Raw genomic sequence first — 72089 nt, forward strand, 5'->3', positions numbered from 1 at the left:
AAGCTTCCGAATGTTTGAGAAATGTATTTTTATACCCTCCACAATTCTATGGAGGGTTTGTCATTCCGTTTGTAACTCCTCGAAATATTCATAATAGACCCTACAAAGTCATAGTCAAAGACATAATAGACCCTATTCTGGATCAGCATAAAATTCTAGCTATCTCAATCTGTCTGTTGTAATCACGCTATCTTTCGAACGAATTGAGATAGATGGCTAATATTTTGCATACATGCATAGTTTACCAGTAGGCAAATTAAGATCGTAAATGGGTCATGTCGGTCCACGTTTTCGTATAGCCCCCATATAACTGTACCTCCCTATATTCAGTAGTTTCATGATTTTAGCGATATTATGTACCGGAATTTCGTATTTGAAGTCCGTAAGATTTACTACAGCCCGTGACAAACATTTTTGTATGCAAGTCCAAGTCTTCGTGTAGCCCCCATATAACGGTACCTCTCTATATTCGGTATTTTGATGACTTCAGCAACATTATTCACGAGAATCGTTTTAAATTTCGTACTGGAAGATCCTAATGGGTACTACAACCTATGGCAAAAAATGTTGTATGCAGGTCCAGATCTTCGTATAGCCCCCATACATCGGTACCTCCCGATATTCCGCATTTTCATGATTTTAGCGACATTATTCACCGGAATTTTTTCAAATTTCGTATATAAAGTTCGTAATGGGTACTACAGCCTGTAACCAAAAAATTTGTATTTTGACGATTTTAGCAACATTATACACTGGAATCGTTTTAAATTTTGTGCTGGAAGATCCTAATGGGTACTACAACCTATGGCAAAAAAGTTGTCTGCAGGTCCAGATCTTCGTATAGCCCCCATATAACAATACCTCCCAATATTCGGTATTTTGATGATTTTAGCGACATTATTCACCGTAATTGTTTTAAATTTGGTATTTGAAGTTCGAAATGTAATCACGCAATCTACAGCCTAAGGCAGAAAATTATCTGTGCAGATCCCCGTCTTCGTATAGGCCCCATACATCAGTACCTCCCTATATTCGGTATTTTGACGATTTTAGGTAAAATACCCAGCGAAATTGGTTGAGTTGTCGTAGATGCTACAGCCTGTGACAGAAAATTGTCTATGCTGGCCCAGGTCTTCGCACAGCTTCGATATAACGGTACCTCCGATATTTGGATGATTTTAACTACATTATTCACCGTTTATTTCAAGTTTCGAGTTTGAATATGGTAATGGCTTATGACAAACAATGCCTATGTAGGTCCACGTCGTATAGACCCCAATATAACGGCTATATTCGGTATTTTTAAAATTTTAACAGAATTATTATTAGGATTTTATTTTTGAAAAAAAAAAATTTGAAAATTTCCAAATTTGTTCCAAATGGTGGAGGGTATTCAAATTTCGTCCCGGCCGAAGTTACTGCTTTTTAACTTTTTTTTTTTTTTGAAAAATTTTAAGTTCCTTCGAAATTGTGGAGGGTATTAAAAGTTCGGCCCGGCCGAACTTGTTAAAGTTTATATATTTCTCTCTTCAGTTTGGGATATAGAGTCGGAAATTCACTGGCACTAATGGTCTATATATTAAGGCAAGCTGATTACATCCGAATCTAAATTATGAATTACTCATATGGAAAGGAAAACACATAAGTATTTTAATTTCAAAAGTGGCCGACTCTGGTTATGCGCAATCTACTTAATGAACCATGACCGATTCTTGTGATCGCTAGTTGTGATATGGTATTCAATTCTCACAAACTTTATTGTCGGAATGCATCATAATCACTCCCAGCTAAAAGTAATTGGAAAAACATTTTTAAATAATTGTTTTTACAAATTTTTAATCGCTCTCTACAAATCATTGCTTATATCGATAAAAGCTTTCACATCTGCCTTCCAATCGTTATATGCGGCAACTTTTAAATCGAAACGATACTCTCCGCGTGGCAATGGCAAATATTTAAAATTATTTTCATTTAATAATACATTTTTTACAATAATATCATGCTGAAAAAAGACGAATAAAATATATTAACACTTCCTCCATCACCACATAACCTCAAAACAATACTTACGTTATAGGGACACGTATGATTAATATTCGAATCATTGACAATAACGCGATGGAAAAGGTCAAGAAATGGATGTTTTCTGGGATTTTTTAAATATTTACACAAATCTACAGTGATGTTGTATAGAAATGGCTTATACCCGCTAAATTTTTTAAATAAAGCCAAATTAACCTGGAATTTGAGAAAATTGAATACTGTTATTTTTTCTTTCAGAAAATTGTAACAAATTCTCACTGAAATATTATTAACTGGCAACTGCCATAATTTCACATGGACATTTAAACCAATAACACCGCGGGCAATTACTTTGAGCTGACATTGCTGAAACGTGGCGAAGTCCGGATGAAAAGCTGCACATTTTATATTTGTAAAACGAACCGATGTATCGTAGATTTTAACGTAGACGGCCAGAAGTACTAATATCCACAACGACTTCATTTTGTCAAATGACCTTTGAAATGCAAACCCAATCGATGTTAACTTATATTTTTCAATTTTGTTTTGTCAAAAAAATAATTTCATTTAATGATATTATTAACAATAAAAATTGTAATTCTCGTTTGTTAATGCTCTGCTAACTAGAAACACAAAATGCAAAATAACAGCTAAACCAATGGAAAATTAGAAATGGATAATGAACACGCTGCACAGTGGGGCCAAATAAAAAGAAGATTTGAAAAGACTATTACCATCATCGATTCAAAAATATATACATAAGATATTTTTGAAAGCCCATCGTTCATTTTGCTCCGCTCCATCAAATCGTCGTTTGATAATTATTTTTTCACCTTTTGACTATGAATATAGGTGAAATTTATTTCAGTACACAGTGCATTAATTGTGTAGTCAATTAATGATTGTAAATTATTATCTAATTTCAAATCTTCAATTTCAATAATTTTGGACACTAAATTTTTTTGCAGATTTCCCTATCTTTAGGGAAAGCACACACCAATTTTTGCAAGATTACTGTTGAACCTACGGATCCAATCAATATCAGACCTGGTCCAGCACGTTCATCCATCATGGAATACCTGATCAGGCAACAGAAAGCACTAGGATACAAGCTTACCCAAATTCCACCAACTAAAAACCTTAAAGGTGAAAGTACCTAAAAAGCTTTTTTGGCTTCTACGTAGAGGAACAGAGGAGTTTTCGGTTGAATTAGTTCGGTTTCGGCCATAGGCTCCTTTGTTCATTTGCGAAAAAGCCAGCCGATGACTTTAGCCAGTAAGAAAATCGTTTTTTGCATTCTCACTTTAACATAGAAGACCTGTGAAAATTATGAACCATCGTCTCGAATTAACTGATATAAAATCCGCATGTATATTATCCTCCTCCACCATGGAACGTGGCGTCGGAGCTTTAGATTTAAGTAAATAAAATCGAGCTTAAATACAATAAATTTCACAGTATTATACATGCTAGAATTAAGGTGGTAAAGTCATTTTAAATAAGCATATCCATCTCTGCAATTTTCCGTTATTTACTTCGTCAAATTTCACTGCCTGTGAAACAGGTTGCCATTCCCGATTTATAAATATACATTTTACTATTGAGATGTTATCAGATTTTGAAAAAAGTGTGAACGTATGAAATGGAAATACGAAAACTGAACCTCAGCTGTTAGAAATACATTAAATTGCTACACAAAATATCTTGACGGCGCCATTTTAGATATTGTCAATTCGACGTAAAAGGGATGTTCGCATTTAGGGTGGGAATACAAAAATAAGTGGGAATAAGGCTGGAAATACATGAAGCGCATATTTGGCTGGCTTAAGTCATCGGCTGGCTTCTTCGTTGACCACCAAAAAAATTTGTGCTTTATGTATTCCCACCCTTAGTTTGAGACGCGTTTGAATAATACAGGTAGTCGCATCGACACAGCCGCAAGAACAATTTCAATTCAACAACAATTCAAACCAATTTTGAATGAAAAACCAGTAAGGAAAGCTCAAAAGTCGGGCGGGGCCGACTATATGATACCCTACACCACTATGCATATTTAGTAGAGCTCTCGTAAAAAGGTTTATACAGGGCATTTCAGAGCTCTATGAGATATTTGGAACAAAATCAAAATCTATCGTGCATTTTACGAACTATAGCTATCTTTGAACCGGGTTTCTCCAAATTTGACGTATTAGCTTCTAGACTGAATTCGGTCTTATGTACGAAAATTCAGGTGATTTAGGCTGATATTGGCCATTTGTTGCACAATTAACACGAAATCGGATGAAGATACATATGGGTGCTATATCCAAATCTGAACAGATTTTGATAAAATTAAAATCGACTATTTTTGGGCTTTATCTGATATCTGGTACCAAATATTATTCCTGTGAAGAGTATATTACGAATGTAAGGGACTTAAAGAGCAAATCGGATGAAACATATATATGGGAGCTAGATCTATATCTGAACCGATTTTTACTAAAATTTGTGTACTTGCTTATAGGCTGGTTTCGGTCGGATTTGCCAAAATTCAGGTAATTTGGGCTGATATTGGCCATTCGATGCACAATTAACACGAAATCAGATGAAGATACATATGGGTGCTATATCCAAATCTGAACAGATTTTGATAAAATTACAAACAGCTATTTCTGGGCTTTATCTGATATCTGGTACCAAATATTATTCCTGTGAAGAGTATATTACGAATGTGAGAGGCTTAAAGATCAAATCGGATGAAATATATATATATGGGAGCTATAGCTATATCTGAACCGATTTTCTCCAAATTTGATATACTTGCTTCTAGGCCGAACTCGGTTGGGTGTGCCAAAATTCAGGTAATTTGGACTGATAGTGGACATTTGGTGCACATTTAACCCGAAATCGGATGAAGATATATATGGGAGCTATATCCAAATCTGAACCGATTTCGATAAAATTTAAAACAGCTATTTCTGTGCTCCATCTAATAGCTGATACCAAATATCACGGTTGTGGAGTGCATAGTAGGAATGTGAGGGACTTAAAGATCAAATCGGATGAAAGATATATATGGGAGCTATAGCTATATCTGAACCGATTTCCTCCAAATTTGATATACTTGCTTCTAGGCTGAACTCGGTTGGGTGTGCCAAAATTCAGGTAATTTGGACTGATAGTGGACATTTGGTGCACATTTAACCCGAAATCGGATGAAGATATATATGGGAGCTATATCTAAATTTGATTCGATTCTCACCAATTTCAATAGGGTTCGTCCTTGGGCCAAAAAAATATTGTTTGGAAAATTTCATCTCAATCGGATAATAAATGCGACCTGCATTTTGTTCACAAGAATACATGGACAGACGGACGGACGGACGGACGGACAGACGGACTGACATGCATAAATCGACTTAGAAAGTGATTCTATGAAGGTTCTCAAAAGTAACTATGGGTCTATCTCGTTTCCTTCTCCATGTTACAAACAAATGCACAAAGACATAATACCCTTACCACTATGTGGTGTAGGGTATAAATATTCAAAATCGTTAAAATTGTTGAAAATGCATATAATAAGAACTTCCGACTGGCATCGTATAAGAAAACAAGTAAGCAAAGGCTACAGTCGAGCGGGGCCGACCGTTGAATACCCTACAACACTACAATAAACGATACAGTGTATATAGGCGAGATACTCGAAAGAATTCCACAAGATATTGTGACAAATAATAAAAGAAAACCATCAGGTTTCGTTCTCTAATTTTCGAATAATAGCAACTTTAACTAATTTGCTCATTTCCAATTTATTTGTAGATGTTGCACGTAAATGGTCTTCCTAGATCTGAAACCAATATTTCCCAAAGACCTATAATCTCTCAGAAGTGGCAAAAGATTAACATTTATTATTGGTTTTTGACTGAAACGCATCTATATGAGATACAGACATTTGACTAAATTCTGCAACGAAATCGGCGTTAACGAAATAGTCAGAAGTGCGTCTTTCCAGTATTTGTGAATTCTCCAAAAAGTCACTAGAATGGACATTTTCTTATTTTGTCTACAAAAGTTGGCAAACTATTTCACACATTGAATATTTTTGGATGGCCATCCAAAACTGCTTGGCTTTTGCAATGGCCGGTAACACCCATTCAAATGTGCGTGAGGATCGGGCGATAATTACGACCTGCTGACAATTTTGAAGTTTTGTTGGTCCATTTCAACCGCTAAATATATGGCGATCATCTCCAAAAAGAGTAGGCTTCTATTCTGACCCTCATTTTATCCCCATGCAAAATTTCGTAAGGATCGGGCCATAAATGCGATCTGTATATGATATCTTGCTATCCTAACTACTTAGTTTTGTTAGCTGTAGAAATATTACCAAATGTTTAATTCAAAATGAAAATATGCCAAAAATATGACAAAAATTGAAAAAATATGAGAAAATTTTACAAAATCAATATTTTCATCTTTAGAAAGATATTTTTATGCGATTTTTTTAGACGTTTTTTCTTTCCTGCCAAGAGGCCATTCTGAATTAATGATTCTGTCGAAATCAGTTCAGCCGTTCTCGACATATAAGAGATCTTTCAAACATATCTTCTTTAATAGACATATATATCGCACATATCTTGCTATACATTCGATTTGTTGGATTTAAAATATTCGCGGTTTAATGAAAAATTTTGAATTTTTTCAACAAAAAATATATGGTCTATTTTAGACGCTAAATATTATCCGATGACCACCCAAATTGGAAGGCTTCTTCCACGCCCTAAACTCTAGCTACATGCGAAATTCCGCGTCGATTGGTCTATAATTGCGGTCTGTATAGCTACTGCAAAATCCGACATTTTTTCAGTATTTGGTCCATTTCAACCCCTAAACCTTTGGCGATCATCTCCAAAAGAAATAGGGTTCTATTCTGACATTAACCCCACCTACATTTTAAATTTCGTGAAGATCGGGCATTAATTGCGACCTGTAGAGTGATTACAAATTAACATGGACAGACGGACAGACGGACAGACGGACGGACGGACATACATAGCTAGATCGACTCAGCTCGGCGAGCTAGGAAGATCCATATATACTTTCCTATATGGGAAACCAATATTTCGAGGTGTTACATAAATTCTGGCCCAATCAAACTTATAATACCCCCAACACATAGTGTTGTAGGGTATAAAAATAAAAATCTACTTATTTTTAAATAACATTTAAAATTTTTTGACTTAGCAATGTCCCCAAGCGTTGATGCATCTACCTGTATATTTCTTCCATGGTTTAATGGAAGTAGGTACATATTAAAAAATATATATTTTTTTAATTTTTAACGAAAATTTTGATTTATGCTTTTTGGAATTATAGACATATTTTTGCACGAAAATTTGAGGACGATGCTTTTTATTGGCGGTTGAGTAGAACAACGACTTTTACTTGACAATTCATTTTCTAATTCGATTTTCTTTTTTAAAGCTAACTTCATTATGATATACATACTATTTTTATAGCACCTATATAATTCATTGTACACTTATATTAATTTTAAACATTAATTTATATTATTAATTATTTTATATTAATTTTAAATTAATTAAATTAAAAATCATAATTCGACAAAAAATAGGAAGGAAAAAATGTAATTTCAAAATAGTGAAATTATGGGGACACAGCTCAATTCGCACAAATGATAAATTGAACCAACCAATCATGGTACAATAAGGAAGTACAACAGCTTCGTAAAAACTAAAGAAATACAGCTCTGAGGTTATGCCTACCACCTGCCAGAATTATGGAAAATTATATACAACAAGTTGTTTCAAATTATTTTTTAAAACAAGTTAAATAACGTGAAAAGTATATAAAGTATCTGTATATTCTATTTCAAAAATAGGAACCTAAATATATAATTTTTAATCTCTATGACGAAACTGGTTAATATATATAATGCGCACAATATGCGTTTCTTCTAATCATCATAATTTTTTTTTTCATTTTTCAAAACAATTAATACATATACAAAATTGGCAGAAGTCGGGTACGCACATGGTAGAATCAAGAAGCTAAATTCATTGGAAACAAGCATTCCCATCTTTGCATTTTCTGTAACAGAACTTGTCAAATAAATCTTTCATATGAACTGTCATAACAAAAACAAGACTTTTTTTACATTTATAAACTATTCAAATACTCAATCAATTTTGTGAAATGAAATGTTTGTGGCAAATATTCAGAGTGGTTAGAGGTATTGTGTAGTCGGCTCCATCCATGATTAGCCCAACATATGTCCCATAAATTAAGTATATTTACCGAAGGTTTTTAGGGAAAACCCCGTACTTCCTGTGACATTGGGTCCGGAAGATTCCCAAATTGCAGTATTTTTTTCATTATTTTTATACCCTCCACCAAAAAAGGTATGGAGTGTATATTAAGTTCGTCATTCCGTTTGTAACTCATCGAAATAATCATTTTAGACCAAACAAAGTATATATATTCTTGATCAGCGTAAAATTCTGAGACGATTTAGCCCTGTCCGTCCGTCCGTCTGTTGTAATCACGCTACAGTCTAAACGAATTAAGATAGGAAGCTAGAATTTTGCACAGATCTCCCTTTTGTATGCAGGCAGGTCAAGTTCGAAGATGGGCTATATCGGTCCACGATATCGTATAGCCCCCATATAACGGTACCCCCGATATTCGGTATTTTGATGATGTTAGCCACATTTTTCAATGGAATTGTCTGAAAATCCACACAAGGAGTTCCTTGTGGGTACTTTATATCTCGGTAGAGAATTATCTATATAGGTCCACAATATCGTACATCCCCCATGTAACGGTACCCCCCGATATTCGGTATTTTGATGAGTTTACCCACATTTTTCAACGGAATTGTCTGAAAATCCACACAATTAGTTCCTTGTGGGTACTTTATACCTCGGCAGAGAATTATCTATATAGGTCCACAATATCGTGTAGCTCCCATATAACTGTACCCCCCAATATTCGGTATTTTGATGATTTTAGCCAAATTTTTCAAGGAAATTGTCTGAAATTCCACACAAGGAGTTCTTTGTGAGCACTTTACCCCCAGAAAGAGAATTGTCTATATAGGTCCAGGATATCGTATAGCCCCCATATAACGGTACCCCCCGATATTCAATATTTCGATGATTTTAGACACATTGTTCAACGGAATTGTCTAAAATTCCACACAAGGAGCTCCATCTGAGTATTTTACCCCCTTCAAGATAATTGTCTATATAGGTTCACGATGCCAACGGTACCCAGATGCTCGTTATTTTGATGATTTTAACCACATTTCTCGTATATCGGGAGGTACCGTTATATGGGGGCTAGACAATTGTCTGTCTTAGGCTGTACTATCACTTACGAACTTCAAATACCAAATACCAAATTTGAAACAATCATCAAAATACCAAAATATTGGGAGGTACCGTTATATGGCAACTATACCAAGACGTGGACCTGCACAGACAATTTTCTGTTTTAGGCTATAGTATCCATCTGGAACTTCAAATGCCAAAACCATTAAATGGTGGCTATACCAAAACGTGGACCTACACCACACATTTTCAATCCCAAAAGTTCTGCAGACATAATACACATTTGAGAAAAATTTGATCAACCTATTTCATTTTGTTCGGAAGCTAGAGTGATTTCCATAGACGGATGGACATCGCTAAATCGACATAGAATTTTATGCTGTTCAAGAATATGTATATTTTGTAGGGTTTAAAATGTATATTTTGAGGTGTTCCAAACGGAATGACAAACTTAATATACCCTCCATTAGAAAATTTGAAGACGATTCTTTTTATTGGCGGGTAAGTAGATTAACGACTTTTATTTGACAATTCATGTTCTAATTCGATTTTCCTTCTTATACCCTACACCACATAGTGGTAAGAGTATTATGTCTTTGTGCATTTTTTTGTAACATGGAGAAGGAAGCGAGATAGACCCTTAGTTACTTTTGAGGATCTCCATAGAATTACTTTCTGAGTTGATTTATACATGTCAGTACGTCCGTCCTTCTGTCCGTGCTACTTTCTTATATTTGTAATTTGTTCATGTTTCCACAATTTATTTCATATGGATGCACATCCCAAATCTACGTTCCCAACCAATATTCTCTTGGGGGTTATAAATTCAATAGAATACAAAATTTTCTTTTCTGACCACACATTAGATGTGAAAGTGGACTTGGGGATACTCCAATGTGGGGACTTTACTTAAATAAATTCCTATGTGGCAATTATCTGTATGATGGTTCCCTACCCCAGGGTGGCATAAATAAAATTTTTTAGCCAAATCAATTGATGAATGTGGTCAATACCAATATGGGCCCTACTCTGAAAATTTCAAATTTTATGCGAAGAGGTTATCTACCCCCTTAGAAACAAAAATGTCAAATAAGGGCCAAAAAATGTAAAAAGTGGCCGGCCAAGACCCCAAAAATAACTTAAATCATAGATGGTTATATAAATATGAAATCGGGTTGTTCCCTTATCCGTGAGTTATGATCGATATAAAGACCTGCAAAAGTGATTTTAGGTATTTTGAATGTTTGGTAAGAATTTCTGGAAGGATATAAAACCTTTTCTTACTAAAAGTCCCATTCGCTCTACTATTTTGCACCTTTTATTTCAATATTGGTATATTACTTATTATTCTCCCAAAGAATTTTGCATTTTGAGCTCTCATTGGACGGATCATTGTCACGCTTTGAAATGAGCCCCATTAAGCTTTTTCGGTCATTTTTGTTTGTTTAAATGTGTTCGCATCTTCCAGCTAACCCACGATGTAGGCCCTGGAGTTGAAAGGTAGATGTCAGTTAACATCCTATTTCGCACTTATTTAATTTTTTAGTGAAAAATTATTCTTTATTTTGTTCACAAAAAATCCACTGAATTCAATATGATAATACAAATTGAAAAAAAAAAATTGACAAAAAAAAAGAATGACAAATTGAAAAAGTCTTCAACTTTTTCGCTGATTTTTTACAGCAAATGTTTTTAGATCCTTCCTTACAAAGTTTGTCAATAGAATGTACTATTACTTTAAAATTCGATTCCATTGAAAATGTTTTTTTGATTTTTGCAATGAGATCTCATTTTCATGATTTTTCAGCGATTTAGAAAAAGTAATTATCTTTTAACTTTGGTGTGACCGCGTTAAATTATTTCGATATCATCTATTCCGTTTCGCCACCACATAATACGCTACTACACTTCCATGTAACCCGCCATCAATTTCAGTTCTCAAGAAATCAAGTCAATTAAATAAATTGGTATAAATATTCGAATTCAAAAATAAAATATAAAAAAACACTACAAATGTACATTAGAAAAAAGTAAGTCAAAATGGAAAAAAATCATGCAAAATAAAACATTACTATTGTACATTTGAAAAGTCAAAATGAAAATGTTAATATATCACATTTTTACGCGATTTTTTTGGATATTATCCTTTTCGGAGAGTAGACAACTCCGAATTTGTGTGAATCGTTAAAATTAATCCAGCGGTTCTTTAGTTATAAGCGTAGTAACTAACACAACTTACATTTATATATATAGATATATATATATATATATATATATATATATATATATATATATATATATATATATATATATATATATATATATATATATATATATATATATATATAGTGACGTTGAGCGGGTGTTGACTACACGGATTTTCAGTTCCCCAGAAGGGTAAATTTTGCTTATTTACGTACCCGCTAAGATAGAAGTGGGCATCATCACTCATAATTATTTTTGATGAAAAATCATATTCTTCTTGTTGGTGGTTAAGGTTGGCTTGAGCGTATGTTAGACGCGATTGGCGGTCAGCAGCCATCACCATCTGGACTTTGGGCATTTTCAAATCTCGTAGCAAAATTCGCTGTAAAAACCGTCGACTGATACCGACGGCGCTTTCAGGATATCCTCCGCTCCAGCAGCAATATTCTCTGCAGAATTTATATATAGCATTTTCCGATAATAGGGTTACTTTTGCTCCACCTTGCATATTAAATTTCCGGATTTCCAAAAACACCTGCTTATATCAATCCTATTTCCATACCAAATTTCACATAATTTAAAATGGTACCAAATTTAGTGCATTTTAATACTTACGGAACAAATATTTTTCGAATGCCAAATGTTTGACTTCCATTTAATCCCTTACCCAAAAATTAAATTTACTATCATTCGGTACTCTTTAATACATATTTACAAAACTACCTTCAAATCTCATCTCCCTAACAGTACGTTTAAATATGAATGAGTGAACCCACTGGATTTGGGTTAGAAATTTTAATATCCATTACTTATACTCCCAAAATTTAAATAGTAGCAAATTTGGTTTCCAAAATTACCTACATATTTCAGCCCTACAATGCAATAATAATCTAATTTCTGATGTTCAGCATTTCAGCTATATCGATTCAACCAAATTAAAATTGTACCAAATTAAGTTCCATTTAGTACATTTCGTGCACATAAGTACACAAACTACCTCCATATCCCAATCCTACACTCCGTAGTAATGTTAATTTCATATTTTAGGTTTCCATCTCCATCCGTTTCCCCAGATTCGAATTGTGCCAAATTTTAGTACCGTTCATTACTTTTTGTATACATGAGTACCACTTCCTAAACTACCTCCTTAAATCGACCCTACGCATCAATCTTAATTCCTATTCCAAATTTCTAGCTCCAAATTTTTTAGCTCTAATCGTTCACATGAAATGGTACCAAATGTAGTACATTTTAGTACTTTTGCACCTATAGTGCAAATTTCCAAAAACCCTATGGTACATCCAACATATACTCCATCACTGACTCTCATACAAATTCAAGAGTTCTAGCTCTACTGGTTCTTAAAATACAAAGGGTAACATATTTAGTACCTTTTCGTACTTTTCTAGCATTAATTTCCAAAAACCCAGCCTTACCTGACACCTTCAGACCAAAAGTGACCCTCATCCAACCCTCATTAGGTTAGCTTTAGCCGCTTGGTCTGGGGGTTTATGAATCGTTAAGTCAGTCAGTCAGTCAGTCACTCAATTACTTTACTCTTTTATTAATATAGACGAAAATTCTGCTATATAAAATTTGAGATGACCAAAGCTTGGTGAAAATCGGCAATATGGTACACCAGAACTTGTGTTTATAGATATAACAAGATGTTCCGAATTTATAACAAATCAGATACATTTTTTTTTTAAGCTTTTTTAAAGCTATATCTGAACCGATTTTCACCAAACTTGATGTACTTACTTCTAGACTGAATTCGGTCGGATGTGCCAAAATTCAGGTCATTTAGAGTGATATTGGTCATTTAGTGCACAATTAACCCGAAATCTGTTGAAGATATATATGGGAGCTATATCCAAATCTGAGGTATTTCTGAGTTGTATCTGTACTTGCTTCTAGACTGACACAATTAACACGAATTAGGTTGAAGATATATGGAAGCTACATCTAAATTCGAACCGATTCTCATAAATTTTAACAGGGTTTGTCCTTGGGCCAGAGAAATAATGTTTGGAAAATTTCATCTCAATCGAATAATAAATGCGAACTGCATTTTGTTCACAAGAATACATGGACAGACGGACGAACAGACTGACATGCATAAATTAACTGAGAAAGAGATCCTCAAAAGTAGTAGGGTCTATCTCTCTTCCTTCGCCGTATTACAAACAAATGCACAAAGGTATAATAACCTTACCACTATGTGGTGTAGGGTATAATAATATTGGGATGTGTAAAATTGGAATACAGTCGGAGTCCAAATTTTGAGGGTATAATAAATTTTTATTCAATCCTTAAATATTATACCACTTACAAAAGGTTTTCATTCAAAACCAGTTCTTTAGATCCTGTCCTTTAATACCCCTTTTACAGAAATCTTTTTTCATTCAATTTCACTTAACAACATTTCTGGGCACTCAAAGAGAACAAATCCACCTGCAAAACCAAAATGTTTACACACTATTTGTATTGTTTGTGTATCGTTTCCTTTGCGCCTTAAATTAATTTCCTGTCCCTTTTTGGTCAGTGGATTTTATTTAAACGGACTCGTTAATTGTAATTTGTTTAAACAATTCACTTTTCATGACACCATGCGGCAGATTTCCTCAACGGTAATTATTCACAGGTCAACCGCAAACGACATTTCCGTCTTGCCTCGTGGTTGATGGTAGCGGGAAGCAGAATATATACATACGTAAAACATACACTGTTGGAAAATAAGATAGGCACACATGATACTTTTGTCAGGTGTGGAAATGTGTTTGCGATATATTTTAGTGAAAATGCAAGTAGTCACTTTATAATTTGGAAGTTATCATCTTTTGTACCAAAACGTATGCATTGAAAAAAATTCTATAACCTACACCACATAGTGGTAAGGGTATTATGTCTTTGTGCATTTGTTTGTAACATGGAGAAGGAAGCGAGATAGACTTATAGTTACTTTTGAGGATCTTCATTGAATCACTTTCTGAGTCGATTTATGCATGTCAGTCAGTCCGTCTGTCCATGTATTTTTGTGAACAAAATGCAGGTCGCATTTATTATACGATTGAGATGACATTTTCAAACAATATTTGTATGGCCCAAGAACCAACCCTATTGAAATTGGTGAGAATCAGTTCAAATTTAGATATATCTCCCACATATCTTCAATCGATTTCGGTTTATTTGTGCACCAAATGGCCAATATCAGTGCAACTGACCTGAATTTTGACACATCCGACCTAATTCAGCCTAGTAGCAAGTACATCAAATTTGGTGAAAATCGGTTCAGATATAGCTGTAGCTACCATATATATGTTTCATCCGATTTGGTGTAAAACTCCCACACATGCGTAGCATGCACTCCACAACAAAAATATTTGGTACCAGATATCAGACACAGATCTGAAATAAGTGTATCAAATGTTGTCAAGATTGGTTCAGATTTGGATATATCCTGAATTTTGGTACATCCTACGGAATTCAGTCTAGAAACAAATACATCGAATTCGCAGAAAATCGGTTCAGATATACCTATAACTCCCATATATAGGTTTCATCCGATTTGCTGTTTAAGACCCTCATTCGACAGCAATGTTCTTTGGTACCAGATACCAGATTAGCCCAGAAATACCTCTGCCAAATTTTATCTAGATCAGGTCAAATATATCTTCAACCGATTTTAAGTTAATTGTGCTCCAAATGGCTAATATTTGTCCAGTGATCTGAATTTTGGCACATCTGACCGAATTCAGTCTAGAAGCAAGTAAATCAAATCGGTTCAGATATCGCTATAGCTGATTTATCCGATTTGGTGTTTAAGAACCTGACATGCGTTATATGCACTCCACAACAATAATCTTTGGTACCAGATAACATATGGAGCTCAAAAATACATTTGCCAAATTGTATCGAGATGTGATCAGATTAGGATATATCACCCATATATATATTTATCCTATATCAGGGTTATTGTGCACCAAATGGCTAACATAAGCCCGAATGCACAGAATTATGGGTAATTCCGGCTGTATTCATTTTAGAAAGTACTTCAATTTTGGTAAATATCGGTTCAGATTAGCTTCCATATATATTTAATCCGATTTGGTGTTAAAGTACCTCACATGCGTAATATGCATAATATTTGATACCCGAGATCAGATACAGCTCGAAAATACCTCTGTCAATTTTTATCGAGATCGGTTCAGATTTTTATATAGCTTCGATGTCTGTATATCTTGATCCGATTGTACATATATTGCTCACCATATAAAGGGTGAGACGAAAAACCTGCAACCAACTTCAAATCGCTGTCATTTTTAAGCCACTCGTCCGACCGCTGTTAAAATTATTCCAGTGACAGCTCATTATATTTTTTAGAAGTGTGCAAAAGCCTTTTTGTGAGAATTTTCCAGAAAAAAAGTTATTCGTGATGGAATTAAAGCGTTATAGTGTGATTTCTTCATATTTGGCTGGAAAATCACAAGTGACTATTATTAGAGCATTTTAGCATTTAAATGCGAATAAATCGTTTGTGTCTCGTACCATCGCTCGTTACCGTGGTACTGGTAGCGTAGCCCGACGTCAAGGAAGTGGACGGAACAAAACAGCAACATCAGCAGAAATGGTTCGAAAAGTAAAGGAGCGACTTGATCGAAACCGGGTCGCAGTGGCCGAAAAATGGCTCGTGAGCTGAACATATCGCAATACTCTATTCGGCAAATATTGAAAAATTAACACGGGGTAAAGCTATTGAAATTCCATACAGTGCAAGAACTTACACCGCAACACAAACTAAATAGACTCAGAGTTACTGCACTTGGCTGAAAGTAATGAACTGCCGAATAAGGTTTTCTCCGATGAGAAACATTAGTTGTCCAGCAGTTTGTAAACAAACAAAATGATCGAGTTTACTTGCCAAAGAGGTCAGCTGAAAATGTGCACTTTCGTTTCGCCATCAGAACTCAAGCGCCGGCCATGGTGAATATTATGGCGAAAATATTGTGGAAGGTGTACTATAGCCTTGGGCACGCAAACATTTTCGCCGCAGACCTTGGACATTCCAATAGGACTCAGCACCATTGCACTCAGCACGCGCCACCCAAGAATTATTACAAAATGATGTTCCATGATTCATTTCCAGCGCACAATGACCACCAAAATCTCCGAATACCATTGTTGGACTATTGTGTCTGAAGTATTTTAGAAAGCAAGATTGGCACTAAAAAATAAAAAAGTGTCAATCACCTCAAGCAAAAGCTTCGCCGGAAATGGGCCAAAATATCGCCGAGCAACATTTGGGCAGCGTGTGACGGTTTCATTCGCAGTTTGAAGGCAATAATTCGTGCCAAAGGTGACCAATTCGAACAAATCTAAACTTCTAAACTATTTGCGACATTTTTTGCTTTCTTTCTATAAAATTTAAAAAAAAAATGTTTGACTTTGTTGCAGGTTTTTTTCTCAATTTTTTTTAATCGGTCCAAATTAAAAAGATTTTTTATATTCAACCTAATTTTGCCATTTGATAAAACTCGGTTCGGTATACCTATTGTTCCAATAAATATTTTTATGCCCTACAACACTATGTGTTGGGGGTATTATAAGTTTGATTGGGCCAAAAATTATGTAACACCTCGAAATATTGGTTTCTCACATAAGAAAGTATATATGGATCTTACTATCTATCGCAATTGTGGCCCGATCCTCACAAAATTGAAAGTGGAGGTTTGGTTAGGGTCAGAATAGAACCCAATTGTTTTTGGAGATGATCGCATAATATAAAATTTTCCTGATTTTGCATCGAAACAGAAGTTAGCGTGGGGCTAGAGCTTAGGGCTGGGCAAAAGCCTTCCGATTTTGATGGTCATCGGGAAATATTTCGTGAGTGAAATGGACCATAACATTTGTGTTAAATAAAATTCAAATTTTCCATTATTTATCCGCGATTATTCTTAGTTTCGAAATCACAAATGGACGAATATGTCTAATCTGACCGTTACGATAGTATATATATCGGATATATATATAGCGAAATATATACAATGTGTATGTACAAGGGAATGGGATGTTGGCTAGAATGCTTATAACTGCAGAATGGCTAGACCAATTTTGACAAATTTTGTCAAGTCAGAATGCTCTCTTGCTACAAATGAATAAAATCTAATTTTTTTTTTTTTTTTTTTAAGATTTCCGAATATATATTTAGGGGTTGAAATGAACCAACAACTAAAAATATTCCTGATTTTGCAGCCGTTATAAAGGTCACAAATAGAAAAAAGGACACCAAAATCTCGTATGAAGTTAGAATGTAGGACAGCGGGTAGGATGGACCTCTACTTTTGTATGAAAAAATACCAACATTTCCATTCTACCGAAACGCTGAAAATAACTAACAGGTGAAATCCAAAATACACCAATGGCGAACTTTTGGCTTTTTTATGCTGATTCCGTTGACGAATATAGCCAAATATCGTATACAGCAAATTATATAGATGAGTATACATTTAGAGATACAGAGGGGCCTCTTGCTTTTGGAGATGATCGCAAAATATTTAGGGGTTCAAATGAACCAATCGACACGGAATTTTGCATGGGAAGAGAGTAAAGAACAGAGAAGAAGTCTGGCATTTTGGATGACCATTGGATTATATTTAGCTGTAACTAACAGCACGGCGGAGTGCGTAAATATTGAGCAAATGTCCCTGGTCAAAAAAAATATCTGAGTATTGCTCTATGACACCTTTGCTTACTTGTTTTTTTTTTCTTTAAGGTTGTGGTATACCTCAACGTGATGGTATCGCCCAACTTTTGGTCTTTTAATGATTTACCTCACATTTTTCAACGACCAATCTGATGGGGCATAATGTAATTGATTACCACAATGCCATAGCCATAGCCGTTACCGTAGCTACGAATTGTATTTTATAATTTTTCTGTTGTGAAATATTGGTAAATTTATATTTTTCTGCCGCGCTTCTTGTTATGTTCATTTATTTGAATATTTTTGCAGAAATATGTAAATAACCGCTGTTTTTGGTTAAGGCACCGCTAATCGATAACATCTAATATGTGTACGGTTAAAGTTATGGATATGGCTACGGCGTTGTATGGCACGTCTAACTGAACCCTTCACACAGTGACAAAGCGTACGAACATATTGTGACTTCTCTCTAACAACAGCAACAATGGACTGCTATTGCATGCCACTACAAAAGTAAATTTTATCGCCCAGACAAAACAAGCTATAAGATTTTTTTTTCATTGCTTACATTTGTTGTTCTGTTTGTGCCCACATTTTCAACGTTCCCTATACTAGGAGGTGTTTTGCAGTAATAAAAGTCATCTGCACTCCGGCGAGCTAAATGTCTCAGACGTTTGTATTCAAATGACTCTATGTTATTCTTACCATTACATAAAGTTCTAAGGGCATTACAGCACTCATTGCTTTACAAAAAGCGGTAAAATTGTTTTTCATTTTTCCTTAACAGACACCGTCACAATGTGGGTGAAAGCTTTTGTACTATACTTACCTTAATTGTTGTAACACTCCAGGATATTTTGAAGAGAAGTGTTTGCGTTTGTAATTCAAGTTTCTTTGTAGAACATTTTCCTGTCTCTTTAATTGCTGTTCTTTCTCTTACAATTATTTTTCTCATGACCTTTATAACATACATTCCAACTAAGCTGTTAACAAACGCTGTTAATAAAATTCTCCCAACTCTGTTAGCGTTATGTTATGCCCATCACTGTTATTCTCAACATTCACAACATCGACATTCTCTGGAAAGGATTGGATGTGGGACGAATTTTAAATGGGAGAACCAAAGAGAATATTTAGAGTTCAAGAGAAAGACTTATATTTCCAATGCCATAAAACTTCGGTTAGTTAATAATGTGAAGTGAAGAACCCGCAATAACACATACGATTTGTCAAGGAAAAAATCAGTTTTAAAATGAGAAATACTATTTTTATCAACGTGATGGAAAACAATCATCGAATTGAACACTTGAACTATATTAAAAAAAAAAAAATTTCAAAATTTGGTCAACCGTTATTTATTTAAATTTTAGCTTCAAAATACTTAAAATTTTTCATCTAATTTTGAAACAATGCAGTAAATTCTTTCTTTATGTATTCCGACCAAACCGGATAATTTTAATATTTACTTTGAGACTCATATTTTCAACAAACAAAAAACATTCAGAACTTTTTCGAACAATAAATAAAAATATAATATAATAATAAAAAAAAATAATAATAAATAATTTGTATAGTAGACATTCGATGTGAGTAGTCGGTTCGTTGACGATTGCTTCATATCGTTTTTGGTAAGGGTAGCCCTTAAGAAAGACTTCTTACAAACTAACAGACGTGAATTACTGCAATAAAAACTTAAATATATAGTTTTTCGCTACTTACACCTATTTACACAATTCCTGTGGTCTTGTTATCGGCGCCAAAACGAAACAAATAAAAATGCAGCCGAACTTTTAATACCCTCCACCTTGAAGTATCGTTATATGGGGGCTATACGAATATGTGGACTTCTGTGGATTTTCAGACAATTCCATTGAAAAATGTGTCGAATGTCGAGAGGTACCGTTACATTGGGTATATACGACGTCGTGGACATCCTCGAACTTGACCTACTGCACGAACTTGACTATCTTAGTTCGTTTTGACTCTAGCGTAATTACAATAGACGGTCGGACATGGTTAAATCGTCTACATGATACCCCACACCACTATGCATATTTAGAACCTTATTTGAATGCGAATCATGGCTTTTTTCAACAAATTTTACGGAGGCTTTTGTACGTTTAGAACCAAATAACATTGCTGTATGATATGTAGTCGATAAGAATTATCTTAAAAAAAATATTTATTGGAGCAAAAGATATACGGGGCCGAGTTTCAGCAAATACTAAAATTCGGTTAAATGAACAAATCTATTCAATTTGGGCTGAAATTACATATACGGTGGACAATAACCGTATATTCAGATGAAGATGTATATCGAAAGTATATGAGAATCTGAAACGATCTCGGAAAAAAAGTTTGCCAGAGGTTTTTTCGAGTTATAGCTATATCTAAACCGATTTTCTCCAAATTTTATGTATTTGCTTCTAGAGCTGTGGTCTGATGTGCCAAATTTCAGTCTATTTGGGCTGATTTTAGCCTGAATCGGATAAAGATATAAATATACGGATGTGAGTGACTTAAAAGCCCAAATCGGATGAAGCATGTATATGAGAGCTATATCTATGGCTGAACCGATTGTCACCAAATCTGATGTACTTGGATAAACTCAGTTGGAGTTGCCAAAATTCAGCCCATTTGAGCTGCTTTGGTGCATGATAAACCTGAAATCGGATACAAATATATATGTGGGAGCCATATCCTAATCTGATCAGATCTCCATAAAATTTGACAGAGGTATTTTTGAGCTCCGTAAGATATTTAGTATCAAATAACATTCTTGTGAAGTGCACATTACACATGTGAGGGACTTAAAATCCCAAATTGTGAACTGATTTTCTCCAAATTTGATGTACTTGCTTCTAGACTGAATTTGGTCGGATGTACCAAAATACAGGACTTTTGGCCAGATATGGGCCATTTGCTGCACTATTAACCGGAAATCGGTTGAATATATATATGGGAGCTATATCCAAATCTGGTATTAAATATCATTCTTGTCAAATGCATATCACGAATGTGAGGTTCTTAAGCAAGAAATCGGATGAAACATACATATGGGAGCTATAGCTATATCTGAAGCAATTTTATGTGCTTGCTTCTAGACTGAATTTCGTCGGATGTGGCAAAATTCAGGTCATTTGGACTGATAGTTGCCATTTGGTGCACAATTAAACCGAAATCGGTTGAAGATATTCAATATTTAATAAGTAATTTACATGATACAAAAAAAGTCCAAATAAATAAAATGCAATCGGGTATGTCGGGGGTACATAGTATATTATCTCCTGTAGTCCAGTATTAGAGAGACCTATAAATTCTTTATCCATCAACCCTATCATGTATAAACCTATTAAAATATAGTTTCATAGCAAACACCAAGTCAATACTACGCTTCCACTCCCTAAGCCTCTCCATCATGACAAGGTGCATAGATAAAACTAGTAAAGAAAGTCTTAAAGTAAGGCGGGGCCGACTTTATCATACCCTACACCACTTTGCTAATTTAGTAGAGCTCCGCATACCAATTAAAAGTTTTTATGGGAGAATTCAATCATACACGCTATGATTATATTTATAATTTAAAGTTCAAAGGATTAAATATGCCGAAGCATTCTTATCTTTTAAATTCGGACTTGTATTGCCCATTTAGTACACAATTAATTTGAAATCGGATAAAGACATATATGGGAGCTATATCCAAATCTGAACCGATCTCGATAAAATTTAGCAAATGTATTTCTGAGCTGTATTTGATATATTTCCTTAAATATTGTTGTTACAGAGTGCATATTACGGCTGCGGAGGGCAAAAATAACAAATCGGATGAACAATATATATGGGAGCTATAGCTACATCTGAACCGATTTCGATAACATTTGGCATACTTATTTTCAGGCCTAATTTGGTTGTATGTGCAAAATTCCATACTATTCGGGCTGATATTACACGTTTGGTGCACAATAAAAGGCAAATCGGACGAAGATATATATGGGAGCTATATCTAAATTTTGACCGATTATCTCCAATTTCAATAGGGTTCGTCCTTGGACCAAATCAATGATTTGTGCAAAATTTCATCTGGATAGGGCAAAAAATGCGAACTGTACTTTGTTTCCAAAAATACGGACGGACATGCATAAATCGACTCAGAATGTGATTCTATGCAGATTATCAAAAGGAACTATGGGTCTATCGGAAACTTTAAAAGCAAATGCACAAACACATAATACCCTGACCACGTTGTGGTGTAGGGTATAAATAGATCGTAGTACTTTCCGATATAATAGAAACCTTAATTCGGAAGTAAGACCTTTATGCAACTTCAACAACCATTTATAGCTAATGTAGATTTTTTACCTATATCCAGTATGTTCTTTAAAATCTAAACTCTTGTGAAACATGATTCCAAGGTATTTTATCTTGTCCTGCGGTGCATAATGTTGCTGAAATCATCAAATTACCGAATATCGGGTGGTACCGTTATATGGGGGCTTTACTTTAAAACATGGACCGACATGGCCCATTTACAAACATAACCTACCTACTGGTAAACTAACTTTAGCCTTCTGTCTTCATTCGTTCGAATTATCCAGAATATATATACTTTTCTATTTTCAATACGTCGAGGAGTTACAAACGGAATGACAAAGCTAATATACCCTCCACAGAATGCTGAAGGTTATAAAAATTTAAAAAATAATCTCTGGAATCTTTAACGCCTTCATATGACCCCTCATTGTCTATTGACTCACTAGATCTAATGCCTTCATATGATCTATAGGAGATATAAGCATTATTTGTCTGCACTTAGTAGTAATTCAATATTCTCATTTCCTGCGGGGTTCATCGACTTTCATCAAATAGTAATTTGGGTAAAAGGTGACAATCCATCATTAACAATTGCAGCCATCGAACTTTACACCGCGAAGATTGCCAGAGAGATTATTTCGATAAAAATTCAGTTATTTCTATGTATAGCATTTTCAGATGATGAAAAATAATGTGATTAAAAATAATTGCAATGATTCGAAGAATCTCTTTCAATAAGGTATAATTACGTTATAACAATATTGATTGTTTATGGCTAAATCGACTTTTAATAGCGAAAATATTGAATATAAATTACCAGACCCAATGACGACTATTATTAAACATAATTCGTGATGCGAAATTTCCTAAATTTAATTTGTATTTTCAAAAATTTCTCAAATGCATATGATTTATTTTTAATTGGCAATCTTTCAAAATGTCTGTAAAATAAAACTCACAACAAGCTCATGGATCAGTTGCAACTATGAACTACCTTTGGATACTTTTGCTTTTGTCATTTTACATCCAACTAAACAGCTCCGCAGTACGATTTACAAACCTAAAATGTGAAACATTTCATCCCGACTTTGTTTCCTATGAAGTATGCAGTCTGAGAGTAATTAACCGAGGTGTTATTGGCCTAAGTATTTATGCCAAGATGTGGCAACTACCCGTTAATAATATTTCGGTAACAAAACTCAAAATTATTTGATTTGATTCTAAAAAGTTATTTTAACTTTCCATTTCACTAACTTTCAGATCAATTTGAGTCTTTTTAAGAAACTGAATGGCTACAGACCCTTTCTTTACAATTTCAGTGTAGATATGTGTAAATTTTTCAAAAATCCCAAAAAGTATCCTTTTGTTCAGCTATACCATCATATCATTGTCAATGAATCGAATATAAATCATACTTGTCCTTACAATGTAAGTACTTATTTGTGAGTATTAAGTTGCAACAAAATTAAATAATTCCATTGCATTTCTTTCAGCACGACTTAATTGTTAAGGATGTGTTTCTACATGAAAGCAAATTTAAAAATTTACCATTGCCCCGTGGTGAATATCGTTTCGATTTGAAAGTTAGTGCCTACAATGATTTGAAAGGAGAGATTAAAGCTTATATTGATATAAGCAGTGATTTGTGACACTAGTGATTTTTGTATATCAGTAACTGTAAATAAAATTTATATCGTAATTTATTAAATTGTTTGTTCGTATTAATATAACCAAATATTGGAATAATAACATTATCGATATTATAATAAAATTTTCACAATAAATTGTAGTAATAACAAGTAATAAAGCAGTAAGTTCGGCCGGGCCGAGCTTTGAATACCCTCCACCATTTGGAACGAATTAGAAAATTTTCAAAAAAATAAAATCCATTAAAAATTTTGTTAAAATCTTTAAAATACCTAACTCCGGAAGGTGCCTATATATGGGGGGATATACGATATTGTGGACCTATATAGACAATTCTATGTTCGGGGGTAAAGCACTCATAAAGAACTCGTTGTGTAGAATTTTAAACAATTCCGTTGAAAAATGTGGCTAAACTCATAAAAATACCGAATATCGTGGGGAACTGTTATATGGGGGCTATACGATATCGCGGACCTAAATAAATAATTATCTTCCAGGGGATAAAGTACTCACAAAGAACTCCTTGTGTGAATTTTCAGACAATACTATTAGAAAATGTGGCTAAAATCATCAAGATCGGGTACCGTTGTATACTGGTTTATACGATATTGTGGACCTATATAGACAATTCCCTTTCAGGGAATAAAGGGCTCACAAAGAACTCTTTGTGTAGAATTTCAGATAATTCCGTTGAAAAATGTGTCTGAAATCATCAAAATACCGAATATCGGGGGGGGGGGGGGGGGTACCGTTATATGGGGGCTATAGGATATCGTGGACCTATATAGATAATTCTCTTTCATGGGGTAACGTGCTCACAAAGAACTTCTTGTGTAGAATTCCATTGAAAAATGTGCCTAAAATGATCAAAATACTGAATATCAGGGAGAACCGTTATATGGGGGCTATGCGATATCGTAGACCTATATAGATAATTCTCTTCCAAGGTATAAAGTTCTCACAAGGGTCTCCTTGTGTGAAATTTCAGACAATTCCGTTGGAAAATGTGGCTAAAATCATCAAAATACCGAATATCGTGGGGTACCGTTATATGTGGGATATACGGCATCGTGGACCTATAGGCAATTCTCTTTCAGGGGGTAAAGTACTCACAAGGGCCTCCTTGTGAGGAATTTCAGACAATTCCGTTGGAAAATATGGCTTAAATCATCAGAATACCGAAAATCCGGGGTACCGTTATATGGGGGCTATACAATATCGTAGACCTATATAGATAATTCTTTTCCAAGGGATAAAGTACTGCTATATGATATGGTAGACCTATATATAATTCTCTTCCAAGGGATAAAGTACTATCAATGAACTTCTTGTGTGGACTTTCAGACAATTCCATTGAAAAATGTGGCTTAAATCATCAAAATACCGAATATCGGGAGGTACCGTTATATGGGGGCTATAGGATATCGTAGACCTATATAGATATTTCTCTTTAAAGGGATAAAGTGCTCCCAAGGAACTCCTTCTGTGGATTTTCAGACCATTCCATCAGAAAATGTAGGTAAAATCATCAAAATACCGAATTTGGGGGTACCGTTATATGGGGGCTATAGGATATCGTAGGCCTATATAGATAATTCTCTTTAAAGGGATAAAGTACTCCCAAGGAACTCCTTCTGTGGATTTTCAGACCATTCCATCAGAAAATGTGGGTAAAATCACCAAAATACCGAATTTGGGGGGTACCGTTATATGGGGGCTATAGAATATCGTAGGCCTATATAGATAACTAGCTGAACCCGGTGCGCTTCGCTACCCCTTTTTATTTTATATGCATTCAAAATTGTATTTACGAATATATGTTGGACAAAAAACAACAAATTTAAAAATTAAAAAAAAAAATATATTGCACTACTTTAATGCGTTAATAAACAAAACCATTCGAAACGCAGTAACATGACATGCATACACGAAGGGTTTGTCCTTTGGTTTTGTTTATTTCATAGCAAATACCAAGCGTGCAGGAAACTGTAATTTTTTGAAGATGAGTGGCATTTCTATTGCAATTAGTGAATTCGAGGTAGCAATATACTTCCCCGTAATAAGCGTATTTCAAATTAATTGTTGTGTTGTGTTTTAGTGTTAGCCTAAGACGTTGTGGGTCAATGGTTTTTATTAAAATCATATCAATCTGATCCGATTTAAATATAATTTTAAAAATTTACTTTTGCACCAAATTCCCCCACACCTTTCATATTTCATTGAAATTGGTGCGTCAAATATATGAAATCGGCCGAGAATATATATATATGGGAGCTATATCCAAATCTTAACTAATTTCCAATAAATCTATCACATTTATTATTGTAACCAAATTCCGTCACACATTCTGAATTTCATTGGAATCGGTCATATATATCGGGTTTGGTGCATAACATATATGAAGTCGGCCGAAATATATATGTTAGCTATACCCAAACCTCAACCGATTTCAATATAATTTGGCAATTTTTTTCTGGTGCCAGATTTCGTCTCTCTCGCTTTGGATGCATCAAATATGTGAAATCGGCCGAGAATATATATGGGAGCTATAATCAAATCTGAGTGAATTTGAAAACAATTTGTCAGATTTATTTTTGTACCAAATTTAGTCACTCATTGCGAATTTCATTGGAATTCGAAATACGTATGTTGTTTTGTGCATCAAATATGTAAAATCGGCAGAAAAATATATGGGAGCTATATCCAAATCTGAACCGATTTTAATATAATTTGACTAATTTATTTTCTAATCAAAATCCCGTCACATATTCCAAATTTTTTTAGAATCGAACATACATATCGTGTATGGTGCATAAAATACATGAAATCGGTCGAAAATATATATGAGAGCTATATCCAAATCTGAACCAATTTTAATATAATTTGAATAATTTATTTTCTAATCAAAATCCCGTCACACATTCCCAATTTCGTGGAATCGAACATACATATCGTGTTTGGTGCATCAAATAAACGAAATCGATTGAAGATATATATGGGTGCTATATCCAAATCTGAACCGATTTCAATATAATTTGACGAATGTATACTCGTTTTAATTTCCGCTACACATTCCAAATTTCATTGAAATTAGAGATACATAGCGTGTTTGGTGCATCAAATACATGAAATCGGTTGAAAATATATATGGGATATATATCCAAATCTGAACCGATTTCAATATAAGTTGACAAATTCATTTTTGATCCAAATTTCGTTACTTATTTTAAATTTCATTAAAATTTGATATACATATCGTGTTTGGTGCACCAAATACATGAAATCGGCCGAAAATGTATATGGGAGCTATATCCAAATCTGAACCGATTTCAATATAATTTGATAAATTTATTTTCGGATCAAATCCCGTTAAACATTTCAAATTTCATTGGAATCGAACATTCATATCGTGTTTGAGGCATCAAATGAAGGAAATCAGTCGAAAATATATATGGAAGCTATATCCAAATCTGAACCGATTTCAATATAATTTGGGAAATCACTTTTTTAGATAAAATCCATCACACGTTTCAAATTTCATTGAAATTTGGGATATTTAGCGTTTGGCGCATCAAATGCTTGAAATCGGCCGAAAATATATATGGGAGCTATATCCAAATCTGAACCGATTTCAATATAATTTGGCAAATTTATTTTTGTTCCAAATTCCGTTACGCATTCCAAATTTGGAGACTGTATCTGTAATGGATCAATAGATATGTGCATACAAATTCTAAATTTTTGGGAGGTACCTCCGATTCTGATGCTATATCTCCACTTCCAAGTGGAATTTCAAAAATGTATGTAGCCTATGTTACTTTCAGGCGATGTTGCAGTATACCTGCAAATTTTCAGGAAAATCTGTTCAGCGGTTTTCGAGTCCATAAATTACAAACAAACAAACAAACAAACAAACAAACAAACATACAAACATTTTCCTCTTTTATAGATATAGATTCTCTTTAAAGGGATAAAGTACTCCCAAAGAACTCCTTCTGTGGATTTTCAGACCATTCCATCGGAAAATGTGGCTAAAATCATCCTTGTGTATGATTCCAGATAATTCCGTTGAAAAATTTGGCTAAAATCATCAAAATATCGAGGGGTACCGTTATATGGGGGCTATAAGATATCATGAGCCCATATAGATAATTCTCTTCCGAGGTATATAGTACCCACAAGTAACTCCTTGTGTGGATTTTCAGACAATTCCATTAACAAATGTGGGTAAAATCTTCTAAATACCGAATATGGGGGTACCGTTATATGGGAGATATACGATATTGTGGACCTATAAAGACAATTCGCTTTTATGGGTATAAAATACTCACAAGGGACTTCTTCTGTGGAATTTCAGACAATTCCATTGAAAAATGTGGCTAACATCATCAAAATACCGAATATCTTCGAACTTGACCTGCCTGCAGACAAAAGAGCGTAGCGTGATTACAACAGACGGACAGACGGACGGACAGGGCGAAATCGTCTTAAAATTTTACGCTGATCAAGACTATATATACTTTGTTGGGTCTAAAATGATTATTTCGATGAGTTACAAACGGAACGACGAAATTAATATACCCTCCATACTATGTATGGTGGAAGGTATAAAAATTATTTCCCAAATTATATGGAAATCGGTTCAGATTTAGATATAGCTCCCATATTCATGTTCGGCCGATTTCATGTATTTGGTGCACCAAACACGATATGTATCTCCAATTTTAATTAAATTTGAAATAAGTAACGGAATTGGGAACAAAAATGAGTTTGTAAAATAATATTGAAATCGGTTCAGATTTGGATATAGCTCCCATATATATTTTCGGCCGATTTCACATATTTGATGCACCAAACACCATATGTATGTTCGATTCCAATGAAATTTGGAATGATTGACGGGATTTGATCCAAAAATAAATTTGTCAAATTATATTGAAATCGGCACAGATTTGGATATAGCTCCCATATATATTTTCTGCCGATCTCACATATTTGATGTACCAACACCATACATATGTCCTATTCCAATAAAATTCGGAACCAAAAAAATTGCCAAATTATATAAAAATCGATTGAGGTTTGGGTATAAATCCCATTCATATATTTCGGCCGATTTCATGTATGTTATGCACCAAACACGATATGTATGCCCGATTCCAATGAAATTCTATATGTGTGGCGGAATTTGGTTACAATTATAAATTTGACAAATTAATTAGAAATCCGTTTAGATATGGATATAGCTCCCATATATACTCTCGGCCGATTTCACACATTTGATGCACCAAACACGGTATATACCTCCAATATAATTGAAGTATAAAGGTGTGACGGAGTTTGATGTAAAATTAAAATTCCCTTACAGGCAATAAAGCATAAGAGATCATTTCTGTTCCATGTTTGAAAAAAATTATGAAGTTTTGGTGGCATGTTGAACTAGTGTTGTTTATTAAAAAAGAGTTTGGTAGTTTTAATGGAAAATTCTTCAAATTTTTATACCCTCCACCATAGTATGGAGGGTATATTAGGTTTGCCATTCCGTTTGTAACTCATCGAAATAATTATTTTAGACCCAACAAAGTATATATATATTCTTGATCATATATATATTCTAGGAAGCTAACATTTTGCATAGGTCTGTCTTTTGTCTACAGGCAGGTCAAGTTCGAAGATGGGCTATATCGGTCCATGATATCGTATAGCCTCCATATATAACGGTAGCCCCCGATATTCATTATTTTGATGATTTAAGCCCCATTTTTCAACGGAATGGTCTGAAGAACTCTACACTCGGCCCGGCCGCACTTACTGTTTTTTTACTTGTTACATTTAATTTCAAATAGCTTGTATTTTTAAAAATTTCATAAAGGCTTTGCAGGTAGATGCAGCAACACTTGGGAACATTGATATGTCAAAAATTTAATTTTTTTTCAAAAATAGGCAGATTTTTAAGTATTCTTATACAACGCCTATCGGAGGTTGTTATGATATACATTTCTTAACAATTTTAACAAATTTAAATAATTTTTCATTCAAAATTTTAGATTTCAAAATTGGTTTGACAGGTCATTGTCAGCACCTGCGTCGATGCGACTGCCTTTATTCTTCTACCATGCTACCTACTAGAAGTTACTAGAAATTTCCATCGTTAGTTATAATTGAAGATATGTGTGTGAATAAGTGCGGCAATCTGCTGTCAACTTTGAGAATGCCAGCTCCAAATCGTTTGAAGTACGATGCATTAACTCGTGATTTAAACGAAATGAAACAGAGAGAAGAATACGAACCAATGTACCACCGTTGCATGCAGAGCAGAAGAACATATATGATTCGTTGATGAAGGTTTTTGGCGATGGAGCGGGAGGCATTTACATCCTCATTTCTCCCGCTTGAACAAGGCGTTTATCATTGAATTGATTATGACTACAGTTCGGTCAAGATCATAAATTTCGTTTGCTTTTGCATCCTCTGACGTTGCTGTCACTTTGTTGGAATGAGGTCGGACTGGACATTCCGCTTTGAAGCTTCCGAATGTTTAAGAAATGTATTTTTATACCCTCCACCATTCTATCGAGGGTATATTAACTTTGTCATTCCGTTTGTAACTCCTCGAAATATTCATAAAAGATCCTACGAAGTATATATATTCTGGATCAGCGTAAAATTCTAAGACGATCTAGCTACGTCCATCTGTTTGTCTGTCCGTCTGTCTGTTGTAATCACGCTATCTTTCGAACGAATTGAGATAGAAGGCTAAAATTTTGCACACATGCATACTTTACCAGTAGATGGGCCATGGGGGCCCACGTTTTCGTAAAGCCCCCATATAAAGGTACCCCCCGATATTCAGTATTTTCATGATTTTAGCGACATTATTTACCGGAATTATTTCAAATTTCGTATATGAAATTCGTAAGAGGTACTACAGTTTATGAGAAAAATTTTTGCATGCAGGTCCACGTCTTCGTATAGCCCCCATATAACGGTACCTCACTATATTCGGTATTTTGATGATTTCAGCAACACTATTCACCAGCATCGTTTTAAATTACGTACTGAAAGATCCTAATGGGTACTACAACCTATGGCAAAAAATGTTGTATGCAGATCTTCGTATAGCGGTACCTCCCGGTATTCGGTATTTTGATGAATTTAGCGACATTATTCACAGGAATTGTTTTAAATTTTGTATTTAAAGTTCGTAATGGGAACTACAGTCTGTGACAGAAAATTCTCTGTGCAGGTTCAGGTCTTCGTATAGGCCCCATATCTCAGAATCTCCCTATATTCGGCATTTTGACGATTTTAGGTACAATACTCACCGAAATTATTTAAGATGTATTTGATGTACGTAATGGATGCTACAGCCTCTGACAGAAAATTGTCTATGCAGGTCCACGTCTTCGTATAGCCCCCATAGAACGGTACCTTCCAATATTCGGTATTTTGATGATTTTAGCTACATTATTCACCGGAATTCTTTCAAATTTGGTATTTCATGTTCGTAGTGGATACTACAGCCTATGACAGAAAATTGTCTGTGTAGGTCCAAGTCTTCGTATAGCCTCCATTTAACGGTACCTCCTGATATTCGGTATTTTACCGGAATTTTTCAAATTTCGTATTTAAAGTTCGTAATGGGTACTACAGCCTGTAACCAAAAAGTTTGTATGCAGGTCTAAGACTTCGTATAGCCCCCATATAATGGTACCTCCCGATAACAGGTATTTTGACGATTTTAGCAACATTATTCACCGGAATCGTTTCAAATTATGTATTGAAAGATATTAATGGGTACTACAACTTATGGCAAAAAAATTCGTATGCAGGTCTACGTCTTCGTATAGTCCCCATATAACGGTTTTCATTTAAGTGGTAGTTTTCGGATTTTTTTATATTTTCAAGTTCCTTCGAAAGTGTAGAGGGTATTAAAAGTTCAACTCGGCCGAACTTAGCAGCTTTTTTACTTGTTAAAATTTATATATTTCTTCTTTGGGATATAGAGTCGAAAATTCACTGGCCTATTCACTGGCCCTACCTATTTAGGCAAGCTGATTACATGCGAATCTAAATTATGAATTACTCATATGGAAAGGTAAACAAGAATACTACTTACACATAAGTATTTTAATTTCAAAAGTGGCCGACTCTGATTATGCGCAATCTACTTAATGAACCATGACCGAATCTTGTGATCGCTAGTTGTGATATGATATTCAATTGTCACAAACTTTAACTAAAAGTAACTGAAAAAAAACAGGAAGTCTAACATTTTTAAATAATTTTTTTAAAAATTTTTAATCGTTCTCTACAAATCATTACTTATATCAATAAAAGCTTTCACATCGGCCTTCCAATCATTGTATGCGGCAACTTTTAAATCGAAACGATACTCTCCGCGTGGCAATGGTAAATATTTAAATTTATTTTCGTTTAAAAGTAAATTTTTTACAATAATATCATGCTGAAAATAAAAAAATATTAACACTTCCTCCATCACCACATAACCTCAAAACAATACTTACGTTATAGGGACAAGTATGATTAATATTCGAATCATTGACAATAATGCGATGGAATAGGTCAAGAAATGGATGTTTTCTGGGATTTTTTAAATATTTACACAAATCTACAGTGATGTTGTATAGAAATGGCTTATATCCGCTAAATTTTTTAAATAAGGCCAAATTAACCTGGAATTTGAGAAGTTAAATATTGTAATTTTTTCAGAAAATTGTCATATATTCTCACTGAAATATTATTCACTGGCAACTGCCATAATTTCACATGGACATTTAACCCAATAACACCGCGGGCAATTACTTTGAGCTGACATTGCTGAAACGTGGCGAAGTCCGGATGAAAAGCTGCACATTTTATATTTGTAAAACGAACCGACGTATCGTAGATTTTAACGTAGACGGCTAGTAGTACTAATATCCACAACGACTTCATTTTGTCAAATGACCTTTGAAATTCAAACACAACCGATGTCAAATTATATTTTCAATTTTGTTTTTGATTGGTTTTCAATTAATAGTTTTCAAAACAACAGATACCATTCAAGTCCAAAAATAATTTCATTTAATGATATTATTAACAATAACAAGTAAGCAAAGGCTACAGTCGAGCGGGGCCGACCGTTGAATACCCTACAACACTACAATAAACGATACAGTGTATATAGGCGAGATACTCGAAAGAATTCCACAAGATATTGTGACAAATAATAAAAGAAAACCATCAGGTTTCGTTCTCTAATTTTCGAATAATAGCAACTTTAACTAATTTGCTCATTTCCAATTTATTTGTAGATGTTGCACGTAAATGGTCTTCCTAGATCTGAAACCAATATTTCCCAAAGACCTATAATCTCTCAGAAGTGGCAAAAGATTAACATTTATTATTGGTTTTTGACTGAAACGCATCTATATGAGATACAGACATTTGACTAAATTCTGCAACGAAATCGGCGTTAACGAAATAGTCAGAAGTGCGTCTTTCCAGTATTTGTGAATTCTCCAAAAAGTCACTAGAATGGACATTTTCTTATTTTGTCTACAAAAGTTGGCAAACTATTTCACACATTGAATATTTTTGGATGGCCATCCAAAACTGCTTGGCTTTTGCAATGGCCGGTAACACCCATTCAAATGTGCGTGAGGATCGGGCGATAATTACGACCTGCTGACAATTTTGAAGTTTTGTTGGTCCATTTCAACCGCTAAATATATGGCGATCATCTCCAAAAAGAGTAGGCTTCTATTCTGACCCTCATTTTATCCCCATGCAAAATTTCGTAAGGATCGGGCCATAAATGCGATCTGTATATGATATCTTGATATCCTAACTACTTAGTTTTGTTAGCTGTAGAAATATTACCAAATGTTTAATTCAAAATGAAAATATGCCAAAAATATGACAAAAATTGAAAAAATATGAGAAAATTTTACAAAATCAATATTTTCATCTTTAGAAAGATATTTTTATGCGATTTTTTTAGACGTTTTTTCTTTCCTGCCAAGAGGCCATTCTGAATTAATGATTCTGTCGAAATCAGTTCAGCCGTTCTCGACATATAAGAGATCTTTCAAACATATCTTCTTTAATAGACATATATATCGCACATATCTTGCTATACATTCGATTTGTTGGATTTAAAATATTCGCGGTTTAATGAAAAATTTTGAATTTTTTCAACAAAAAATATATGGTCTATTTTAGACGCTAAATATTATCCGATGACCACCCAAATTGGAAGGCTTCTTCCACGCCCTAAACTCTAGCTACATGCGAAATTCCGCGTCGATTGGTCTATAATTGCGGTCTGTATAGCTACTGCAAAATCCGACATTTTTTCAGTATTTGGTCCATTTCAACCCCTAAACCTTTGGCGATCATCTCCAAAAGAAATAGGGTTCTATTCTGACATTAACCCCACCTACATTTTAAATTTCGTGAAGATCGGGCATTAATTGCGACCTGTAGAGTGATTACAAATTAACATGGACAGACGGACAGACGGACAGACGGACAGACGGACAGACGGACAGACGGACGGACATACATAGCTAGATCGACTCAGCTCGGCGAGCTAGGAAGATCCATATATACTTTCCTATATGGGAAACCAATATTTCGAGGTGTTACATAAATTCTGGCCCAATCAAACTTATAATACCCCCAACACATAGTGTTGTAGGGTATAAAAATCGTAATTCTCGTTTTTTAATGCTCTGCTCGCTAGAAACACAAAATGCAAAATAACAGCTAAACCAATTGAAAATTAGAAATGGATAATGAATACGCTGCACAGTGGGGACAAATAAGAAAAAGATTTGAAAAGATTATTACCATCATTCATTCAAAAATATAAATATATTTTTCACCTTCGGGCTGTGAATATAAATTAAATTTGTTTTTATACACAGTGCGTTAATTGCCGCGTACTCAATTAATGACTGTAAATTATTATCTAATCTCAAATCTTCAATTTCAATAATTCTGGACAATAACATTTTTTGCAGATTTTTTCTATTTTTGGGGATATCACATACCAATGTTTGCAAGATTACTGTTGAACCTATGGATCCAGTTAACATCAGATCTAATCCAGCACGCTCATCCATCAAAGAATACCTGGTCAGGAAACAGAAAGAACTAGGACACAAGCTTACACAAATTCCACCAACTAAGAAACCTTAACACAGAAGACGTGTGAAAATTGTGAGCACTCGACTTGAATTAGCTGATGTAAAACCCACGTGTATATCATCCTCCTTCAACACGAAACGTTGCGTAGGAGCTGTGGATTTAAGTAAATAACAAATTAAAAAGCAGTAAGTTCGGCCAGGCCGAACTTTAAATACCCTCTACCATTTGAACGAATTTTGAAATTTTCAAAAACATAAAATCCGTTAAAAATTTTGTTAAAATCGTAAAAATACCGAATATACCCGTTATATTGGTGTCTATACAACGTGGGCCTACACAGGCATAGCCATTGTCGTATTCAAATTCGAAACTTGAAATAAACGGTGAATAATGTAGCTAAAATCACCAAAATACCGTACATAGGGAGATACCGTTAAATCAGAGCAATAAGAAGACCTGGACTTGCGTAGACAATTTTCTGTTACAGCCTGTAGCATCCATTACAACTCCAAATACCAAATTTGAAACAATTCCGGTGAATAGTGTCGCTAAAATCATGAAAGTAATATATCGGGAGGTACCGTTATATGGGGGCTATACGAAGACGTGGTCCTGCACAGACAATTTTCTGTCATAAGCTGTAGTATCTATTACGACCTACAAATACAAATTTGAAATAATGTCGCTAAAATCATCAAAATGCCGAATATAGGAAGGTACAGTTTTATGGGGGTTATAAGAAGACGTGGAATTGCACAGACAATTTTCTGTCATAATCTATTACGACCTTCAAATACCAAATTTGAAAGAATTCTGGTCAATAATGTCGCTAAAGTGATCAAAATATATGGGGGCTATATGAAAACGTAGACCTACATGGCCCATTTACGACTTTAACCTGCCTACTGGCAAAATAAACACTAAAATTATGCGGACACGGCTCAATTCGCACCAATGATAAATAGAACCAACCAATCATGCTACAATAAGTAGGTAGAACAGCTTTCGTAAAACTACTGAAATACAGCCTTGAGGCTCTGCCTGCTTCCTGTCAGAATTATGGAATATTATATGCAACAAGTTATTTCCAATTATTCGATATTATTCTTCATTTTTTTTAAACAAGTTAAATACAATTTCTGTATTTCCTATTTCAAAAATATGATCCTGAATGTTCAATAATTCAATTTCATGACAAAACTGGTTAATATGCTCCCCGCAATATACGTTTTTTCCAATCACTGATTTCCAAAAAAAAAATTTTTTTCAATTTTCAAAACAGTAAATACATACACAAAATTGCCAGAAGTCGGGCACAAATAGATTTTGTTTATTTATTTATTTATTTTTTTTTTTTGCTGCTCCAACTAACATATTTTATATTAGAAAATTACAATTACAAAATTAATTGTAAACATTTACGGTACATTAAACATAGTTATTGAATTGGATGGAATGGATGACAGAATTGATAACTTTCATACATAAAAAACATGCATTAAAACAGATTTGAAGAAAATTGTAAACAAAACTTTCCCAAAAGTACGTAAATTTGAAAGATTAAGGTTTATAATAACTGAAATTTACGAGTTCGAAAGAAACGATTTTAACTGCATCAAAAACAAAAGTTGTTTCATATTGCATGAAAATAAAATAAACTTATTTTAAACCTTTGTCTAATGTGTCTCAATTCGATATATCAGTTGTGGGGAAAAATTGCAAGCATTCAAGGGTACATACAGGTTTTTGGACGACTTTTAGGCACGAACTGAAATATTGTGCGGAGTCAGGTTTGTTAAATGTTGTAAAACAAGAGGGAAATATCGTTATTTTATTATGAAGTATACTCCTTAATCAGAATATCTCTATACTTTAAAGATGTTTTCTATTAATACACGAGCTTAACCTTAATAACTGTCTCTCGGCCATTCAAAATGTCGACCATATCTTCCTCAGACTGCAACATTCTCGTTCTCTAGCCATTGGACATTCTCTGAAAATATGATATAAGATTTCTACTTGTTTTAGATTACATAGACTGCATTTTTTGACCTGCTTCTCGAGTTGAATTTAATTTGCCAAATCCGTTTTCAATGTGTTTTGTGATTCCAAGTTCTGATGTTAGAGTAACGCCTAGATATTTATATAAATTTGTAATCGTTATTTTATTTCCATTGTATGACCATTTCTCACTTATACTTAGTCTTCCACCATTTCCAAATACCAGATTTTTGGATTTGGACACGTTACCAATAAGATTCCAAATAAAACAGTATTCTTCAATCATGCATAGTCGATATATCTTCATATACTACTATCTTATCTTCAGTAAAAGTCAATGGCTATGGATATCGTTAATATAGAGCGAGAAAAGAATAGGGGAAAGAAAACACCCATGCTTGACTCCAGAGTTGGGTTTTAAGTAAAGCTCGTTCCCTGCTTTGCCTGGAAAACAACAAGTGGCTATCGTTAGAGCACTCCAGCATTTAAATGTGAATAAATCTTTTGTGTCTCGTCCCTTTGCTCGTTACCGTGATACTGGTAGCGTAGCCCGGTCCGTCAAGGAAGTGGACGGAAAAAAAGAAACATCAGCAGATATGGTTCGAAAAGTAATGAAGCGACTTGATCGAAACCCGCTTCCCAGTGGCTCGTGAGCTAAACATATCGCAATATTCCATTCGGCAGATATTGAAAAATGAGCTCGAGATAAAGCAATCGAAATTTCCAAAAAGTGCAATAACTTACACAGCGAAAGAAAGAAAATAGGCTCACAAGAGCTAAAGAGTTGCTTCGCTTGGCCGAAAGTGGTGAACTGCCGAATTTCTTGTTCTTTGATGAGAAAACATTAGTTGACCAACATTTTGTAAACAAACAAAATGATCTTACTTGCCAAAGAAGTCAGCTGAAAATGTGCACCTTCGGTTGGCCACTAGAACTCAAGCGCCGGCCATTGTGATAGTGTGGGCCGCCATAACAGCCGTGTGTTATCAGAATAAATGCCGAATATTATCGCGAAAATATTCTGGAGGGTGTATTAAAGCCTTGGACATGCAAATATTTTGGCCGCAGACCTTGGACATTCCAAAAGGACTCAGCACCATCGCACCATCGAATGGTTACAGAATGAGGTTCCTCGCTTCATTTCATTCAGTGCACAATGTCCACCAAAATCTCCGGATACCAATCCGTTGGACCATTGTGTCTGGAGTAGTTTAGAAAGCAAGGTTGGCACTATAAAATACCAAAGTGTCGATCACCTCAAGCAAACGTTTCGTCGGGAATGGGCCGAAATAGCGCAGAACAACATTCGGGCAGTGTGTTACGACTTCATTAGCCGTTTGAAGGCCATAATTCGTGCCAAAGGTGACCAATTCCAACCAATCTAAACTTATTCTAAAATTTAATGCTATTTCCGACATTTTTGCTTTCATTCAATAAAATTTAAAAAAAAAAAATGTAAAAATTATGTCTTTTGACTTTTGCAGGTTTTTTATTCTCACTCTGTATATATTCAGTGTCATTGTATATATTTTCTAAAAGTTGAAGGAATTTGTGTGATAAACCGGCTTAAATATAATAGATTTTATAATAACGTTATCAAGGGCGGCTTTAAATCAACAAATGTAACGCATGTAATGTCTGTGAAATCGTTTTAAGTTTAAGATCTCTAGCCCTGGAAGTGGTGTATGTGATTCTGCGTCATTCATTCTGCTGTAACTTACTGCTTTTATTTTTACGGACATTCAACATTATTGTTCATATCGGCTTTTTACCATTTTGAATAGACCATTGCTTGAATAGTTTGGTTAAACCAAGTAAAACACCGAAGATGTTATCTTCAATGTTAGTGAAAACATGACTTTGAATGTTTTGTCAGGTGTACAACCACCACCAAATCTTTAAAATCATGGTAGAACAAGTTAAAAAGCAGTAAGTTTGGCCGGGTCGAACTTTGAATACCCCACACCATTTGGAAATTTTCAAAGAAGAAAATTCGTTAAAAATTATGTTAAAATCTTAAAAATACCGAATACGTTATATTGGGGTCTATACAATGTGGACCTATATAGACATTGTTTTTCATAAGGCATTACCATATCCTAATTCGAAACTTGAAATAAACGGTGAATAATGTAGCTAAAATCGTCAAAATACCGTATATATGGAGATACCGTTATATCGGAGACCTGGACCTGCATAAACAATTTTCTGTCACAGGCTGTAGCATCCATTACGAACTTCAAATCTGACATCTTCAAATGCGACAAATACCGAATATAGGGAGGTACTGATATATGGGCCTATACGAAGACCTGGACCAGCATAGACAATTTTCTGTCACAGACTGTAGTTCCGATTACGAACTTCAAATTCCAAAACTGAAACAATTCCGGTGAATAATGTCGCTAAAATCATCAAAATACCCAATATTGGGAGCTACCGTTATGTGGGGACTATACCAAAACGTGGACGGATATATCTCATTTTCAATACCAAACATCCTAGACACAATACAAATTGTTCTTCTAAATCTTGATGCTCTACGTCAAATAATGTGGGCAGTATCGTGATCTCAACAGCCAGAGAGACAGACGGACGTCCTTAAACCGATTAAATGAAATCCTAGAATTGTATGCTGATTATGATTATATATAATTTATGGGTCTACGACGAATATTAAGGAGTTTACAAACGGTGGTGGGTATAAAATGGTGGAGGGTATAAAAGAAGTGACGTCTAGTAGGGGATTTCAGGAAATTGAGCACAATAATCATTTAGACAAATTTGCTTTGTCTATATCGGAAGATGCCTTACACAAACTCATACGAGATATACGATCACCACCAAATCTTTAAAATTAATAATGCATTTTATTCAGTTTTTAGGAACATCAAATGGTTGATAGCAGCCATAATATATTTATGTATCCATAAATGTTTGTACCATAAATATTTAATCCATTTTTACAGATCATTACTTATGTCGATAAAAGTTTTAATATCTGCTTTCCAATCGTTATATGCACCGACTTTCAAATCGAAAAGCTTAAAACACAATACTTACATTGTAAGGACAAGAATGATTAACATTCGAATCATTAATAAGAATACGATGGAAGAGGTCAAGAAATGGATGTTTTTTGGGATTTTTTATGTATTTGCAAAAATCTACGCTGACGTTATATAGAAATGGCTTATATCCGTTAAATTTCTTAAACAAAGCCATTTATATTCGTAAAACGAACTGATGTATCGTAGATGTTAACGTAGAAAGCCAGAAGTACGAATATCCACACAGACTTCATTTTGTCCAATAACATTTGAAATGCTAACACAAACTATGTAAAACTATTTTTGTGGATTTTAAATTTTGATTTATTTTTAATTAAGGTTTTGTTAATTAATATATATTTTTTTGATAATATCACAACCAAGACTTGTAATTTGCACTTTTAATGATCCATTCCCAAAAACCGTAAAATGCAAAATAACAGCGAAACCAATTGAAAATTATATGTGGCTATTTGTTAGATTGCAGACTTTGCCATTACTTTAATGATTCACAATTCCATTTTACTTTAATTATTATTTTTGGTCCAATTACCTAAAACATTTGTGGTTTCGATCTACAAACCGAATATTGTCAAATTCACTTAGAATTTCCAAAAAAAATAATTAATATGAATAAATAATATAATAATAATAATACTATCCAGTTTAAAGAGAGTTTTGAACCAGTTACAAAAAGATAAACAAACAATTAAAAAATCTGTAACTTCAGCCGGGCCGAACTTTGAATACCCTCCACCATTTGGAACGAATTAAGCAATTCTCAAAAACAATAAAATCTGTTAAAAGTTTTGTTACAATCTTAAAAATACCGAATGTAGCTTTTATATTAGGGTCTATACGACGACATGGACATGCAATTCTCAAAAACAATAAAATCCGTTAAAAATTCTGTTAAAATCTTATAAATACCGAATGTAGCTGTTATATTAGGGTCTATACGACAACATGGACATGCATAAGCCATTACAATATTCAAATGCGAAACTTAAAAAAATCGGTGAATAATGTAGCTTAAATCATCAAAATATCGAATATCGGGAGGCACCGTTATATGGGGGCTATACGAAGACGTGGACCTGCACAGACAATTTTCTGTCTTAGGCTGTAGTATCCATTACGAAACTCAAATGCCCAATTAAAAACAATTCAAAATACTGAATATCGATGGTACCTTTATATAGGGTCTATACGAAGACGTGGGCCTACATGGCCCATTTTCAATACCAAAATTCCTGCAAACATATTACACATACATAAATCGACATAGAATTTTAAACTGATTAAGAATATATAGACTTTGTGGCGTCTAAAATCTATATTTTGAGGTGTTACAAACGGAATGACAAACTTAATATACCCTCCATACTATGCACAGTGGTCGAGGTGCAAATATCGATATGAATCTTTGGTTATGGTTCCTTGATGGGATAAAAATAAAAAAAAAGTGACAAAGTCGGTGCATATTTTGGCATGGTCCCCTTATAACGTACCTCCCGAAAAAGAGTTATTTGCCCAATTCTTGTCACATTTAAACACCAGATTGTTCTATTATTTCACATTTTGCGTTCTAAACTTTCTGAAATTTATTTGGAACGTTTGTATTAAAATTGTATGTACTGTGGATGGAAGATAGTAGCATGGATATTTATTTGTTAACTCTTTAGTAGTTTCCAGGGCAAAGGCCTAAAATTTTTCTACATTAATATTGTACCCAGAAGTCAATGCTTGTAAAAATATTGAACCCCTCTCAATTACATCTTTATCAATCCCCATAAACAAAAACATATTCAGTCACTAGCACTATAAAACTGACAAAATTGCCGCGAAGTTACTTCAGTATTTTGGACTTAACATACACATCTGACAAAATCTGAGAGTTAATTTAACACTTTTCGAATCTAAAAAGCTTAACCCCTTAAGAGTTCATGTCTACACATTTGACAATAAATATCTAATTTTCATTTTTTGAATTTTGACCAATGGCAGCGACCACTGTGCTATGGTGGAGAATATAAATACACAAGCGAAGGGCTTGCTTGAGGTGATCGACACTTTAGTATTTTTAGTACCAACCTTGCTTTCCAAAATACTCCAGACACAATAGTCCAACGCCATTGTGCGCTGGAAATGAAGCTAGGAACCTCATTCTGTGAAGATTCATGGGTGGGGCGTGATCAGTCCTGTTGGAATGTTCAAGGTCTGCGGCCAAAATGTTTGCGTGCCCAAAGCTTTAATACACCTCCAGAATATTTTCGCGATAATATTCCGCATTTATTCTGATGCCACGGTCGATTAATACGAGCGGAGAGCGACCATCGACTGTTATGGCGGCCCAAACCGTCGCCATAGCCGGCGCTTGAGTTCTGGTGGCCCACATGCACATTTTGCAGCTGACCTCTTTGACAAGTAAACAAGATCATTTTGTTTGTATACAAACTGCTGGACAAAGAATGTTTTCTCATCGGAGAAAACTAAATTCGGCACTTCACCACTTTCGGCCAAGCGTAGCAACTCTTTAGCTCTTTTGAGTCTATTTTCTTTCTGTGGCGGTGTAAATTCTTGCACTTTTTGGAATTTCAATGGCTTTACCCCGAGCTCATTTTTCAATATTTGCCGAATGGAATATTGAGGTATGTTCAGCTCACGAGCTATTATTCAGCCACTGCGAGGCGGGTTTCGATCAAGTCGCTTCTTTATTTTTCGAACCATTTCTGCTGATGTTGCTGTTTTCTTCCGTCCACCTCCTTGACGTCGGACTACGCTACCAGTATCACGGTAACGAGCGATGGTACGAGACAAAAATGATGTATTCACATTTAAATGCCGGAGTGCTCTAACAATAGCTTCTTGTGATTTCCAGCCAAATATAAAGAAATCACACTATCGTAGCTTGAATTCCATCACGAATAACTTTTTTTGAAAAATTCTCACCAATGGAATAATTTTAAAAACTGTCGGACGAATAGCTTCGAAATGACAGCAGTCTGAGGTTGGTTGCAGTTTTTTTTCATTTCACCCTGTATATGGAAGCTATAGCTTTATCTAAATCGATTTTTAGAACTTATTTCTATAATGAATTCAGTCGGAATAGTCAATATTCAGTTCATTTGTCAACATCACACATGAATCAAATGAGGGATGTTGTTGGTTGTCATTGCCTATCAAATACATAGCACATGATTGAGTAGACAAAGTCAGTGTGTCGAAAAAAGCATAAATCATACAATTCGTCTTGTGCTGGCCTTTATTACAAACAAATGCACAAAAACCTAATACCATTACCACTATGTGGTGTAGGGTATAATTATTGCGATATTCCAAGTTGGAAGGAATACCCTAAAGGATATTCAATTTTCATTAAATAACGTTTAAAATAGGAACACTTTTCACAAAGCCATCAACTTAACGGTCCGTAACGGTGATAATGTTACACTCCATATATATATTAGCCACAGAAATAACGATAACTGCCTAAAAATATGCAACACTTACCATGTAGTTAAAACTTGAGGATCGAATCAAAAATCACTTTGAATGACTTCCCTCGAGATCAAACATGACTATTAATACCCTGCAGCATAGTATGGAGGGTATATTGACTGTGTCATTCCGTTTGTAACATCCCCACATATTCATCATAGGCCCCATAAATCAGCATACATATTCTAAGACGAACAATTTGCATTGTCTCAAGGATGGTTGTCATTGAAAATGAGATACATCGGTCCACATTTTGGTATATCCGCCATATAACGTACCTCCCGATATTTGGTATTTTGATGATTTTTGTCACAGTTTTCCACGGATTTTTCTAAAAATTAGTATTTGTTGTTGATAATGGGTTCTAGCTCCGGTGGCGAAAAATAGTACATATACACTGGTGGCCAAAACTAAAGCAACTGAAATTACAAGGAGAATGAATTCCCTGTAACTTTTTTAAAATGTAAGAAAATGAGAAAGTTTTTCTTGTTTTAAATTAGGCACTTTATTCATTTTTAAAAACCTAAAACAAAAAACCAAAATTCATTTTTATATAAAAAATAATGTATGGTAAAGACAATTAACCCGATTTTAGGTTGGACAAAACAATAGCAACTCTGTTGTACATTCATATGACCGCTGCAATTTCAGTTGTTTCTACTATTATATTTATCGCATTTTGCTTCCTTCGCCTGTCATAAATCCTTTTTGAGAAGTTTTTACAACAGCATGTGTTTTTCTTTTCGTTTTTTAAGTACTGCCCAAAAAAGTTTAAAAATGGCTGGAAGCAAATACAGTGCATGAATAAAATAGCAAATTATCAGTGACTATGAAAACAACATGTCACAGAAAATGATTTCCGAGAAATATTTCTGTGATTTCATAAATATTTCTGTATACTAAGTCGGTCTTATGAAACTGAATCAGTAGTAACAGTCTATAACGGATGAAGGCCGTGAAAAACTTCAGCCCGTACTGATCAACAAATTGTGAGAGAAATAAAAAACAACCATTTAAGAGTTCAACTGAATTGGTGAGAGAGCAATCATTGGATATAAGCTCGAGATCAGTGCGTAGACTAATAGTGGTAGCTGGTCTGCATGCCCGTAAGCCATCAAAAAAGCCATTTATATCTGAAAAAATCAGAAAGGCTTTCGGAAACGATAGTATTAAGTGGAATCCAGCTCAATGAAAAAACATTATTTCTGGGATGGGTCTACGATTAATATTAAAAGCTCAGACGTGAAAAAGTTTACGATGAGAAGACCAAAAAATGAGCCGCAGTGTTGGAAAAGTACAGTGAAGCATGAGGGAGGGTCAAAAATGGCGTGGCGCTGTTTTTCTTTCTATGGACTTGGGCCTATCCATGAAATAAAGGAAGTTATGGATCGGTTTGTTCACATAGTTGTGTTGGACACCACGTTCTTTCCTTACGCTGAGTAAAATATTCTGCTCATTTGGGTGTTTCAGCATGACAATCATCCCAAACTTGTATTAAAACTTATCAAATATTGGTTTCGGGAGTCAAAAATCGATGTTTTGTCATGGCCGGCACAATCACCTGACCTAAAATCCATAGAAAACCTTTGGAGTATCGTGGACAGGAAGATTAAGCGAGATTCGGAAATAAATAAGCAATAAAATAAACATTTTCCAAAGAGTTCAGGGTGCATAGTAAAGCATACCCAAGGATCAAATTGAGCGTGTTATAGATTCTATGCCTCGTAGGTTTGCAGTTGCTATCAAAGATAATGGATGCTATCGACTACTAGCCAAAATTTAAATATTTTAAAATAAAAAATGAAAAAGTTGCTTTAGTTTTGACCAAGCAAAAATTGGGTCATTTTAGTTTTCCATATATTATTTTTCGTTCAAAATTATTTTTATATTTTTTTGTTTTTATTTTTAGTTTCTTAAAAGTGGATTAAAGACCTCATTTAAAACTGGAAAAATTATTACGTTTTGTTTATTTTTGTAAAAGTTACAGGACATTTATTGTCTTTGCGATTTTAGTTGCTTTAGTTTTGGCCACCAGTGTATATAGGTCTAGGCTTTGGTATAGCCACCATATAACGGTACCTCCCGATATTCGGTGTTTTGATGAGTTTTGCAATATTTTTCCACGGATTTGTGTAAAAATTGGTATTTATGAGTCATAATGGGTGCTAGCTATTTTTGTATGGCCTCCACGATATTCATTTTTTACGATTTTTGTCACATTTTTCACGAATTTGTCTACAAATTGGTATTCGTAGTTCGTAATGGGTTCTAGCTCCGGTGGCGTATATATAGGTCCACGTTTGGTATAGCCCCTATGTAACGATACCTCCCGATATTCGGTAATTTGAAGACTTTCGCCACATTTTTTACGGATTTGTCTAAAAATTGGTATTTGTAGTTCGTAATAGGTTCTAGCTCCGGTGGCGAAACATTGTATATATAGGTTTAGGTTTTAGTATAGCCCCCATACCTCACGATATTCTTTTTTTACGATTTTTGTCACATTTTTCCACAAATTTATCTAAAAATTGGTATTTGTCGGTATGTATATGTCCACGTTTTCGTATAGCTCCCATATAACGGTACCTCACTATGTCTGGTGTTTTGATCATTTAGCCACATTTTTCCATGGATTTGTCTAAAAATGGGTATTGGTAAGTCATAATGCGTTCTAGCTCCTGTATATTAGGTGTTTTCATGATTTTTACCAAATTTTCCCACGGATTTGTCTAAAAATTGGTATATGTAGTTCATAATGGATTCTACCTCTGGTGGCAGATCATTGAAAATTTAGGTCCACGTTTTTTATATAGCGGCCATATTACGATACCACCGATACTCGGTATTTTGATAATCTTAACCCATGAAATTGTTCAAAATTTGATATTTAAGAAAATTTGGGATATGGCAATCCTTGAATTATAAAATTGTCTTAGAGGTTCCCGTTTTGGTATGGCCCCCATATAACGGCCTCACCCACTCAATGGTATTTGTAGTTTAATGTGGAACATGTTTGAATTCAGATTCTTTTTATACCCTCCAAAATACATATTAGGGAGGGTATATTAAGTTCGTCATTCCGTTGTAACACATCGAAATAATCATTTTAGACCCAACAAAGTATATATATTCTTGATCAACGTAAAATTCTAAGACGATTTAGCCCTGTCCGTCCGTCTGTCCGTCTGTTGTAATCACGCTACAGTCTAAACGAATTAAGATAGGAAGCCAAAATTTTGCACAAATCTGTCGGGTTAAGTTCGAAGATGGGCTATATCGGTCCACGATATCGTATAGCTCCCATATAACGGTACCCTCCGATATTCGGTATTTTGAAGATGTTATCCACATGGAATTGTCTGAAAATTCACACAAGTAGTTCCTTGTGAATACTTTACCCGCTGAGAGATAATTGTCTATATAGGTCCACGATATCGTATATCCTCCATATGTACCCCCCGATATTCGGTATTTTTATAACTTTACCCACATTTTTTAACGGAATTGTCTGAAAAATCCACACAAGGAGTTCCTTGTGGGTACTTTATACCTCGGCAGAGAATTATCTATATAGGTCCACGATATCGTATAGCCCCCATATAACGGTACCCTCGATATTCGGTATTTTGATGATTTAGCAACATTATTTGCGGAATTATTTCAAATTTTGTATTTAAAGTTCGTAATGAATGCTACAGCCTAAGACAGAAAATTGTCTGTGCAGGTCCACGTCTTCGTATAGCCCCCATATATCAGTACCCTCCCGATATTGTTCCAAATTTGGTATTTGAGGTTCGTAATAGATATTACAGCCTATGATAGAAAATTGTCTGTGCCCATCCACGTCTTCGTATAGCCCCCATACAACGGCACATCCCGATATTCGGTATTTTGATGATTTTAGTGTTATTGTTTCTCTCCGTATGAGACGTTGATGTTCTCTCAGGCATACAATCGTGACCGTATAGAAATAAAAAGATAAATAAACCAAGGGGGATTAGTATTAATATAATATAAATGACCGTTTATTGTTGTGAGAGTTTGTCAACCCGAGTTGACAGATTACCTTTTTTATGCGGTTAGCTCCGTAGCTAGCAAGAGAGTTACTATGAATGCCAAGTCGCAATGCATCGAGGTGGCTGGAAGCACCGATGCTTCCAGGAAATCTCTAACAGCAACACGGGCTGAGAGAGTACCCAGAGAGAGTTGTAGAGAAATGACTTGGAAAAGCTGCCTACGGTCCGAGCTGTGCGAACGTAGGCCCCAAGGAGAGTTGTAGGGAAAATCTTCAGACTAGGAAGGCTTTCTCCCTACGGTCCGAGCCAAGCGAACGTAGGCTCCAAGGGGAAGTTGCAGGCAACCTTTTAGCCCAAGAATGCATCTCTCTACGGTCCGTACTAAGCGAACGTAGGCTCTCTGGATCGTTTGGCAATTTGCAATTCTAACTTAAACATTGCCGCCCACCTTGAAACATTGGACAATGTTACAATAATTATAAATATAAATTAGTTTGCAATATTAATTATACTCGTATTCGTTTGTACCAAATTGCGTGGATTCAATATAATTCGTATTGGCCATTTAATTTATGGTAGCAAGCAATGTAATTCGACGGATCCCGAGATCCCTTTGACCATAAATTAAATGGAATCAACAAGTTAAGAACTTAATCAAAGTAACTTAATAGTAAGAAGACGTGAGATCAGTTTCTAGTGAGCGTATTTCATATTTTGTATTGTAATTCATTTGCAAATTTTTAACGAGTGCATGAGCTTAAAATTATCCATCCAAAAACCGTATATTGTGGCATAAATAATAAAACCAAGAGAAAGTAGCATAATTTAATTGTCGAGAACGACGCGCTTTGTTATTGGCCCTTGTGATGTCTTTACGTCAATTAGCCGAACCATTCCATTATCGCCGGGGTGAACCTTAACAACTCGATCTAGCCTCCATGCCAAATTTTGTGAGTTTTCTTCCCGTTTTCTATTACAAAACGATTGAGGTACAGCTGAACCTCTGCGAAATCTTTTAATCGGAGGAGACAATATTGAATCGCCTAAAAGATTTTCCTTTTTTTTCGAAATGCAGCCTAGAACTAAAAACTTGCATGTGTTTTGCTAACAATGGACCCGTTAGGATCCAACCGAATACCGTATTTTGAGCTACAAGTGACCCTAAAACCTTTTGATGAGCTCCCTCTAACACTATCTGGGGATACAAATCAGCACCTATCAACAAATCTACCGGACGACTGTCAAAGAGGTGAGGATCAGCTAATGGTAGCTTGGGCAATTGATCAAAAAGATTAGACCGAACAGCAAATGAAGGCAAGTTTTCCGAAATCTGAGGGAGAATGAAAGCGACGGTCTCAAGCTTAACAGAAGGAACGTGGTTAGAACCAAGGCAAATCGAACAATTTTTCCTTACTGTGGCAGAAACTGAACCGTTAACACCAGAAACCGTAGCATCTACCGTACGTACTGGTAACCGAAGTTGCTTTTTAATGCGATCAGTAATGAAGGACGCCTCAGATCCAGGATCAATTAGAGCCCGTACTGGATAAGAGGCACCCTGATGAATGATATTTACCATAGCTGTACCCAGTAAGACATTTCTACTCTGCGAAGTGTGAAAAACTTGCGTATTGGTGATAGTGGGATTAGAACCAGTAGAAGTGGAGGCGACGTTAGAACCTGACAGTGCAACCGAGTGGGGGGATGAAGAGGATGAGCTATTTGATACCCGAGTATTACTGCTTGGACGATGAATTAAAGAGTGATGAGTGCCTTTGCAAATACTACACCGATTAGAACTTTTGCACTCTTTAACTGAATGTCCCCGAGACAGACAGTTCCAACAACATCCTTGTGTTTGGACAACAGACAATTTCTTACCTATCGACAATGTTCGGAACTTAGGACATGACCGAAGAGAATGGTTTTGTCTAGGGCAGAGGAAACAAAAGAATTCCGAAGTGGATTTTGCGTGAACATTCGCCGAAGCGCTAGTGAAGTGAGGCTGAACCCTGGCCTGATTAGATCTGGTATGTGAATCAGGTCCCTTAATGTCCCGTAAACAATCAAGAGTCTGAATTCTCTCTGTCAAAAATGCATCTAAATCTAACCACAAAGATATTGCTGATTTATCCCGTATACTTTGCTCCCACAAGGTGACCGTTAACCTAGGCAAACGTTGAATGCACAAAAGACTAAAATAGGATCCCATTGATCCGTTGGAATATCATAAACTGCCATAGCCGACAAACAAGTGTTTATGCCCCGTTGAATTATTTTTAAATTGGAACTAGATTCTCGATCTACAGCGGGAAGGTCAAATAAAATCTTCAGATGACTATTTACAATGACTCGTTTATTGTCATATGTGTTTTTTAAAGCGGTCCAAGCTAAAGTGAAACTTCGGTGAGTAAGAGGAAATTTGTTTACGATTTCCCTAGCTTCCCCGGATGTTTTTTGCACTAAATGGCAAAGTTTCTCTATATCACTTAAGCGGGCATTGTTTATGAAAACCGTAGTAAACAAATCCGGAAAGTCGGCCATGAAAGAAAATCTCCTCTGAAAACCTCAATATCGCACGGAGGAAGGGTAAGAGAGTGAACATTATCCGAAGGAAACCAACCCGAGACGTTGTTTCTAGCACTTTTCATTGAATCAACTTCAGAAGCAATTGTATCGACCTGCGTTCCCATATCCTTAGATGTTCGGGACGACGAACTTAAATTGGGAACTGCGTTTTCCGAAGTTTCAACTAATGACACAATAGAACCATTTAAGATAGAATTAGAAGGTGACGATGGGAGTTTCCGATATTTGGTAAGTCTCCGCTTAATGGCCGAAAGACATTTAATATATGTCTGATGCGATACCTCATATTTACTGTCTACTGAATCGATATCCTCTTTTTGTGAATCTACCGATGTCATCAAATAGTCCAGGCATTTATCAAACATTTCCTGAACTTTAGCCCACAATTTCTCGATTTCAGCGCAGCGAACCTCTAGTTCAAACTCATCTATATCCTCATCGCGCACCAAATTGAAATGTGCATCAAATTAATGAGAGCATCCGAAGCTCTAATAAACATGTCCATAGGTGTGAATGGCATGGTGAATAAGTATTGCAACCCAGAAAAAAAAAAGAATTAATCACTGAAGATTAAATCTTCCTCCAAAATGCAAGAAAAGAGCAATTGATAATAGACTAGTATCCAAAAATAAATATTTGGTATGCAACTAGGATATAAGTTTTCGAAAAATAATCCCACTAATTATATTTTCTACGTTTCAATAAGACCGTTTGCAGCGAGAAGAAAAAACAAACTCGAAGAAATATCAAACCTTTAATATTCTAAAGCGACATAAAAATTCCAATAAATTTTCCAAGAAAATAAATTTTATTTTTAAATACCAATATGACCGAATGTAGGGTATGCAGGGCAATTAACTCAAGTTTAATAAAAATACAAAATAATATAATATAGTAATAACAACCTAGCCAATCAAATTTTTGTATAAATATATAGAAATTAACTGTATTTACTTCCTACAAAAATATCACAATTGACATATGTGGCTGGCAGTAGGGTGCAAATGTCCAAAAAATCTCGTTGGTAGCAAAAAAGTAATAAAATTTAGAAAAAACACCAAATGTCTATTTTCATAAATTTATTTAAAAATAAATTACGAATTTTTTCACCTGCGACCCACTGTGCAGCGAAATAACGAAAGCAGACAAAACGAAATAAAACACAAGCGACGTCGACAGCGTAGTCAACGTGCCTGTGGTGGTGCATAAGCAAGCGGTCAAGCGGCAGAGCAGCAACAACTGACTGTGTTGTTGTTAGAACAAAATAAAGAAGTAAATGCAAGCTCTCACAACAACGGAACGGACTACCAAATCGATTTTTTTCTTTTCGTTGGTTCTTGGGTTACCGATGCCAAAAGAAGAAGTATTGTTTTTGTTAATGCAGATATGCAGTGAAACAATGAGTGCCTTGCAATGAGAGTCTAACAATAAAAATAGGAATAGGTTGGTTAGCGACTGATCGAAACGAAGTAGAACACCACTATGTAATAAACACTAGTTAATCAGCCAATGCATGTATGAAAAATAAAAAAAGTAATAGATGTTGCGGAGAGTAGGGTGACGGACGGACGGCCAGCAAATAAATATTTATTGCAACAATTTCCGAAAAGGCACTCGCGACTTTTGGTTTTCGTTTTTTATTATTAATATTTTTTTTTTCGCTCACTTTAAGAAAATGATTTCACGTACCTGTTTGTTATGTGATGATCGATGAAGATGATGTTGTTGTTATGGTGTGTATGATGTGATGTGGACTGTATGTGGATGCGGGGGGATGATTTTCCGTATGTAATGCCTGGAGAAAGCAAAGGGAAAGGCACTGATGAGAAATCCGGCTCGATTGGACCAAATGTTTCTCTCCGTATGAGACGTTGATGTTCTCTCAGGCATACAAATCGTGACCGTATAGAAATAAAAAGATAAATAAAACCAAGGGGGATTAGTATTAATATAATATAAATGACCGTTTATTGTTGTGAGAGTTTGTCAACCCGAGTTGACAGATTACCTTTTTTATGCGGTTAGCTCCGTAGCTAGCAAGAGAGTTACTATGAATGCCAAGTCGCAATGCATCGAGGTGGCTGGAAGCACCGATGCTTCCAGGAAATCTCTAACAGCAACACGGGCTGAGAGAGTACCCAGAGAGAGTTGTAGAGAAATGACTTGGAAAAGCTGCCTACGGTCCGAGCTGTGCGAACGTAGGCCCCAAGGAGAGTTGTAGGGAAAATCTTCAGACTAGGAAGGCTTTCTCCCTACGGTCCGAGCCAAGCGAACGTAGGCTCCAAGGGGAAGTTGCAGGCAACCTTTTAGCCCAAGAATGCATCTCTCTACGGTCCGTACTAAGCGAACGTAGGCTCTCTGGATCGTTTGGCAATTTGCAATTCTAACTTAAACAATAGCTGTACAAGTATTAAATAGTACCAAATTTGGTATCGGGTGAAAGGGATTGAAATCTGAAATTCTGAAATTGATATTTAAATTACTGGTGGTATCTGTGTTTGGGATGTGGAGGTTGGTTTGGAAATGTGTACTATTATTCGAAAAGAAGGTAAGTGAACTGTATTTGGCATTGGGTGAAAGGAAAGAGCTGAAGTTGCGATAACTATTGGTGCCAGGGATTGTGATATGAAACTGCTTTGCGAATGAGTACTTAAATTGTACAAAAAGTACTAAATAGTATCAATTCTGTATCACTGTTGGTGTCTGGGATTAAAAAATTTTGATTGTTTTGGATATGAATAATATATGTTACTACATTTGGTATTTGGTAAAGGGATTTAGAAAATTTGCTGTTGAGGTCACGTTGAAATAGTTTTGGACAGGAAAATTGGGTGTGCAATGGTTTTGCAAATATCCTTTCAGTAATCTTCAAAAAGAAAGATTTTGAAGATTTTTTGGTGTAAAAGATAAAATTTTTCTAATACTTCCGTTCCGAAAAAGTCTAAGAATTTAGAACGATGTATATGTTAAGCTGAACAAATTGTGGATTTTGAGTACTGAAAAGGGCGAACTCGGACTGTTGGCTTTGGTATTTGCATCATATTTTTATATAAAACAAGTAAAAAGCCGGCCTGAACTTTTACTACCCTCCACCATTTGGAATGAATTTGGCAATTTTCAAAAAAAAAATGAAATTCGTTAAAAATTCTGTTAAAATCTTAATAACTGATATAATGTAGCAGTTATATTGGGGTATATACGACTACATTGACCTACAAAGGCAACTTTTGTCATAGTCATTATATAACGTGGATCTGAAAAGACAATTTTCTGTCTTAGACTGTAGTATCCATTACGAACTTCAAATAACAAATTTTAAACAATTCCGATGAATAATGTTGCTTAAATCATTAAAATAGCGAAAATAGGGAGGTACAATTAAACTGGGGCTATACCAAAACCCGGACCGACATGGCCCATTTTTAAAACCAAAAGTCCTGCAGACATGATATACATTTAACTAAGATTTAATCAAACTACTGATTTCCCTCGGAAGACGGACCGACATCGCATAGAATATATATATATATATATATATATATGTATATATATATATATATATATACATTGTGGGGTCTAAAATGAATAATCGAGATGTTGCAAACGGAATGACAAACTCTCTCTCGGCAAGCCGTCTGATACTTTCTACTGCTTTACATAGTCTTTTGTGAGCAGTTATTGTAGTGAAGGGTTTGAATTATGTCCTATACTATTTTCTTTCTTCATTCAATGTTTAATGCTAATATTAACTTGATTAGTTATTTCCTTTTTTGCTATTTTCTACAAAGAAAATTTGCCTCAAAGTAAACAAAGAAATTAAATAATATTAAATTCCCCCCACAACTTTGAAACCAGATTAACTTGAACCTTTCAAATATGACAGGCGTCAAAAACAAATGCACATAATTTCCATTGCCGTCAAATGAAGTATCACCCCTCATTAGAAGTCTCCGTTACGAAAAGGGGGGATGAGTAAGGGCGTTCAAAATATGTAGGTTTGGGTCAACCACCATCAGCCACCTCCTTATCATTGCCTCTTAATGTTTAACCTCCACTTTCAATTGACCTTTGGTTTGCAACGAGATTTTTTGTGTCAAGTGGTCGTTTATTCCAGGTTATTGTTCTACCTTTTATGAGTCTATAATAAATTATAATATATATTTTTTGCCAGAGATTATTGTTTTACAAATAAGAAAAAAAAGAGAAAGGTCATATAGATTTACAAAACAATAAATATGACGGAGTGAAATAACCATGGTGTAATTTATTTATTTAATTACATATTTTATTTGAATTTTAATAATTCAAAAGGAAATAATTCAACTAATAATGCTGTTCAATAATTCAAATTAAGAGTATTTGTAATCATAGATTCCACCACAAGGTGGGGTATAAACGGATGTTATTATGTTTGTAGCTTCTCAAACAACCTCCTTAGACCCCGAAATATGTATTTCTTTGATCACCATGGCATTCTGCGTAATTATGGCTATCTCTGTCAATCAGCCTAAATTCCGAAGGGAATAAAGTATGTTAAAAAATTTTAGGTCCATAGTATATTTATAGCCTCAACTATATGGCTACAGAGGGTATATATCATTTTCTACGGCCAAAATTTGCCTCATGGAAATAATGGTGCTAAACACTAGCTCCCATAGACATTTTCGGTCGATTTAATGTATTTGATGCACCAAACACGCTATGTATCTCTAATTTCAATGTAATTTGGAATGTGTAACGGAATTTAAAACGAATATACTTTTGTCAAATTATATTGAAAACGGTTCAGATTTGGATATAGCTCCCATATATATTTTCGACCGATTCCGTTTATTTGATGCACCTAACACGATATGAAATTTGGAATGAGTGACGGGATTTGATCAGAAAAAAATTGCCAAGTTATATTGAAATCGGTTGAGGTTTGGGTATAGCATATGTATATATATATATATACTAGCTGGCCCTGTCCGCGTTGCCGGCCCCTACTTTTAGTTTTTAATGCATATTTTTTAAAGCATTATAGAACACTGATCTGAATGATTTCAAAATAGTCAAAGATAATTGGTCTTTTACACCCATTACCGTAAGATAGGAATTAATTTATTTTTGTCATTTAAATTGTGTGTTGGAAAACCCATAAAGTCCATATTTTTCTTCATAGTGTAATTCAATAACGATCCAAAAAATAATATTCGTGATTTTTTCATGTTTCTGCACAATTTGATATTTCGGAGTTCAAAGCATGTAGATCCCACATCTACGTTCCCAGCCAATATTCTCTTGAGAGTTAAAAATCAATAGTATACCAAAATTTTTTTTTCTGACCAAACATTGGTTAAGAATGTTGATTTGCTGGTACACTATTGTGGGAACTATACTCAAATAAATGCCTATGTGGAAATAAATGCTTATCTGTAAGACGATTCTCTATCCCAGAGTAGCCTAAATACAATTTTTTAGCCAAATCAATTGATGAATATGATCAAGACCAAGATGGACTCTACTCCAAAAGTCAAAATATTATGAGAGTAGGTTTTTTACACCCGTAGAAACAAAGATGCCAAATAAAGGTCTGAAAAATGAAAGAAAAATGTCGAAAACCCCGAATATAGCTTAAATTATATAATGGTTATACCAAAACGTGATCATTTTTTGCGAGGATGGTTTCTTCTCAAATTACCAACTTTTGCTAAAATGCGTATGAGTAAAATATGGTTAAAATGTAAAGTATACTTGAAAAAGGAGTGTACCCTTATCCGGGGGTCATATATCGTGACCTGCAAAAGCGATTTAAGATATCTTGAAAGTTTTTTTTTCCTAAATGTCCAATTCGCTCTACCATTTTGCACCCTTTATATTCAGTATTTCACTGATTGCAATTCCAATGAATTGCATTTGAATTCTCATTGGGCGGATTATTGTAATATGAAAGAAATAGTTCCACATATAAGGGTTATACCAAAGCATGGTCATATTCTTATAATTATTTGAAAAAATGTGTTGTTCTTCTTAAAATCTCAAATTACCAACATTTGATATACATCTGATATATATTTTGAACAACTGATTATTCATGAAACCCCTAGGAAAATTTAAAACTCTATGGTAACTTTTGCGAAGTATAGAGCAAAATATTTGAGGCCCTTTGTGTTTGGTTAAACTATATAAAATGGACCCTAAAACGTTTGATCGACCCCCCCCCCCCCTTTTTTTGGGATTTTTAATTACCAACCAAACTGACTACTGATGATAGCGCAAAGTCACCGTATAACGTTTCATGGGAGTTAAGGTTACTTTTAAGGTTTCGGAAAAATTTTCCAAGGAAATGTATCCTTTTCTTTCCAAACTTTCAATTTGCTCCACTATTTTATATAGTTTGCATATAACAGTGCTCTTCATATTCGGTATTTCACTGGTTGCAGTCCCAATGAATTTAGCATTTTAAGATCTCATTGGATGGATTATTTCCATATCTAGTCAATTTCCATTGAATTTTTTTCTTCGATTTTTCCCGATTTGAGAATTTTTGCCATGAGATCTCTTTTATCGTGTTTTTTAGCGATTTTGAAAAAGTAATTATCTTTTAACATTGGTCTAACCGCGTTAAGTTATTTCGATATCATTTGACTGACTTCCATGCAACCCGCCATCAATTTCAGTTCTCAAGAAATCAAGTTAATTAAATAAATTGGTATTAATATTCGAATTAAAAAAAATATATAAAAAAACACTACAAATGTACATTAGAAAAAAGTAAGTCAAATGGAAAAAAAAATCATGCAAAATAAAACATTACTATTGTACATTTCAAAAGTCAAAATGAAAATTTTAATATAACACATTTTTACGCGATTTTTTTGAATATTATCCTTTTCGGAAAAGAGACAATTCCGAATTTGTATGAATCGTTAAAATCGGATCAGCGGATCTTGAGTTATAAGCGTAGTAACTAACACAACTTACATTTATATATATATATATATATATATATATATATATATATATATATATATATTGGAAATCGGCTAGGATTTGGATAGAGCTCCCATATATATATTCTCGGCTGTTCTCACATATTTGATGCACATATTTCAATAAAATATGGAAGGAGTGAAAGAATTTGGCGTAAAAAATAAATTTTGTCAAACTATATTGAAATTGTTTCAGATCGGTATATGATTTTATAAAATAGCATTGACCCACAACATCTTTGCAAAGGTATTTGGCTAACAGATAAAAACTACACAACAATTTAATTGAGGACACGATTATTACGGGAAGTATGTTGCTACCTCGAGTTCTTTAAATGCAACAGAAATGCCACTCAACTTCAAAAAATTATAGTTTGCTGTACGTTGGCATTTGCTATGACAATTAACAAATCCCAAGAACAAACTATTCGTGTATGCGGAGTAAAATTAAGACTTTCCTGCTGTTCTCATCGTCAGCTGTTCCAGGCATTTTCACGCGTTGGTACACCGAATTTTTTGTTGTTTATGCTTTAAAGTATTACTATAATTATGTTTTTAACATTTTTTTATTTTTTTTTAATATAACTTGAAGGGGGTGGCGAAGCGAACCGGGTTCAGCTGGTAACCTTTATATGATTGTCTTCAAATTACACACATCACAATATTTTTGTTAATCCAAGGTCTGGTATGAAGATGGAAGATATCGGTCCACTCCTCTTGGTACCTAGCCCAAAGAAGGTCGAATTGTTGAATATCCATTAAGCTCATAACACGCGAAGATACAATCCGATTCAATTCAGAGTTGGTATATCTCAATACAATATCTTAGCACAAGATCTTTTATAAGTATGGTAGATACCGGCTTATGGTAATTCACCTAGAAAGGATCACAATTTTCAAAACTTCTATCTGTCATAACTTTCGAAACAAGTCAGTGATTCTTTACAACTAGCTATATCTAAATATTTCTCTCAACCAGAAACCTGAGTTGAATATGGAATTACTGATATCACATAAAGTTGCATAAATAATATTCTCTAAATTTTTCCAATACCATTATTTTTATCTGTATTCGATGAAGTATGACAATGGAAAACTTCGGTCGGTTATATCTGATATCTCATATAAAGTGGAGGAAGTTACCAACATAGTCCAAACCTGACACGTCGCAATATTTATATCATCCCATACGAAATATACAATATTGACCATTTCCTTCAGAGGTCATACCAAGGGTCAACAATTTAAATAATCATAACAGAAGTCAAAATATATTCATATAATCGAACTGAGTGTATACATCTGTCGGCAAACCGACTGATACTTTTTAACTTGTTCTTGGTTCAGTGAACACAGCACAATTGTTTGTGAATGCCATTTCAGCAACTTAATTCCATTAACAAATTTTATGTCATAGCAGGTCAATCGATTTAATACAACTAATCCCAAAATCGCAACTCTCCATCTTTTGTTAATGAAATGTTTAAATTATATTGGATCTCACTTGGCTGAAATCACAAAAAAAAGAACTCTTGTTTTTGTTGTATTTATTAACAAGCATTTAGCAAATAACAAAAACAAACGATAATAATGCTACCGTTTCAATAAAATTAAAACACAATATAAATACATAATTAATTGATTTTTAATTAAAACAATTAAAATTTATATGAATTGGAATTACGCAGTAAATTTAATTGTTATTTATTTTTGTGTGGTGTCCACAAAAAGTGCGTAATACCTTAAAAATTATTGTCTGTTTCAGATTATTCGATAGCAATCTGAAATAAATTGTATCGATATTAATTTCTTTTTTCGAATTTCCCATCCCCTCTCTTCTAAGTGGTATTTGCAATGGTTGTTGTTCTTGAAGTGAGTAGTGAGGGTGGGACGGGCAAACAATTCATGCAATTCATGCATGCAAACTCCAACAAGACCCTTCGTTTAGCACATGAGTTTGCAACTATTATGCACACTCACGCATCGACATTCATATATCCGGTCTAAAAAAGACAGCAACACTACGAACAATATGACTAGTTATATTTTCGTTGAGGGTTGCCATTGTGGTTTTAACATTTGGGAAAGAAGTGCCTATGTAATATCAACAAAACCTAATGACCTTAAAATTCACATTATGTTGAAAATGATAAGTGAGTGAGGTCCTGGCTTGGGTTAGAATCTTGAAATTTGGAAATCCGTTCTAGAAGACAAAAAAGCTTGGGTTTTTCTTTAAGGGCCTAAAACTTCGAATTTAGCACGCCAGTATGGATGCTATTGGAAAATCGTGCTAAAAAAGGTAATAATTAGTACTACAATCCTTGTTTCTACCACTACATTATTAACTCTTAGAGGTGGAATCTTGAAATTTCTAATGTATCGCTCTATGAAAATATGAGAAGAATTATATTTCCATTATAAAGATTTTCTTTTGATATTTCTTGTGCGTAAAATTCGACTACCAAAATTCAAATTTCGGGACGTAGAAATAGAATTTCTAAATTAAGCATGGGGGTCACTTTTGGTGTAGGGATTTATAAACTGTTGTTCGTATTGTCAAATGGATTTGCCAAACGTCAAAGAAACAAGTAAAAACCAGCTAAGTTCGGCCAGGCAGAACTTTTAATACCCCCATCAATTTGAAGGATCTTGAATAATTTAAAAAAAAATCGTCGAAAAATACGAAAATACGAAGACGTGGACCAGCATAATTTTTTTATTATAGGCTATAGTATCGATTCCGAACCTCAAATTTGAATAATAATGTTTGAAAGAAATCCGGAGAATAACATTGCTCATATCATCAAAATACCGGATAAAGGAAGGTGCCGTTATATGTGGGCTATACGAAGACTTGGACTTGCCTGATAATTTTCCTGCATAAGTTGTCGCTAAACGTATAAAAATACAAAATATGGGGGTAGTGTTATATGGGGGATATACGATATCGTGGACCTATATAGACAATTCTCTTACATGGTGTATAGTACTCAGATACTCTGCGTGCATTTTCAGACAATTCTATTGAAAAATATGGATACAATCATCAGAGTACCGAATATCAGGAGGTGCCGTTATATGGGGGATATACGATATCGTGGACCTATATACACAATTCCTTTCCAGGGGATAAAGTACAGAAGGAACTCATTGTGTGGATTTTTAGACAATTTCATTGAAAAATGTGGCAAAAATCATTAAAATATCAGGAGGTACCGCTACCCCATGTACGTGGACCTATATAGACAACTACTCAGAAGCATCTCCTGGTAGGGATTCTTAGACAATTACATTGAAAAATTAGCTACAATCATCAAAACATAGAATATTAGGAGGCACTCTTACAGGCGGTAAAGTGTCCACAAGAACTCCTTGTGTAGAATTTCAGACAATTCCATCGAAAAATGTGCTTAAAATCATCAAAATATCGAATATCGGAGAATACCGTTATATGGGGGCTAAACGATATCGTGGTCTGATATGATCCATCTTCGAACATGACCTGCCTGCACACAAAAGACTGATCTGTGCAACATTTAGCTTAATTCGTTTTGATTCTAGCGTGATTACAACAGACGGGCAGATGAACAGACAAACGAACCGACAGGGCTAAATCATATTAGAATTTTACGCTGAGCAAGAATTAATATAATTAAAAGTATTATTTAGATGAGTTACAAACGGAGTGACGAACTTAATATACCCTCCATACTATGTGTGGTGGAGGGTATAAAAGGCAATCTAAAATGCGTTCAAAGTTATTCCTTAAATCGACCAAATGCTCAATCTTCGACCACTTTCGATCTTTAAAGACCAAAATCGGCAACACACTCTCATAAGGACCTTCATTCAAGCCAACGACAAAATATGAGTACACTGAGAGTGTAATAAAAACAAATGAGTACCATTGTGTATGAGTGTGGGTGGATGTAAGAGTCTAGTAAAAGCATTTATCATTGACAACAATAACACACGCTAACAGTTACTGTAACACACGGGCAGATAGTGGGGCCAATGGGGAAAGGGGAGGGCAGGCATATCTATGGCATAGAGTGAGTGGCAAGGAAGTGGATATGCTATGCTTTTCGCTTTTCTATACACATTTTTATTTTATATTTATCTTTAACAGTCTCTATGTATGCATGTGTGTGTGTGTGTGAGTGCGGGTGTTGTGTGTGTATGGAGCGGAATATTGGCGTGACTGCATGCTCTCATAAGTGCAATTACATACGTTTCATATCATAAACATTTAACAACACGCACATTTATACTGGCAGACCCATCGACCGACAGACAGACTCACACGTGTATTTTTAGTTTGGCTGAAAACTAATAGAGACATTTAAACTTTGTTTTTCGTTCTTCACTTCTTTTTCCAAAGAGGATATTTTAATGTGTGTGTTTTCCATAACACCAAAAGTTTAAAACTATTGCATATTTTAAATGTAAACCGTTTAAAGTATTATGGGTATATATTTCATAAAATTTAATAACATGCATTATGTTTTTGAAAGGAAATAAATCAAAACGTTAAGTGTTCAACGAAATAATTGGTTAATAAAGAAAAATAATGGTCACGATGATAATCATCACACAAATTGGTGATAATAAAAAGTGGTGGAGTAAAAAATTAATGAGGAAGTGCATAAGTTAGAGGTACAAAACTATTGGCTGCTTTTGGGTTCAGAAAACAATTTTTTCGACTTTTTCAATAGCGAAATCCTTGGGAGCTAAAACAAAAAACCAAGAAATATAGAATAGTTCTGGACTTTACAATTATGAGGATAATTCAAAGTTTTGAAAATAGTTGAATATATCTAAGGTCAATTATTTTCCTTAATCTTCAGTAAGAAAAAATTGATTTTTTTTTTGCGAAATGACTATGAAAGAAAAAGAAATGGTAGAAAAACACTTTGGAGGAGATCTAACACTTTGGAGACTCTGACGAATATTTAAGATATTTGAAATTAAATTACAGACAACTGTCCCTATTTATTTAAACAATGCAGTTTTGAAATATAGAGGTTTAAAAAGAACAAAATACCAGGGAGTTTCGAACATTTATCTCAAAACAGCATTCTTACCAGAATATGAAATCAGCAGATTCTATTAAATGTAGGATATATCAAATTGTGTACCCATATTAACAATCTTATGTGAGAAAACATTCTGAATACTAAAACCAGTAAAGAAAGTCTTAAAGTCGGGCGGGGCCGACTTTATGATACCCTACACCACATTGCTAATTTAGTAGAGCCCCACATAACAATTAAAAGTTTTTATGGGAGAATTCAGTCATATACGCTATGATTATAATTATAATTTAAAGTTCAAAGGACATTTAGTCAAAGCATTTGTATATTTTAAATTCGGAATTGTATTGCCCATTTGGTGCACAATAAATTTGAAATCGGATAAAGATATATATGGGAGCTTTATGCAAATCTGAACCGATCTCGATAAAATTTGGCAAAGATATTTCTGAGCTGTATTTGATATATTTCCCTGAATATCGTTGTTACGGAGTGCATATTACGGTTGTGGGTAACAAATATAACAAATCGGATGAATAATATATATGGAAGCTATAGCTATATCTGAACCGATCTTCACCAAATTTGACATACTAGCTTCTAGACTCAATTCGGTCGTAAGTGCCAAATTTCATCCCAAATTTCACAAAAATTAGACGTTTGGTGCACAATAAAAGGTAAATCGGACGAAGTTATATATGGGAGCTATATCCAAATCTGAACCGATCTCGACACAATTTAGCAAATGTATTTCTGAGCTGTATTTGATATATTTCCCCAAGTATTGTTGTTGCAGAGTGAATATTACGGCGGCGGTTGACAAAAATAACAAATCGGATGAACAATATATATGGGAGCTATAACCAAATCTGAACCGATTTCGATCAAATTTGGCATACTTATTTTAAGGCTTAATTTGGGTGTATATGCAAAATTTCATACAATTCGGGCTGATATTACACGTTTGGTGCACAATAAAAAGCAAATCGGACGAAGATATATATGGGAGCTATATCTAAATTTTGACCGATTATCTCCAATTTCAAATAGGGTTCGTCCTTGGGCCAAACAAATGATCTGTGCAAAATTTCATCTGGATCGGGCAATAAGTGCGACCTGTACTTTGTTACAAAAATACATGGACAGACGGACGGACGGACATGCATAAATCGACTCAGAATGTGATTCTATGCAGATCATCAAAAGGAGCTATGGGTCTATCTCGTTTCTTTCTGCCTGTTACAAACAAATACACAAAGACATAATACCCTGACCACCTTGTGGTGTAGGGTATAATAATTGCGGGGAAAATCCAACAGATTACGAAGGTAAAGCTAAGATAAGTAGACACGTTTATCGGCGTTTTTAAATTTTAGGGGACAATTTTTCCCCTCTTACTGGAAATGTTCGAATTTCGATTCTTCGAAATCTGTGCGTTTTAGGTATATAGGGCCTTCCGCAATATTGCAGACAAAAATACGAGGAATATTTTGGAGTCTTTTGCGATTAAATCAAATTTTAAACGGGTCGTAACAAGTCAAAATTCTCCCCAAAATTATTTATTTAACAATGAAATATTTTAGGAGACTACGGTCAATCACAAAAACTTTCTTCGTCAACTTTTACTTTCAGTCACCAAATAAAGGAATTAAAAGCATATAAAAACATAAACATTTGGTCTCAAAAGGTACTCAATTGACAATTAGTTAAAAATTAAATTTGCTCTTTAAACCACTTAACATTGGTGAGTATGTTGTAATGATATTGTAGCGACAGAAGTAAATCAGCCTGGTGTCAATAGTTTGACTCTGACTTGTTCTATCTTTATATTTCTATTAGTGGAAACTGACGCGCTTCGCTACTTCTTTCGCTTTTATATGCATTCAAAATTTTAGATATGAATATAATGAATATATAAAAAATAAAACAAATTCAAAAATTTAAAAACGTAATTGTTGTAATACTTCAATTCGCAAACAAACAATAGCTCGATCTACTAACGCGTAAACATGCCAGGAACACCTGACCATGAGAAAAGCAGGGACATGACAAATTTAATCCGCATAAACGGATTTGTCATTGGGATTTATTAATTTCAAGGCAAATTTAAAGCGTGCAAGAAACTGTAATCCTTAGAAGTTGAGTACATAATACTTGATACTTTCCGTAATAAATTTTTAATTAATTGGACAACTTATTATTGCTACCCAATTCCGCCACACATATCGGCAAATATATATGGGAGACATACCAAATCGTCAACTGATTTTAATTTTATTTAGCAAATTTATTTTTGTACCAAATTTAGTCACTCTTGCCGAATTTCAATAGATTTAGACACATATACCGTGTTTGGTGCATCAAATATGTCAAATCGGCCGAAAATATATATGGGAGCTTTATCCAAATCTGAACTTTTTTCAATATGATTTGACAAATTAATTTTCTGGTCAAATCCCGTCACACATTTCAAATTTCATTGGAATCGAACAAACATATCGTGTTTTGGGCATCAGATAGACAAATTCCATCATACATTCGATCTATGTGATCTACGCAGCGTGTTTAATGTATCAAATACATGAAATCGGCATATGGGAGCTACATCCACATCTTCAATATAACTTGGCAAATATATTTTCTGATCAAATCACGTCAATCATTCTAAATTTGGAGACTGTATCTTCAATCGATCAATAGATATGTGCATATACAATCTAAATTTTTGGGAGGTACCTCCGATTCTGATGCTATATCTCCTGTTCCAAGTGGAATTTTAAACATTTATATAGCCAATGTTACATTCAGGCGATGTTGTAGTATACTTGGAAATTTTCAGGAAAATCTGTCAGCTGTTTTCGAGTGCAAAAATTACAAACAAATAAACATACAAAGATTTTCATCTTTTATAGATATAGAAGAAGATGTCTTTGCCAAAACTCTAAATCATACCTAACCGCCAGAACATATTAATAAGTGGCCAAAGAAATCAAATCTCTATTTCCATTATATTATTATTTATCAAAACTACATTTGTACCAATACAAATGGTATGATCCCGATTATACCCTTAGCCTTATGGTTACAAAGGGTTTATATTATTTTATTCTATCAATTGAATGCCTCAGAGAGAGAGAGGGAGAGAGAGATAGAGAGAACGAAGGGAGTATCCGATTTCATTTAAACTTGAAACATTACAATATTTTATCAGGCCTAACAACCACACAAAGCCTCAAAATTCCGAAAAATCGTAACTTTTATAACATGAAAAATAATAGCTCGATTTTTCAAATTTCGCACATCCCTATTTCTAACAACTTGAGGTTTGGCAAGAAGATATGATAGAACAGACGACTCCTTCTGGTACCTCCCCCTCAACGGGTTAAAATTTTGTATAACCATATCGCTCATAGAATAAAAACTAGTATCCTAAAGTTTTCAAACATGACAACATCTAGTGTGAAGACGACATGACGGACCACTCCTTCTGGTACATCCCCCTCAATAGGTCAAAATTATAGCCAAAATTAATTGCAATTATAGTCACCAAACATTCGAAATAATACAACCTTCAATAATTCAACCGGCTATACTAAAACGTAAACCCAAATAGACAATTCTCTTCCAGGGTGTAAAGTATTCCGAGAGAATTCCTTCTGTGGATTTTCAGACTATTCCATTTAAAAATGTAGCAAAAATCATCAAAATACCGAATATCGGGGGGCACCATTGTATTGGGGCTATACGATATCGTGGACCTTTAAAGAAAATTCTCTTTCAGTAGGTAAAGTACTCACAGAGAACTCTTTGGGTAGAATTTTAGAAAGTGCCACTGAAAAATGTTGTTAAAATCATCAAAATACCGAATATATGGGGTATCATTGTATGAGGGCTGTGTGATATCGTGGACTTATAGAGAAACTTATCTTTCAAGTGGTAAAGCACTCACAGAGAACTCCTTGTGTAGAATTACAGACAATGTCATTGAAAAATGTGAGTAAAATCATGAAAATACCGAATATCGTGACATACCGTTATGTGGGGGATGTATATCGTGGACATATATAGACAATACTCTTCCAGGAAGTAAAGTACCCACAAAGAACACCTTGTGTGGATTTTCAGACAATTCCATTGAAAAATTGAACACGAGGTACCGTTATATGGGGGCCATACGATATTGTGGACCGATATAGCCCATCTTCAAACTTGACCTGCCTGCACACAAAAGACTGATCTGTACATTTATGAGTTGTGGGTACTTTATCCACTGGAAGAGAATTATCGAAATCGTATACCTCCCATATAACGATACCCCCCGATATTCGATATTTTTATGATTTCAGCTAAATTTTTTAAATGGAATCCACACTAGGGGTTCCTTTCTTACAAGAGAATTTTCTGAATAGGTACACGATTTCGTATAGCCCCCATATAACGGTACCCCCCCCCCCCCGATATTCGGTATTTTCATAATTTTTACGACATTATTCACCGGATTTGTTTCAAGTTTCGTACATATAGTTCGAATCGTTACTTCAGCCTATGACAAAAATTACTTATGCAGGACCACGTCTTTGTATAGTCCCCATATATCGGTTTTCATTTTGCGGTATTTTTTGACAGATTTTTTAAAATTTTTCAGTTTCTTCCTAAATAGTGGAGAGTATCAAAAGTTCGACCCGGCCGAACTTAGCTTATTTTTTACTTGTTATTACTTTATTCTTTAATTAATTTCCCTTTATATTTTTTCGAGTTTATGGACGAAAGCAACATCTTCTTAAACAGAAAATTTCGAAACATTCTTCTCAAAATATTATTAGAGCCGAAAAAAATTAGAAATATTTTCGGTCTATTCTTGACAGCTTGAGGACTTGTAAGGTATCTAATGCATGGCACATTCAGGTGATTGGAGAACTTTGTGCACCCACTGATATTATGCATTTTATATGTACTTTAAATAATCATATTCAGAATAAGATGACAGTTACAGGCTACAGAAATTAAGACATTGCTCCAATATATGATACCCCTTATTTGATATTAATGATTAGATTTAAATAATTGATATTTGGTACGCCTAGAAATACCTCTGTCAATATGTCCATGAGATTATAATTTAAACAACACTAAATTCGTATAACACATTCAGTAATGAAGTACTGATATGAATTATTTTGCACAAATTCTCAATACATGCTGATGTTTATCACGGTAAATATTCAGAGTGGTGTAAGGTATCATGCAGTTGAACCTCCTCGCCTCTTTTTCCTTACTAATTGTTATGTAATATTGTTTTCTTTTATTAAAAGCGAAAACCACATTTTCATATCAAACCAATTTTCCTTGGCACATAACGGCATAAATAAATCTTACCAATAAAAAGCGTTGAATATAATGCTACCTTATTCCATATTTATAGACTTCCCAAAAAACACGAATCTTAACAATTTCCTACAAATTTCAAGATTTGGTACAATAAGCTTTTGTTCTTCTACTTCGTTATCCATATACGTACGTATATCGGCATTATATCTTCTTACATTCCCTTAAAAAGCGATATACAATGTTGCAGCACTTTGCCGGGTAGAGAAAGAAAAAAAAAAAACGCTCTGTTTGCTTTAAAGATTACCATACATATCAAGATCTTTTGTACTTTCCAAATGGAGTAGAATGGCATGAGCGGGGAAACTGGGGGTGGGGATGCGTGCTGGTATGTGTACTGCCTTTCTTACTGAGTGAAAAAGCAATGAAATGCAAAACGAAATATCAAGCATCTTAAGAAGAGCTATGCAATGATAGCTTAGATTCTATAGTTAGTATCCACATAATTGTTTTTCATGCCCAACTAACTGACAGACAGTATGACTACATGGCGCATTACAAGGATTTTGTCCAACTGAAATAACCAAAGGAGCTTGAAAACACAACGTACACATATATATATACGAACATAGCATGGCATAAAGTTACAGGACATGCAGGCTTAGTGACTCTTAACGTGCTGTAGTAGCATATGTACACACATATATACAACTATATTTAACGTATGGCAGACGTGTGTATGTATGTATCGGTTTATCAGCAGAGCAATGTGTTCGCATGCGACTTTAGCCATGTGCCTGACAATACATAAGACACATACTTTAAGACATTTAAGAGCTACAAGTGATAAGTCAATAGTCTTATGGAAATGCCAAATTAAAGTCACGAAAATTTCATTTAACTTCTCTTCTTTTTTTGGTTTTATTCACTTGACAAATGATTTGGATTTAAAAATTCAATCGGATTTTAAAACCACATTGAGATTGGACAAGTTTGTTTTCAGATTGCAAGGGAAAATAGAAATGTTGTTTTTTTTTTTTTGTAATGTTTTGTTTAATAATTCGGAAGATAAGAAAAAACATTGACAATATTTTAGAGAGTTTTAAAAGCTTGAAAAAATTTGAGATAATAAAATTGAAAAGTAAATCCAAAGTTATCAAAATACCGAATGCTTTGAGGACCGTTATATGGAGGTCATAGGTGTAGGGGGTATAAGCAAAGTTTTCAGTCCATGGAGGTGGTTTTTGTACCAAATGGGACATAAATCGTCAAAATACCGAATATCTCAACAAAATATTTATCAACCTACTCCATTTCGTTCGGAAGCTAGGGTAATTTTCACATGAACTGATGAGTCACAAATGGATTGACCAACATGGTTGGTTTGATTTAAGATTGCGCAGCTACACGAATTCGGCAACTACTTCACTCAGAGACCTTTGGTCAATTGGGTTCTGATTCTGATCCTAACCCTAGCCCCGTGCAAAATTTCGTGAAGATCGGAAGATAATTGCGACCTGAATATAATACCCCCAACTCGTAGTGTTGCAAGATGAAAACAAGTTACAGCTAAGCTAAGTTCGGCCGGGCCGAGTTTTTAATACCCTTTACCATTTGGAAGGAACTTGAAAATTTTCCAAAAAAAAAAGAAAAAAAAGTCTGTGGAAAACCCGTTGTATGTCCGTCCATCTGTCCATGTATTTTTGTAAACAAAGTACAGGTCGCATTTTTTGCTCGATCAAGTTGAAACTTTGAAATAATCGGTCGAAATTCGGATATAGCTCTTCGTCCGGTTTGCCTTTTATTGTGCACCAAATTTGTAATATTAGTCCAAATGGGATGGAATTTGGCATAATGAAATTGAGCCTAGAAATAATTTCGTCAAATTTGGTGGAAATCGGTTTAGATATAGCTATAGCTCCCATATATATTCTTTATCCGATTTGTTAAATTTCTCCTCGACAGCCGTAGTGTACACTCCGTGACAAAAAAATCTGAAAACTTTATAAAATACAGCCCAAAAATAAATTTATCAAATTTGATCGAGAGCGGTTCAGATTTGGATATAGCTCCCATTTATGTCTTCATCCGATTTCACATTTATTGTGCAGCAAATGAATGGTTTTTGCCACATACGAACGAACTTTGGTGAAAATATGTTAAGATTTAGGTAAAGGTCCCATGTATATATTTCATCCGATTTTGTATTCTACTCCTTCACACCCGTAAAATACTCTCCACAATAACGATCAGATTCAGTATAGAAATGCCTCTGATAAATGTTATAGAAGTCGGTTCAGATATGGATATTGCTCCCACATCCGATTATTGCTCATCCGATTTTACATTTATTGTGCCTAAAAAGTGTATACCAGCTCAATTTGTTATTTATACGATGTTTATCTAAGGGAGATTCTGTCCCGAATTAACCTCATGTCAATAGTGAGCTGGCCTTCAATCAAAACTAAAAAAATTAACCATAAAAATAATGCGAAAAAAGTTAATATTTCTACTACCATATATTCAATTTGGGTGGATATTTTTCGGTCCTTTCACCTTGAACCCTTTCGATGATGTGAAATATTGTTGTTTAATAAACTACTAGTCAACTCATTCAGAACAGAATCTTCTTGAATAATTTATGATCTGATATTTTTCCGCTTCATTTGCAAAAAGGGTCTTAACGTTGTTACTCTCCTTCAAATAATGAATACTTCATTTGTAACGTCACTTTATTCAGTCAATTTTATTTATCAGTTGCTTTCTTCGTCTGTCTTGTCTAATCATCTTGTCTGTTGTTTGTGTGTGCGTCTAGACTTTCCAGCATATTACTAGAACGAATTGCGTGAGTGTGTGACGAAGAGACTGACTGACTGGGAGTAGAATTTGCATTTTTATTAAATAAATAATATATATGTTAACTTGGAAATCAATCAAGACATACGCACAAAGATGGCATCCCTTTTTTGACATATTCACTAAAAAATCGACATCCTTTTGAAGAGGAGCAAAAAACAAATACTTGTTACGCTGGATGAACTTTTAACTCCATGCATGCATGTATGCGTGTGTTTGGGGAAAAAAGTTATTCAATGGAAACTTTATTTTATATTTTAACATTTCGTTTCCTCATAAGTTATGGTACGACAAGAACTTGTTGAAATTTTGAGTATTCCTCTGTTTGGGGGAAAATTAAAAGTTTTTGCTTCTTTCAATAAACAAATATGTTTTGCATTGATTTTCGATATGCGCAAAGATTATTTGAATCAAAGTTATCAATTGTTACCAACCCTTTAGGTAATGAATTCAATACAAAATGATTGAATTATTAGTTCCCCCCAAGGATGAAGGGAGCAACATCTCGAAATCCGAATATAAGCTGCGATTTCTTTATTAACAACCCTTCATGAGGCGGATGAGGGCTCTTTTGAATTCCAAAGTTCAAGATTCAAAGGTCCATATTCCATATCCTACACCACTATTCATATTTAGTAGAGCTCCCGTAACAAAAAAACGTATTTAATGTAGATCATACCAACTATCAAAATTTGGCTTTAGAACAGTTATAGTATCCTACAGAGTGCATGATATCACATGGAGAAGGATTATATTAAAAAATATATACCGTCCGTCCGTCTGTCCATGTATTTTTGTAAACAAAGTACAGTTCGCATTTATTGCCCTATCCAGATGAAATTTTGTACAAATCATTTGTTTGGCCCAAGGACGAACCCTATTGAAATTGGAGATAATCGGTCAAAATTTAGATATAGCTCCCATATATATCTTCGTCCGATTTGCCTTTAATTAGCCACCAAACGTGTAATATTAGCCCGAATTGTATGGAATTTTGCACATACAACCAAATAAGGCCTGAAAATAAGTATGACAAATTTGATCGAAATCGGTTCAGATATATATATTTTGTTCATCCAATTTGTTATTTTTGTCCCCCCGCAGCCGTAATATGCACTCTGTAACAACAATAATTGGGGAAATATATTAGATACAGCTCAGAAATACATTTGCTAAATTTTATCGAGATCGGTTCAGATTTGGATATAGCTCCCATATATAACTTCGTCCGATTTACCTTTTATTGTGCACGAAACGTCTAATATTTGTCCAAATGGGATGGAATTTGGCACTTACGACCGAATTGAAAGTAGAAGCTAGTATGTCAAATTTGGTGAAGATCGGTTCAGATATAGCTATAGCTCCCAT

General features: G+C 34.6%; 3 protein-coding genes across 4 annotated transcripts; 1 reads left to right on the forward strand and 2 right to left on the reverse strand.

The window, feature by feature from the left end:
- Positions 1-1816: 1816 nt before the first annotated feature.
- Positions 1817-2627, reverse strand: LOC109612856 (uncharacterized). Of its 2 annotated transcripts, none has more exons than XM_020037294.2 (3): positions 2374-2627; positions 2071-2238; positions 1817-2002 (listed from the first exon to the last, which is right to left on the reverse strand). In XM_020037294.2, the coding sequence occupies exons 1-3, from the start codon at positions 2503-2505 to the stop codon at positions 1847-1849; spliced, it is 456 nt and encodes a 151-aa protein (XP_019892853.2). In that variant the 5' UTR covers positions 2506-2627; the 3' UTR covers positions 1817-1846. The 2 variants fall into 2 exon arrangements, with proteins under 2 accessions (XP_019892853.2, XP_019892852.2); XM_020037293.2 differs by having other exon boundaries at positions 2302-2627.
- Positions 2628-23731: 21104 nt separating this feature from the next.
- LOC101891550 (uncharacterized) lies at positions 23732-24221 on the forward strand. The gene is made up of 3 exons (XM_005190227.4): positions 23732-23761; positions 23833-24000; positions 24066-24221. The coding sequence occupies exons 1-3, from the start codon at positions 23732-23734 to the stop codon at positions 24219-24221; spliced, it is 354 nt and encodes a 117-aa protein (XP_005190284.4).
- An 8309-nt stretch (positions 24222-32530) lies between these two features.
- Positions 32531-33255, reverse strand: LOC109612851 (uncharacterized). Its single transcript, XM_059130227.1, has 3 exons — positions 32974-33255; positions 32748-32915; positions 32531-32686 (listed from the first exon to the last, which is right to left on the reverse strand). Exons 1-3 carry the CDS (start codon positions 33175-33177, stop codon positions 32531-32533), a joined length of 528 nt encoding a protein of 175 aa, XP_058986210.1. The 5' UTR covers positions 33178-33255.
- Positions 33256-72089: the final 38834 nt, after the last annotated feature.

Source organism: Musca domestica, unplaced genomic scaffold, assembly GCF_030504385.1.
Source record: "Musca domestica strain aabys unplaced genomic scaffold, Musca_domestica.polishedcontigs.V.1.1 7, whole genome shotgun sequence".
Classification (NCBI taxonomy): Eukaryota; Metazoa; Arthropoda; class Insecta; order Diptera; family Muscidae; genus Musca; species Musca domestica.

Coding starts and splice junctions, on each gene's coding strand:
- LOC109612856 (XM_020037293.2), bottom strand. CDS start 2,505: ATGAAGTCGTTGTGGATATTAGTACTTCTGGCCGTCTACGTTAAAATC. Junction 2,239..2,301: donor TGCCAGTTAATAATATTTCA/GTGAGAATTTGT, acceptor CTCAAATTCCAG/GTTAATTTGGCTTTATTTAA. Junction 2,003..2,070: donor ATCATACGTGTCCCTATAAC/GTAAGTATTGTT, acceptor GTCTTTTTTCAG/CATGATATTATTGTAAAAAA.
- LOC101891550 (XM_005190227.4), top strand. CDS start 23,732: ATGTGGCAACTACCCGTTAATAATATTTCG. Junction 23,762..23,832: donor TACCCGTTAATAATATTTCG/GTAACAAAACTC, acceptor ACTAACTTTCAG/ATCAATTTGAGTCTTTTTAA. Junction 24,001..24,065: donor ATCATACTTGTCCTTACAAT/GTAAGTACTTAT, acceptor CATTTCTTTCAG/CACGACTTAATTGTTAAGGA.
- LOC109612851 (XM_059130227.1), bottom strand. CDS start 33,177: ATGAAGTCGTTGTGGATATTAGTACTACTAGCCGTCTACGTTAAAATC. Junction 32,916..32,973: donor TGCCAGTGAATAATATTTCA/GTGAGAATATAT, acceptor CTCAAATTCCAG/GTTAATTTGGCCTTATTTAA. Junction 32,687..32,747: donor ATCATACTTGTCCCTATAAC/GTAAGTATTGTT, acceptor TTTTATTTTCAG/CATGATATTATTGTAAAAAA.